Genomic DNA, 72089 nt, shown 5'->3' with positions numbered 1-72089 from the left:
GAATCATTACATGTATGGTTTTTGAGTTATAGATTTTCCTTTTATTATTAAATGATCCTTGTGTGAATTTTTGTATTTTATCTAGGAATTCAATGACCATGAAAATTTGTGGGGAGTGTCCTAGTACCTTAAGGATGCTAGGAAAAATATAAAATTTGTTGCTTGACCCTTTTCACTAGGGTTTCCTAATTATGTCATTTTAAGCCTTTATGTCTTGTCATTTTTGTGTAGGATGTTATACTTGCTCAAATGATGTAAAATTTTTATAGTAGTCTACATGGAGCATGTGGTACCTGCTATAATTTTTGTAGATTAAATGGTGTAGTTTTCATATATGTTTACCATTTCCCCTAATTAATTAAATAAATTAAGAAAGACATTAAAAGAAATGAATTGGTGGTGGACACTTTACTTTCTGGTGTTGTTGTGACATGTGTGATAAGTGAGTAGAGTTGGTTTTGTCCATTTATTTGTTTGCAATGTAAGTTAATAAATATTTCCTAGCATTATGTCTCTCTGGACAGTTCTCGGGACTTTACAATGTTCCCTATGATATTTTGGTTTGCTGGGAATGTGGTGAATACAAAAGTTGTAGATAACTTATGTATCTAGCTCTTGTCGAAATTTGGTAGCATTGGACCTTGTAGTTTAGGAGTTATAGTCGTTCAAAGTTGGATCACAGAGTTGCTTGTTCTCTGTCTTGTTTGGACCTGATCATGTAATTCTATAAATTTGACCTGGTAAATGTTCGAATCATGCCTTGAGGTCTAAAAATGAATTGTAGGTGATTTCATAAGATTTCCAAATTGTCTTGTTGAATGTAATTTGGAATTGTAGATCTTCAGTTATGGTCAGTTTACCGTACCGCTGTATAGTCTCTGTTTCGCTGAAATATGAATGTTTGTGTGCATGCTTTGTTGCAATGTTCTTGTTGATTGTTTAGGTGCTAGCCTAACTTGAGAACATGCTTAGGTGTAGGTGCTAGGTCCTTAACTAAAGATGAGCAATTGTATATTAGATTGTATAAACTTGTTAAGTAAAGTGATTTGAATAGAGCCTAAGTCAGAAAATGCGGACTGCAGTAAGCATGTGCATTCTCCGAGCATCCCTAACTTCGTTCATATGCATCCATGATATTTATCTTGTGCATTCATGCAATAGGTGTGCTGGAGGGAGTGATGCTGCTTAAGTTCGAGGGAGCGAGCCAGGAGGAGGAGCCTGAGGTGCAGCAAATCGACGAAGCAGCCGCCGAGGAGTTGCCCGAGTGCCCTGACCACCATCCTTCCTCTTTCCTGAAAGGCAAGCCCCGGAGCATTCTAAGCCTCCCATGTTTTTACAAATACCTTGAGTATCTCTTATTGTTGATGACACATTAAGTATAGGAATTGGTTGGAACCAATTGTTGCATTATATATTCATCCTTGTCCAGATATCGTACTTGAATCCTATTTAAGTTCAGAAACGGATTAAATGCTTAGCCATGCTTAGTGCAGTAGAAGTCAGGTGATTTCCTGTCACCTGTGAGCTTTAGGATGAGGTGGATCACGGTTGGCTATATTTTCTATCGTGGAAAAGAACCATGTTAATAATGAATTAAGACCGGGCGGAGTCTTGTGTAGGTTTAGACATAGTGACTCCGTCTGTGTCATTTAAGGACCGATACACTGTACGTCCTTATATCATGTTGAACACAGCCTAACACTTAGCTGGCCAGATAAGTCGCTCCGACTGCAAAGCCTAGTAGCTCGATTTAGGCCAGGGACACGAGTAGGGGTCCGCAATCTGGATGGAAGTAAGGATGTGCAGAGAGCCATTGGCGTAAGCCCAAGGGTAGGTTAAGTCACCGAGCACTCATGGCAGAGTGGTTCTCTGATTTTGCGGGACTGATCGGACTCACGACTCCTAAATTGTACCAAAGGTGACTTGTTTGTGACCCTAACGGGGGAAGCAAGGTTTGTGTTAGGAATACCCCTCCAGCTGGATAGGAATCGATTCGAATCACCGTCTCTCCCAAATAGTGAGAACTTGACTGAGCAGCGACAACGTAGATTCAATTAATTTAACGATATGGTTAAATGGATGATGATGATAATGTTGCCACGATTTATACCTGCTATGGTTATTAATGTTTGCATCGTAATTAAATGGTTGCTTAGTATAGGTGCTAATATAGATGACAGGTTAATGGTTAAAAGTCACTGCTAGCTCAGGTTAAGAGTTGATCATTATTACTTATGCTTTTCCGCAAAAAGAAAGTGTCAGCCAGATCCACTAAATTAAGCTATGCATGATCCTTGGTGTCATTTATTTTGGTTTCCGATGGGTAAGTCTAGCTGAGTACATTCTCATACTCAGGGTTTATTCCCTCTTGTTGCAGATGACCCTCTATATCAGGGCTTCTGTAAGTATTGTCTCCACCCGGCGGGTGACGAAGACTAGATCACGGGCATGATCTCTGTTTCTCTTATCTGAATGCTTTTGCAGGTTGTGATCAGCAAACCAGTATTTGTATTTGAACTCAGGTGTGTAAGTTAAACTAATTGTTTCCGCGTACTTTACAACACTTGTTTTGTAATAACGATGACTCTGAGGTGATGTAATATATTTGCAAACTGTCTATGAAATGTTGTAACGTATGATATGTTATGTTGAATTACTGTGATCTTGGTTGTATGCAAGTTGGTTTGAAATCCTTCGAGGTTTCAGTTGACTACCGGGTTTATATGGGCACAAGTGCGAGAATTTGATCGTTTCGGCGATTGTTTTTGTACTTGTGCTCTTATAAATTGGTCGGTTCTATGACAGCAATCACATATTGTCATTAATCATTGAAACCCAACTAGAAGCCTAGATGCTTTCAATCTCCCCCTTTTTGGTGATTGATGACAATACTACCTTGAGTATGAGAAAGAGTTGAGGTTTTTGACATGCTTGGTTCATATAAGCTTTTGGCAATAAAAACAAAAATGTTAGGCAAGCTTATATGACCCAAGCCAACATGATGTACTCAAAAGATATAAAATAAGCATGAGTACAAGTAATAAAGCTCATTTGCATCAGAGTAAAATGCAGAAGCAAAAGCAAATGAGCTTAGCACAAGTGATATGACATATAAATGATTCAAAGTAGAGAGCACACATGTCATATATCATGATCACGTAGATATCACTATCACGTAAATATAGTTTAATGCATAAAAGTAAACACATGATGAATGCATAATAGTGTATCACACATAAAAACCAAATATAAAAGATAGTCTAAGTAAACTAAGCTCCCCTAAGTCGCTCCCCCTAAGTCTAGCATACTCGATCCCTCTCCCCCTTTGGCGTTAAACACCAAAACCTAAGGGTCAGTCGGCGGGGTTGTAGCGGATGAGTCAGGCGCTGAGGTATGAGGAGCAAGCTAGAACTAAATGCTGCCATCATCTAAACCAGAGCTCTAAGCTGTCTGACCCTTTGTAGCTAGAAGCAACGCTAAAGCGGTCTAGGTCGGATCAACAACTGGAGCTGCTGTAGACTATGCAGGTATGACTGGAGCAGCTGGCTCTGATGAGGCCACTAATGAAGGGAGCATCTCTGCAGTCCTAGTAATAGGTGCAACTATAGAAGGACTTGGGATATGCAAATATGGCGGAGTAGGCTGCTCTGTCAACTCACTAAAAGATGCACCAAGGCTCCTAGACACTGTAGTCTCTAGCACTAGTAGCGAGGAAGTCTGAGCCAGTGTAAAGCCCATCTAGAGAGGTGTGAATTGTGGGGCTAACATGGGCAAAGCAAACCACTGGGACACCTGCTCTATAGGTGAAGCAAACTATGCTAGTGGTTGTCTCTGACTCTGAAGCCCACTAGACTATAATGCTGGAGTCATAGAAGTGATGGCAGGCTGACCAAGCTAGGGTGAAGACTGTGGCGATGGAACCCCAATAGCTGTCACTACATGCTGCATAAATCCAAGGAGCTGCTGCTGCATGAGGAGCTGCTGTTGATGCATGACATGCTGCTGCTGCTGTATGGCCTGCTGTTGCCGCTATATGAAATGCTGCTGCCGCTGAAACTCATCCTATCGAGCCTAGAACTGTGCAAAGGTAGCAGCAGTCTCCTGAGCCTGGCGAGCCTGATCCTGCCTCATCTGCTCAAGTATGACATGTAGAGCGGGGTCTGTCTGCGGTGTAGATAGAGCTAAACTAGAGCTACCGGCCTTATGATCATGTCGTTGAGGAGGCATCTGAGAGATATCGTGGTAGTCCTCATCTGAGCTATTGCTGGGGTCGCTCTCAACCATCCCCTCCTGCTGAGCGTCAAGCTGCTCCTCCTCAATAGTTGCTATGCCCCTGATAGTATCATCCTGCTAGGCTACAGTTTCTGGCACATCTAGACGACGACGCGACTGGCTAGGTGCACTCGGAGTACTATGGTGAATCATCTGAGTCAGGTTATATGTAGGAAACTTTGTAGTAGCACCACTGTACTCAGCTAGCATCTTAGGCGGCCTCACTGTAACTACCCTATGAATAAGAAATGTGATCTAGTGGGCATAGGGCAACTGTTGGTGACCTCTGAACCCCTCAGCAATAGTATCCTCCGTCTATGATAGAAGGAGATCCCAAATATCAAACACTGTCTGCTGTATTAGATAGTTCAGTAGCCACAACTATATGCGAGTCAAGCCCTCGTGATAGCCCATCCTTGAAAGCAGTGTCCTCCTCATAATGGCATCAAACACTCTAGCAGTGGGAGTGAGATCACTAGGTGTCCTGCTAGACCCCTTGCTAAATGGCTCTGTGAAGCAGTGGTGGATTAAATCAGTAGGGGCACCATCCCACCATGAGGACGTCTGGGGGCATTGTCTGTCCATAGCAAACCTCATATAGCCAGACTAGCTGCTCCTAAAGCCTGAGTATCTCTCTGACCCTAGTGCTTGTCAGTCTGTAATCTCTGCCACTAAATGCAAAGTGTATGAATCTGTGCTACGGGTCAATCTAGAGAGAAGCATAGAACCGATGGACCCAAGATGGAACATATAAGCTAGTCCGTCCAAGTAAATCTGTCAGTCCTGATAGGTAAGAAAGGTAGGGGTGAATGTGCTCTCCAACTGCTACAACAATAGACTCTATGTTGCACACCCTCTAAGATCTAAAAACAGCTCCTCTGTTAAGATATGCATTGTAGAAGTCCTCCTATAGTGGTGTGTAGAAGCCCTCTGATACACGCTCATCTCGCCTCAGCAGAAACCACTGCTCAAAATCCACAAATCTAAGCTACTACACATGCTTGGCCGTGGCGGCCCTTAGATCTAGATGAGTCACTCGAGGCGGACCCTATGGTCTGAGTGGTGGACGAGAACCCCTCTGCTGTGTACCTACACTCGGTGTGACTGGAGCACGGGTACAACCAGAGCGGCGAAGCTGTGGCTGAGGTGCCTACTCTATCTCCTTGGCCTGTTGTCCCTCCTGAGTATGTGCTGCTACCTCTGGCTCCTACTGTGACTCCCCCTAAGGCTGACTCTCATCCAAGGCAACTCGCCATCTTGCAACAATGACAGTCCTAGTTGGACCACCATGACAGTGCTCAACCTGCTCTAGTGCGGCCCTCGTAGACGGAGAGAGCTGATCTGCAATAACAACATCACTGCGAGCACCTCCTCTCTCAGCATGCTCTGCGGCCTCTGCAACTATGGCTACTCTAGTTGTGTTTGCATCTAGATACTTCCACTTCTTTGTTGCAAGTTTCTTTGTCGCCTTGCCTTTTGGATCTGTAGGCAAGCAAGGCGGGTGTCTCAGATCCTCATCACCGGGACCACCTCCAACATTCTTGACGTGAACCATCGGTTGGATCTGAAAAGAACAACTGTCGCTGACAAGAAACAACTATCAACTGTCACTTCCGAGGCTTGGCCTCGATCCATACTCACAAGCTTGGCCCTGAGTTGACTGACAACTGCAAATAGGACCTCAATGGCACCAACTCGCTGCACGATAGAATAGAGGATATATAGATAATCTTAATTATTCATCTAGAGATGCGAAACCCTAAGAAAGCAAGCAATTAGGTACAAAATTGAATCGAGGGCTTGCAACCTGATGAACTGGCATTCTGAAGAGATGAGAAGCAACACGCGGGGAACCATCGAATCGGCTAGGGTTAGGGTTCCGGTGACGCACTGCGATGAATCAGCAAGGAGAGTAGTGGCTAGGGCACTGACAGCGATGAAGCTAGGGCACGGCGGCACTAGAGCTAGGGCATGGTGGCGTAACGGTTGATGAGTGGGAGCACATGGACATGGGGAGGCGCGGTGGAGCAGCACGAGCTCACAGCAACGTTGGCCGAAGCAGGGTGGCTCGACCGCAAGAGCTCAGCGGCAGAGCTTGCTGTGTGGCGAGCTTGCGGAGGCGACACCTAGGGCTGCTCTATGGGAGCGGCGGCCTGAAGCAAAGGCATGGGGGAGGCTAGCACGGTGGCAGCGGCACATGGCGGCGGTGGCTCGAACGCAACGCAGTGCGGGCGGAGGCATGTGGGCGTGGAGGCACGACGGGCAGTGGCACGCGGCGTGGAGGTACGACGGGTGGCGCAGGGAGTGGCGGTGAGGGGTGTGGTGGCCGATGGTGGCTCAGGCAGGGTGGCGCGTGGGTGGTGAGGTGCAGCACGGGCGACTTGCGGTTATAAAGGGGTCCCCCGACATGACAGAGAAGGAAACAGGAAAGAGATTGAATCCCGTACATTTTCTACTGACCGGACGCTCCAGTGGCAGCGACTGGATGCTGCCACCTAGCGTCCGGTCGATTCTAGAGAAGTCCAAATCCCCTAGAATCGTGACCGGACGCGTCCGGTGGACACCGACCGAACGCAGCCAGAGTCTGGTGCAAGCTGTCTCCTTCGTCTTCGATCGACCATACGTAGAGACACCATCTGACCGGACGCTGGGAGAACACTGTTTTAGCGTCCGATCACTCCTTCACAGTAGGTTCACCTCCTGTGAACTGACCAGACGCTGGACGTCAGAGTCTGGTGCAGCGTCTGGTCACTCCTTTTTTAGCGAATCTTCAAAATCCTTCATGCTGCTTGTTCTCAATCAAGTCCCAACTCCAATAAGATCCAAATAAACACCAATTAGGACTTATATGAGTGACCTCTCTCAAACCCTCATGTTTTTCAAAAATATTTTGCCTTAGGCTATTATTCTTTTTATGATAATAGGCAATAAGACGACAATTGAAAATAAATGATAAAACAACATTCATGCATATGCAATGCAATACTCGAAGATAAATCTAGTTGCTTGTCAAGTTTGATCCAAGGTTAAGCTTCTTCACACGTTTTACGGCGGTTATCTTAACCATGTTAGACAAGCCCTGTATGCATTACAAAAAATTAAACATGTTGTATATTATAATGTAATGGAAGGGACAACACAAGCTCATTTTTTAGTGAAGTTACTAAAATCAAGAACATAGAGCTCATTCCGCAATCGACAAAAAGTCACCTCATCTAGCGGTTTAGTGAAGATATTCACCAATTGATCCTCGGTCCTTACACCTTCTAACGATATATCATTTTAGCAACATGATCTCTAAGAAAGTGATGGCAGATATCTATGTGCTTGGTGTGAGAGTGTTGAACCAAATTATTTGCAAGTTTTACCGCACTTTCATTGTCGCACAAAAGAGGTACTTTATCTAGAACTACACCATAGTCTAGCAAAGTTTGTTTCATGTAAAGTATTTGTGCACAACAAGCACCCACGGCAATGTATTCCGCTTTGGCAGTGGACAAAGCCACACTATTTTGCTTCTTGGATGACCAAGACATAAGTGATCTACCAAGCAAATGGCACCCTCCGGATATGCTTCTTCTATCAACTTTGTAACCGGCATAATCCGAATCAGAGTAGCCAATTAATTCAAATCTAGCTCCTTTAGGATACCAAAGGCCAATGCTTGGTGTGTGCTTATGATACCTAAAATTTTTTATGGCAATTAAATGAGTTTCCTTAGGATTAGCTTGAAATATTGCACACATACACACACTAAACATGATGTCGGGCCTAGATGCGGTTAAATATAACAAGCTACCAATCATAGAGCGGTAGACAGTTTGATCAACCGTGTTACCTCCCTCATCTAGGTCGAGATATCCATTAGTTGGCATTGGTGTCTTGATTGGCTTACATTCATCCATCTTGAATCTCTTGAGAAGATCATTTGTATATTTCTCTTAAGAGATGAAAATCCCTTCTCTCATTTGTTTGATTTGAAAACCAAGAAAGTATATAAGCTCTCCAATCATTGACATCTCGAACTCCTTCGACATCAATTCACCAAACTCTTTGCAAGAATCTTCATTTGATGATCCAAAGATGATATCATCAACATACACTTGACAAATGAAGATATGCCTATCAAGCTTCTTGGTGAATAGTGTGGTGTCAACCTTCCTGATGGTGAAGCCCTTCTCAATGAGGAAGTCTCGAAGGCACTCATACCAAGCTCTTGGGGCTTGCTTAAGCCCATATAATGCCTTGAACAACCTATAAATATGATTAGGATATCTAGGGTCTTTAAACCCGAGAGGTTGATCAACATAGACTAGTTCATTAATAAAGTCATTTAAAAATCCACTTTTCACATCCATTTGATATAGTTTCATTTCATGATGTGATGCATATGTAAGGAGGATACGAACGGCTTCTAGTCTTGCAACCGGTGCAAAGGTCTCTCCAAAATCCAATCCTTTAACTTGAGAGAACCCCTTTGTAACTAGTCTTGCCTTGTTCCTCATAACTATGCCTTGATCATCTTGCTTGTTGTGGAATACCCACTTTGTTCCAATGACACTTGCTCCTTTTGGTCGCTCTTCAAGAGTCTAAACTTCATTACAGGTGAAGTTGTTCAACTCTTCATGCATGGCATTTATCTAATCCGGATCTTGAAGAGCTTCTTCTATCTTGGCAGGCTCATAGCAAGAGATAAAAGAGTGATGAGCAATAAACGAAGCAAGTTTTTGTGAGCAAGTCATTATACCCTTTGATGGACTCCCTATGATGAGATCTTATGGATGATCTTGTAGTAGAGGTGTATTTCTTCTATTGACCACTTGAGAAGGAGGTTGTGGAGCATCAACATCTTGTTCTTGTACCACCATTTGATCATGGGAGACATGGGTGTCTTCATTTTCTACTCTCTCATCTTTATCATCATCTTGTGGCACACTTGATGAAGAAGGTGGATCAATCACTTGTACATCATCTTCATCATCTTTAGGCTTGATGTCTCCAACTGGAATGTTCTTCATAGCCTCCCTCAATGGTTCATCACCTACATCATCAAGATTCTCATGTGCTCCTTGAGAGCCGTTAGATTCATCAAATTCCACTTCATATGTTTCTTCAACCAAGCCAGTGGCATGATTAAATACTCTATATGCTTTGGACTTTGATGACTAACCAACAAGAAAACCAATATCACAATGTCTTTGAAACTTTCCATGGTGTTGACGCTTCTTGTAGATGTAGCATTTGCAACCAAATACCCTAAAGAAGGAGAACCTCGGCTTCTTCCTATTGAGCAACTCATAAGGTGTCTTGCCAAGAAACTTTTGAAGGAATAGATAGTTGGATGCATAGCTTGCGGTGTTGATAGCTTTCACCCATAGAGCTCCAGGGGTGTTGTACTCATCAAGCATTGTTCTTACTAGAGTGATCAATGTCCGGTTCTTCCTCTCAACTACACCATTTTGTTGAGTAGTATATGTTGCGGAGACCTCATGTTTGATTCTAACTTCATCACAATAGGCCTCTATGTTTGAGTTGTCAAATTCCTTCCCATTGTCACTTCTTATCTTCTTGAGCTTCACTTCAAATTCATTTTATGCTCTCTTGGCAAACTTCTTGAAGCAAGATGCAACTTCGGATTTGTCATGAAGGAAGAATACACATGTATATCTTGAATAGTCATCAACAATCATAAGACAATAAAGATTTCCTCCCAAACTCTTGTATGTTGCTGGTCCAAATAAATCCATGTGAAGAAGTTCTAGCACTCTTGTGGTTGACATGAAAGCTTTGGTTGGATGAGTATTTGCAACTTGCTTGCTGGCTTGACATGCACTACAAAGCTTGTCTTTCTCAAACTTCACGTCCTTCAACCCTCTCACCAAATCATTCTTCATTAACTTCTTGAGTGAGCTCATCCCAACATGAGCAAGTCTTCTATGCCATAGCCACCCAAGAGTTGTTTTGGTGAATAGGCATGTCTTCAAGTTAGCATCTTCGGAGGTGAAATCCACTAAATATAGGTTGTTGTATCTAAATCCTTTGAATATCACTTAATCATCATCATTCTTAGATACAACAACTTCCTTCTCAGTGAACAAGCATTGGAAGCCCAGATCACACAATTGTCCAACGGATAGCAAGTTGAAGCTCAATGAAGCAACATATAGCACATTTGAGATAGAATGATCATTTGATATTGCCACTTTGTCCAATCCTTTAACCTTGCCCTTTGAATTATCTCCAAATATGATTCTTTCTTATCCATCTACTTCTTCATCTAGTGAGGTGAATATATGAGGATCACTGGTCATATATTGTGTGCAACCACTATCAATAACCCAATGACTTCCATCGGTCTTGTAGTTCACATACACACAAGAGATCAAGCTTTAGGAACCCAAACTTGTTGAGGGCCCTTCACCTTCTCAGCAAGTGACTTTGCAACCCAAATTTTCTTAGGCCTATTCTTGTTGGGAGGTCCTAAGAACATGACTTTTATTTTCTCACTAGAATCCTTTCTAAGCATATAGTGAGCATTGAAGGCAAAAGGTCTAGCATGCTTGGGCAAGGGTTGTGGTGGTGGAGTTTGGCACTCATGAGCAAAGTGACCTTCTTGTCCACACTCAAAACACTTCTTTGGCTTTGGCTTTTGTTGTTGTTGAGCTTGAACCTTTTTCTCTTTGTTTGCTATGTACCCAATGCCACTTTTATCCATCTTCATGATGGTGTTCATTAGTAGCTCACTTTAAAGATACTTGCCTCTAGTGAACTTGCTCAATCCAATCTTGAGATGCTCTTTCTCTGACTTGAGCTTCTTGTTCTCTTCCTTAAGTGCATCATTGTTTTTCTCTTCCTTGAGCTTCTTGTTTTCTTCTTTGAGCTTCTCATTCTCAAGCATCAACCCATCATCATGAACAAGAGTTTCTAGCACTATGGACTTAGTGGTTTTGAGTTCTTCAAGATCTTTCTTGAGCTTTTCATTGTCATTCTTGAGCTTGACAAACTCATCATAATCATCGGCCTCAACAACTTGCTTGCCCTTGCTACTAGAACTTTGCTCAATGCTCTTAATGATCAAATCATCACATGATGTAGCTATATCAATCTTAACAACATTGTTAGTAGCATCATGTGGCTCATTGGATAAATATTCTTGAGCAATAACAAGATTATCATGATTAATCTTAAGAGTAGTATATTTATCTTTTAGCATATTATGGCCAGTGATGAGCTCTTTATGCATCCTCTCAAGTTTATCATGTTTATCTTTAAGCTCTTTCTTAGAAGATTTGAGCTCCTTGAGTTTGGATGACATAGCTTCATTTGCTTCTCTAAGCTCAACACTAGCCTTTTCGGCTATATCACATTTAGCTAAAAGAGAATCATTTTTAGCTTCTAGCTTGTCATTCTTAGCTCTAGTCTTTAGAATGATCTTGGAGTATTTATTTAGTAATTTAACAAGATCATCATAAGAAGGTGATTCATATTCATCATCATCACTATCGCTATCATCATTACTAGCATGTTCATCACCACTACTCTCATCATCATTTGATACCTTGCGTTCACCCTTGTCCATAAGGCATAGGTGTGTAGAGGATGATGATGATGGTGGTGGTGAAGATGATGAAGAGTTAATAACAATGGCGGCCACCTTCTTGTTGTCACTATCATCATCGGATGAGCCACTAGATGAATCAATGTCTGTGAGCCAACCACCGACGATGTATGCATTTCCACTCTTCTTCTTCTTGTGGAAGTCCTTCTTCTTGCCATCTCTCTTCTTGTATGGCTTGTCTTTCTTCTTCTCATCTTCATCACTTGAGTCATCTTTCTTGCCCTTGTTCTTGTTCTTGAACTTGTCTCTCTTGGGCTTTGTGCACTGGTGAGCTAGATGACCAAGTTCTCCACAATTGTAGCAATTCATCTCGGAGATTGGCTTCCTTCTAGAGCTAATGAAGAACTTCATCTTCTTGCCATCAAACTTGATGCCACTTGTTGAGCTTCTTTAGCATCTTGGTGATTTTTCTCACCATGAGAGCAAGGTTTGCATCATCAACTTCATCATCACTTGAGCTCTCATACTCAAGCCTTGCTTTGCCCTTCTCTTAACTAGCTTTGAATGCTAAGTCTTTTTCTTTCTTCTTGTTAGAGGATGAGCCATCTTGAGGTGTGATGTGCATGTACATCTCATGAGCATTGATCTTTTCCAAGATTTGTGTCGGTGTAGCGATGGAAAGATCACCTTGATGAAGCACGGTCACAATGTTCCCATATTTGTCAATGGGGAGAACATTTAAGATCTGTCTTACAACATCGGATGGTTGCATTTGAGTTAGTCCAAGCCCATTGACTTCCTCTACAAGAACATTCAAACGTGAATACATTTCATTAGCACATTCTTCAAGAAGCATTTCAAAAGAGTTAAGCTTTTTCATAATAAGATGATAGCGTTCCTCACGCTCACTCTTTGTTCCCTCATGGAGCACACAAATGTCCGACCATAGTGCATGGGCGTCTTTGTGGTTCCTCACCCGGTTGAACACATCTTTGCAAAGACCTCTAAAGATGGTGTTTTGAGCCTTTGATTTTCCATTTCTCATAATTCACCTCATCGCCTTGTAGGTTAGTAGCATCCTGAGGTTTTGGGAAGCCTTGTGAGGCGGCTCTAAGTATTCCAACATCCAGAGCTTCTAAGTACGCCTCCATGTGAATTTTCCAATATGGAAAATCATCCCCCTCAAAGATAGGAGGAGGTCCATCCCTGTGAGACATCTTTCTCTAGGCGGTTAAGCCTAAATATATGAGCACGAGGCTCCGATACCAATTCAAAGGATCAAGATGCCCAAGAGGGGGGTGAATTGGGCTAATTCTAAATTTCTTTGCAATAATTAAACTCTACGGTTAGCCTAATTAACCCCTTATGCCTAGAAAGTGTTTCTATTGATCTAACACACAAAAGTTTAGCACCCTAAGTTCCAATCCTACTCTAGCATGCAATTCTAGGAATGTAAATGACAAGAATTGAATTGCTCAAAGTAAATGCTCAAAGTAAAGAGAGAAGGAGGAACGCGACGATGTTTTGCTGAGGTATCGGAGAGTCACCACTCCCCACTAGTCCTCGTTGGAGCACCCGCACAAGGGTGTAGCTCCCCCTTGATCCGCACAAGGATCAAGTGCTCTCTACGGGTTGATTCTTTGACACTCTGTCATGGTGAATCACCCACAACCGCTCACAACTTGAGTTGGGTCATCCACAAGCTCCACCGAATGATCACCAAGCTCTCCAATCACCACCAAGACATCTAGGTGATGGTGATCACCAAGAGTAACATGCACGAACTCTAACTTGACCACGACAAGCCTAATGAGAAGGGTGGATGCACACTTTGCTACTCTTGATATCACTAATGAGGATTCTCTTAGGGATTATCTAATCTCAATCACCTCACTAGGACCTTGCTCTTCTTGGCACTCTCAAGGATGTTTCTCAGCTGTTGAAATAAGCAAAAGTAACCCCACATATGAATAGAGGAAGTATTTATAATATGGGCTGATAAATGAACCATTATGTGTCTCTACGGGGTGACCGGATGCTCCGGTCATGTTGATCGGACACGCCGGCTAGTTCACCCTGAACTCCAGTGTTTAAAGTGTGATTAGACACTGGCCAGCGTTTGGTCAGCACTGACCGGACACGTTAGGTCATGATTTCCCCTCTCTGGAACCTTACTAGAGTCGACCGGACGCTGGCCCTCAGCATCTGATCACTTGACCTCTCAGCATTCAGTCGCACCAGACAAAAATACATTGGTCAAATGAACTGACCGGAGCCTGAGCCAGCGTCCGGTCACACCAGAGCCAGCGTCCGGTTAGTATTTGACCCTCCATTCACTTTCAACTCTTGATCATACGTGAATGAAGTTTGCTCCTTTGGATCTAAGGGCTATTTAGGAGCTACCTAGTGCTAGGTTTAGCAAGTGTGCACCACACCTAACCCACTAGACTCACCTAGGTCAAGCTACCTATCCATACCCCCCTTAATAGTATGGCCAAAGGAAAAAACAAAGTCCTAAATTACTCTAAGTGTCTCTTCAACTCTAATCAACACTTAGAACTAGTCCATCCTTAACCTTATTGTTCATCCTTTGAAAACCAAAACGATTTCTATCGTAGGGGCATGACCACCATGATAGCCCAATCGATCTCCATTATCATGACCTAACTTAATTGTCTCTACAAAACACACGTTAGTCATAGTAATCACATATTGTCATTAATCACTAAAACCCGACTAGGGGCCTAGATGCTTTCAGAGCCGTTAGATTCATCAAATTCCACATCATATGTTTCTTCAACCAAGCCAGTGGCATGATTAAATACTCTATATGCTTTGGATTTTGATGAGTTACCAACAAGAAAACCAATATCACAACGTCTTTGGAACTTCCCTAGGTGTTGCCGCTTCTTGTAGATGTAGCATTTGCAGCCAAACACCCTAAAGAAGGAGACGTCCGGCTTCTTCCCATTGAGCAACTCATAAGGTGTCTTGCCAAGAAACTTTTGAAGAAATAGGCGGTTGGATGCATAGCATGCGGTGTTGATAGCTTTCGCCTGTCGTAGAACCAACCAATTTATAAGAGTACAAGTACAATGGCGGCCCGCAAGCGGTCGTACTATCATACTTGAACCCATATAAACCCGGTAGTCCATCGAGTACCACGATAGGTCTCGATAAACGATTTACAACAACTAAGATCATACATGATTCAACATACATGTCACATATTACATAAAGTTCATAGATATATTTCCATCATCAGAGTATGAAACAAAGTTATAACAAAGCAGGTTTAATGGATAAAAGCAGAAGCAAATTAAGTTTGAAAGTAAAGTTTCCAACATAGTTTAATACAGTGCCAACATACGATCACAGTCCACAAAAGCATGTAGAGGGATTAATAAAGAAGCCTGCCCAAGGCTTACTCCTTATCCACAGCGGGATAGAAGCAACTCTTGTAATAACCATAATAAACAGTGCCATCTGCAACAATGGGAAATAAACCCTGGGTATGAGAAGGTACTTAGCTAGACTTACCCATCATAAACCAGAAATAAAATGACTCCAAGGATCATGCAAGGCTATATAAGTGGATGTAGCTTGACAACATTTTGCATAAAAAGCAATTAACTAAATTATACAATTATAATTTTGTTATCAAGTTTAATTATGACTATCCATCTCTAAATTAGCAACTATCCTATGCCAAACATGTGGTATATCATTTTAATAGCATACAATAGTAACCATAGTAGGTATTGTAATTCCATGTTCATTCGAACCATCAAGTTCCATAACACGGTTACTACGATGCTGGAGCTAGCCAAGTTTCTCACTATCCAGGAGAGACGGTGATTCGAATCGATTTTAACTAGCTGGGAATTTATTCCTAACACAAACTCAGGCAGACCAGATCATTAGTCGCCTTAGGTCACCTTCGGTACAATCTCAGGTACACATTTCATGGGTTCGTACCGTGCAGCACAATCGGGGACACCAAATGCTAGGACGTTCAGGCCTAGCCTGCCCTTGGGCTTAGTCTGGCTCCCTACAAGGAGCGTACAACAGAATGGGTCCCGGCCTGAGTTGAGCTACTCGACTTCGCGGTCGGAACAAGTTATCCGGCCAGCTAAGTGATAGACATGCGTTCAATCTTGTCAGAAGTTCCAACAACGGTACGGTCCTTGATCGATACAGACAAAATCTCATGAGTCAACCTACACATAGACTCCGCCTGGCCTTGATTTTCTTTTACCCCATGGTTCTGTTCCACGATAGCAAATATAGCCAACCGTGCTCCGGTATCCACCTATATCTCGTAGGTGACAGGAAATCACCCGACTTCTACTGGTCTAAGCATGGCTAAGCATATATTCGATCCTGGACCTACATAGGGTTAACGGTGTATATATCTAGACAAGGAATTTATATGCATCAAGTGGTTCCAATCAACTCTTATAACTTAATGCATCAATCATAAGGACTTGAGTAATATTTTGTGAAATACTGGGAGACTTAGAATGCTCCAGGGCTTGCCTTTCAGAAAGGAAGTGGGGCGGTGATCAGGGCACTCTAGAAGCTCTTTTGGGTTTTGCTCCTCTTCTTCAGGAGCTACAGCTTAAGGAATCTCCTGCTGGTCCCCTTCCTCTCCTTCGTTGAACTCCAGCAATGTTATCTCCTCTGTTGATCCTAGATGCATGAGTATGGCATAAGATATTGCGAATGCATACATGCCGACAAGTATAATATGATGATACATGATGAATGCATTCTTGTACGTATTCTTAACATCATGGTGCTGAAGTAATAACAAGTGCATCATGTTCTACTGAGTATGTGCATCTCTTCTTGATTATTTAATTAACTGCTTCAACAATGCATCTAATATATCACAAAACAACAGCTACTCATTTTACTCATAACTGAAGTTCTACTTATCCAAATGCTGTGATCTTGGATTTTCTGGAAAGCTGATAAAATTATCTACAATTTTCCTTTAATACTCTCACTGCGATTTAAGAGTTAAATTGGGCAAACAAATCACTCAATCAAATCTGTCCAGAAAGTAAACCTTTTGGATAGCAACTTGCAACAGCTAGAACTCGAAAACCCTAAGTTCTATGACTGTAAAAATTTAACACCAGGTAGATTAGCAAGTTATCTACAACTTTCTTATTAACAAGTTTTACAGTAGAGACCATTATCTATATGAAATCATCCATGCGATCAAAACTATACATGCAGTCTCGTATTCGAATGATAAAGCGATAAATAGTCATTTGTATACAATCAATGGCTTCTAAGCCTTACCATTGACATCAACAGTTACTATGCATCATGAGAACCATAGAAAATATCATGCTTAATCACAATCTAATTATTTCAATGCCTTTCTTATTTTAATTAAATAATTAGGGTAAATAATAAACATATACCAAATGTGCATCATAAATTCTCCAAAATTTACAGTGGCTCACTAGTGCTACCAATAGACTACTGTAAAAGTTTCATGCCATTTTACCAAGTAAAACATCCTATGCAAAAATGACAAGGCAGAAAGGCTTAAAATAGCATAAATAGAAAACCCTAGTGAAAAGTGTCAAGCAACAGATTATATATTTTTCTTAGCATCCATATGGTACTAGGACAACCTCCAACAAATTTCATGAATATTGGACTCATAAATAATTTATAAAAATTCATACAAGGATCACCTAATTATAAAAGGAAAATCTATAACTACAAATCCATGCATGCACTGACCCTCAAATTTTTACCAGAGCTTATACTTGTCAAAAACAGTTCACCACAAAAATTTCATAATTTTTGAATCATAGGAACTCTAGATATTAAATAAACAAGTTTACATACATTTAGAAACACATTTCAAGTTTCATTTTAAATCTTCTAGAAATTCTACTACAAATGCTTGTATCATATTTTTCGTAAATACTACACTTCTTAAGGAACACTACAAAATTTGGTTCACAATTTTTGGATCTACACAGCTCAACTTATCTATTTTCAAAGATGCACATAAAATAGGAAATAAATGCACTAGTTTTCTACACTACAGTCATTGACAATGGGGACCCACTGGTCAGTCGGCCCCATCAGTCAGTGAGGCAAAACAGAGCCGGCGGTGATGCTCGACGCTGGTTGGCCATGGCTCATCGCCGGTGAGCTTGCCGGCGGTAGCGACTACACCTACACGATCTACTCATCAGTCCGCATCCAGTGGTGGTCTTTGCATGGCCAAAAGAAGCACGGAAGCACCTCACCGACGGCCATGGCGGGTGGCGGCGATGGCACGGTGGTACGCCGGCCAACTCTGGCCAAATCCTAGCGAAGCGATGTTTCCTAGTCTATGGGGAGGTCCAATGGAGCTTAAGGAGGCGACCACGACGCGGTGGATGCTACGGTTAAGCTAGGCCACATGCATCGCGGCACGACGGAGCTCTAGCGGTGACACACCCGTGGTGGCGCAACGCGAATGGTAGCTTACCTAAGGCATGATTGCGGGCGCTGCAAGGTGGAAACGGTGGAGAAGGGTGAGGTGGAGCTGTAACATGGCCGATTGGAGAATAGGGCAGCGGTGAGCGCAGGCGAGCTCGGTAGAGCAGCTACGACGGCAATGGCGCTGGTGGCCGCTACGGTGGCTGCGCTGGGGCGAAGAAGGAAGCCGAAAACAAAATGGGAGCGCAGGGCAGTGCGGGCGAGCGCGGGGCTGGTTGTAGTGCGCTTTGGCCCGTCATGGCCATGCTGGGTAGGGCGTCGGCGACACGCGGCTCGCGTCTGGCTCCACGCGGCAGCCCTGTTCTGGCATTGGTCGGCCACTGATGTCGGTTTAGTTCAGTCATCAGCGCCGAATGAGCAGCCTGACAGTGATATATGGTGACGCTCATTCTCCTAAACCGTGTAGCAAAATCGAAAACAGTATATATCAAAGTCGTAGGCCTATATACCAGCTACAAAGTTGCTTAAGATACTTTCTCTTAATTCATAATGGATAGAGAGAAAAATTGGCCTAAAATGGAGCTTGCCAAACTGTTAGTCGAGCATGACTTAGAAAATTTTTCTAAGTGTAGTAAACAGTGCATTAATGATTTTTGTGAGCTCCAAAAGACTAAGCTATGCACCTTATTATCTCATGACCCAAAAATAAAAGTTGTTCCCCATCCCAAATACTACAACCTTGCTTTAGTGACCACCTCCATGCAAGGTCTCTAGCACCTAGTTCAAACTTGGTCAAATATGCTACATTCAAAAGATTGTATGCACTCAACTATGGCTTAATGACCAATTTACCCCTAACCATGAATACAAAAGTTGTTCATCATGATCTTCTAAACATGTTTAAGCTATTTGTAAGGTCACACACTCATTTCATGCATTGGTCACACATAGGGCTATCCAGGTCAACACATATAACATCACTTAAGTACTTGATCATGAAAGGTGACTTTCATGAACAATGTTCTATTTGTTAACCAAAGTGTAGCTAATATGTTTTAGTGACTCACATCAACCATTTACATGTATTCACTCAAGATCATATGCATATATACAAAGAAACATAAAATAACAAGCATGTTTCATATGTTTCAATCATATGTTTCAAATGTAAAAGCTTAAATATGAATGCTTGGTGCTCATGCTTATGCTACGCAAGTCAAATTGTGCAAGGCTAACACCTAGGGTGTTACACTGCCCATAGAGCTTCGGGGATATTGTACTCATCTAGCATTGTTCTTGCAAGAGTGATCAATGTCCGGTTTTTTCTCAACTACACCATTTTGTTGAGGTGTATATATTGTGGAGACCTCATGCTTGATCCCAACTTCATCACAATAGGCTTCAATGTTTGTGTTGTCAAATTCTTTCCCATTGTCACTTCTAATCTTCTTGAGCTTTACTTCAAATTCATTTTGTGCTCTCTTGACAAACTTCTTGAAGCAAGATGCAACTTCAGATTTGTCATGAAGGAAGAATACCCATGTATATCTTGAATAGTCATCAACAATCACAAGACAATAAAGATTTCCTCCTAAACTCTTGTATGTTGTTGGTCCAAATAAATCCATGTGAAGAAGTTATAGCACTCTTGTGGTTGACATGAAAACTTTGGTTGGATGAGTATTTGATACTTGCTTGCCGGCTTGACATGCACTACAAAGCTTGTCCTTCTCAAACTTCACATCCTTCAACCCTCTCACCAAATCATTCTTCATTAGCTTCTTGAGTGAGCTCATCCCAATATGAGCAAGTCTTCTATGCCATAGCCACCCAAGAGTTGTTTTGGTGAATAGGCATATCTTCAAGTTAGTATCTTTGGAGGTGAAATCCACTAAATATAGGTTGTTGTATCTAAATCCTTTGAATATCACTTGATCATCATCATTCTTAGATACAACAACTTCCTTCTCAGTGAACAAGCATTGGAAGCCCAGATCACACAATTGTCCAATGGATAGCAAGTTGAAGCTCAATGAAGCAGCATATAGCACATTTGAGATAGAATGATCATTTGATATTGCCACTTTGTCCAATCCTTTAACCTTGCCCTTTGAATTATCTCCAAATGTGATTCTTTCTTATCCATCTACTTCATCTAGTGAGGTGAACATATGAGGATCACCGGTCATATGTTGTGTGCAACCACTATCAATAACCCAATGACTTCCACCGGTCTTGTAGTTTACTACACACAAGAGATCAAGCTTTAGGAACCCAAACTTGTTGAGGGCCCTTCACCTTCTCAGCAAGTGACTTTGCAACCCAAATTTTCTTAGGCCTATTCTTGTTGGAAGGTCCTAAGAACATGACTTTTATTTTCTCACTAGAATCCTTTCTAAGCATATAGTGAGCATTGAAGGCAAAAGGTCTAGCATGCTTGGGTAAGGGTTGTGGTGGTGGAGTTTGGCACTCATGAGCAAAGTGACCTTCTTGTCCACACTCAACATCTCTTTAGCTTTGGCTTTGACTTGTGTTGTTGTTGAGCTTGAGCCTTCTTCTCTTGGTTTGCCAAATACCCAATGCCACTTCTATCCATCTTCATGACAGTGTTCATAAGTAGCTCACTTTATAGATGCTTGTCTCTTGTGAACTTGATCAATCCAATCTTGAGATGCTCTTTCTCCAATTTGAGCTTCTTATTTTCTTCCTTGAGAGCATCATTGTTTTTCTCTTCCTTGAGCTTCTTGTTCCCTTCATTGAGCTTCTCATTCTCAAGGATCAAATCACCATCATTATCAAGAGTTTCTAGCACAATAGTGTTGTGGCTTTTGATCTCTTCAAGATCTTTCTTGAACTTTTTATTATCATTCTTGAGCTTGACAAACTTATCATAATCATTGGCCTCAACCACTTGCTTGCCCTTGCTATTAGAACTTTGCTCAATGCTCTCAATGATCAAATCATCATATGATGTAGCTATATCAATCTTAACAACATCGTTAGTAGCATCATGTGGCTCATTGGATAAGAATTCTTGAGCAATAACAAGATTATCATGATTAATCTTAAGAGTAGTATATTCTTCTTTTAGCTTGTTGTGGCTAGTGATGAGCTCGTTATGTGTCCTCTCAAGTTTATCATGTTTATCTTTAAGCTCTTTCTTAAAAGATTTGAGCTCCTTGAGTTTGGATGATATAGCATCATTTGCTTCTCTAAGCTCAACACTAGCCTTTTCCGCTATATCACATTTTGCTAAAAGTGAATCATTCTTAGCTTCTAGCTTTTTTCATTCTTAGCTCTAGTCTTTATAATGATCTTAGTGTATTATTTTAGCAATCTAGCAAGATCATCATAAGAAGGTGATTCATATTCATCATCATCACTATCGTTATCATCATTACTAGCATGTTCATCACCACTACTATCATCATCATTTGATACCATGTGTTTACCCTTGGCCATAAGGCATAGGTGTGTAGAGGATGATGGCGGTGGTGGCGGTGAAGATGATGAAGAGTCAATAACAATGGAGGCCACCTTCTTGTTGTCACTATCATCATCGGATGAGCCACTAGATGAATCAATGTTCGTGAGCCAATCACCGGCGATGTATGCCTTTCCACTCTTCTTCTTCTTGTGGAAGTTCTTCTTCTTGCCATATCTCTTCTTGTATGGCTTGTGTTTCTTCTTCTCATCTTCTTCTTCATTACTTGAGTCATCTTTCTTGCCCTTGTACTTGTTCTTGAACTTGTCTTCTTGGGCTTGGTGCATTGGTGTGCTAGATGACCAAGTTCTCTATAATTGTAGCAATTCATCTCGGAGATTGGCTTCCTTCTAGAGCTAGTGAAGAACTTCTTCTTCTTGCCATCGAACTTGATGCCACTTTTGTTGAGATTCTTTAGCATCTTGGCGTTTTTTCTCACCATGAGAGCAAGACTTGCATCATCAACTTCATCATCACTTGAGCTCTCATACTCAAGTCTTGCTTTGCCCTTCTCTTGGCTAGCTTTGAATGCTAAATCCTTGTCTTTCTTCTTGGTAGAGGATGAGCCATCTTGTGGCGTGATGTGCATATACATCTCATGAGCATTGATCTTTCCCAAGATTTGTGTCGGTGTAGCGGTAGAAAGATCACCTTTATGAAGCACGGTCACAATATGCCAACTCAAAATCTTTCTTACAACATCGGATGGTTGCATTTAAGTGGGTCCAACCCTATTGACTTCCTCTACAAGAACATTCAAACATGAGTACATCTCATTAGCACATTCTTTAGGAAGCATTTCAAAAGAGTTAAGTTTTTTCATGACAAGATGATAGCATTCCTCACGCTCACTCTTTGTTCCCTCATGGAGCGCACAAACGTCCGACCATAGTGCATGGACGTCTTTGTGGTTCTTCACCTGATTGAACACATCTTTGCAAAGGCCTCTAAAGATAGTGTTTTGAGCCTTTGCATTCTATTTCTTGTAATTCACCTCATCGCCTTATAGGTGTGTAGCATCCCGAGGTTTTGGGAGGCCTTGTGAGGCGGCTCTAAGTATTCCAACATCTAGAGCTTCTAAGTACGTCTCCATGTGAATTTTCCAATATAGAAAATCATCCCCCTTAAAGATAGGAGGAGCTCCATCCCCGTGAGACATCTTTCTCTAGGCGGTTAAGCCTAAATACATGAGCACGAGGCTCTGATACCAATTGAAAGGATCAAGATACCCAAGAGGGGGGGTGAATTGGGCTAATTCTAAATTTCTTTGCAATAATTAAATCCTACGGTTAGCCCAATTAACCCCTTGTGCCTAGAAAGTGTTTCTAATATTCTACCGCACAAAAAGTCTTGCAACCTAAGTTCCAATCCTACTCTAGCATGACAATTCTATGAATATAAAGACAAGTATTGAATTGTTCAAAGTAAATGCTCAAAGTAAAGAGAGAAGGAGGAATGCGGCGATGTTTTGCCGAGGTATCGGAGAGTTGCCATTCCCCACTAGTCCTCGTTGGAGCACCCGCGCAAGGGTGTAGCTTCCCCTTGATCCGCACAAGGATCAAGTTCTCTCTATGGGTTGATTCTTTGACACTCCATCACGGTGAATCACCCACAACCGCTCACAACTTGAGTTGGGTCATCCACAAGCACCGTCAGATGATCACCAAGCTCCCAATCATCACCAAGACATCTAGGTGATGGCGATCACCAAGAGTAACAAGCATGGACTCTCACTTGACCACGACAAGCCTAATGAGAAGGGTGGATGCATACTTTGCTACTCTTGATCTCACTAATGAGGGCTCTCTTTGGGATTCTCAAATCTCAATCACCTCACTAGGACCTTGCTCTTCTTGGCACTCACAAAAGTGTTTTTTAGCTGTTGGAATGAGCAAAAGTACCTCCACACATGAATGGAGGAAGTATTTATAACATGGACTAAAAAATGGACCGTTATGTGCCCCTGTGGGGTGACCGGATGCTCCGGTCAGTTCACCCTGAACTCCAGTGATCAAGTGGTGACCGGACGCTGGACAGCATCCGGTCAGCACTGACCGGACGCGTCCGGTCGTGATTTTCTCTCTCTAGAACCTTACTGGAGTCGACCGGACGCTGGCCCTCAGCGTCTAGTCACTTCACCTCTTAGCATCCGATCACTTCCAGACAACTTCACCTTGATCAAATGAACTGACCGGACTCTGCGCTAGCGTTCGGTCACACCAAAGCCAGCATCCGGTCAGTATTTGACCCTCCATTCACTTCTAACTCTCAATCATACATGAATAAAGTTTACTCCAATGGATCTAAGGGCTATTTTAGAGCTAACTAGTGTTAGATTTAGTAAGTGTGCACCACACCTAACTCACTAGACTGACCTAGGTCAAGCTACCCATCCATACCCCCCTTAATAGTATGGCCAAAGGAAAAACAAAGTCCAAAACTACTCTAAGTGTCTCTTTAACTCCAAATGACACTTAGAACTAGTCCATCCTTAACCTTATTGTCCATCCTGTGAAAACCAAAACGATTTCCATCGTAGGGGCATGACCACCATGATTGCCCAATCGATCTCCATTACCATGACCTAACTTAATTGCCTCTGCAAAATACACGTTAGTCACAGTAATCACATATTGTCATTAATCACCGGAACCCAACTAGAGGCCTAGATGCTTTCACACGCCGTTCTGCTGCGCTGAGTAGGGCACAGAGTAGTGGCGTTAAGTTGAATCCCCTCGTCGGCACAGTACACCATGAACTCAGCTGTCGCGAATTCGCCACCGCTGTCCGTGCGGAGCACCCGAAGCTTGCGGCCGTACTCCATCTCTGTGGCTACCTAGTGGCACTTGATGGCGTCCACAGCTACCGCCATGGAATTGAGCAGCATGGCCCACATATAGTGGGTGGCGTCATCGACAAGCAGTAGGAAGTAGCTCTGACCTCCAAGGGTGGCCGACACTAGACCGTAGAGGTCGTCGTGCACTAGCTCGAGCTGCTCGGTGGTGCGGTAGGAGGCTTGCCACGGGAAGGGCCGGCGCTTCAGCTTGGTCACCACACAGGTGTCGCAGAGCTGCTCGACGTGGTCGACGTAGGGAATGTCGCGGACCATCTCCTTGTCGAGCTGCTTTAGGGCTTCGAAGTGAAGGTGCCCGAAATGCTCGTGCCAGTGCCACGCCTCATCATCCCGGTGCGCGGCAAGGTAGAGGTGGTGCGCCACCTATACATGAAGCACATAAAGGCGGTTGCTTCCCCGGTTCACCTTGGTGAGAAGATGGATGCCGCTATCCCAGATGCGTAGCACGCCGTCCTCAATCTCCACCCGTGAGCTGTTCTTGTCCAGCTGCCCGACACTGATGATGGAGTTCTTCAAGGTCAGGATGTACTACACCCCGGTGAGAAGATGGTGCTTCCCTGTCCTGGCCTTGAAGATGATCGAGTCGACGCCCTGGATCTCGATGGCGGAGGCATCACCAAACTTGACGGAGCCCTTCACGCCGAAGTCCAGGTCGAAGAACTCACGCCGACCTATCATGTGGTGAGTCGCACTGGTGTCAAGGTACCAGCTATCAATCTTGTCATCAGCGGCACCTTTGCCGAGGAAGGCGTGGGCACACGGTTCATTGAGGTGGAGCTCGACGGAGCTAGCCGACTCGGAAAGGGGAAAGTTTGGGCCTTTCACCCCCTCCCCTGTGTCTTGCTGCAGCTCGATGCACCCGTGCGCTAGAAATAGGGTGGCATCCTGCTCCACTGCTTGTGCGATGTGAGACTACCCACCGTGGCATGGAGGAAGGTGGAAGTCCTTGGCTCAGTGGCCATTCTTGCCATAGTTGTTGCAGGTGTCATCTCGGGTCGCCTTGCGCTCGCCGGCGGCGCCACCATCAGCGCCGACTGGGCCCCGGGGTCCCTTCTCCTCCTTCTTCTTGTCGCCACGGGGACGCCGACGACACTCATTGGAGCCGGACGAACCGGATCCTTCCTCCTTCTTATCGAAGGCGCGCCACTACTCTATCGTGTACAGCAGCTTGCCTCCGGTGGCGCCCTACTCGTAGTTCGGTGCCTGCTCGTGGTCTTGCACCGTCTTGAGTCTCTCAGTGACATCCTCGATGATGAGCTGCTCGAAGTCGAGGAGCATCTCGATCAAATTGATGATCTGCGCGTACCTCTTCAGCATGCAGCGGAGGAATTTCTCCACCGCGCGCTCCTCCATGAGGTTGGTGTCGTTGTTGCGCGCCATCTGCTCCATCAGATTGGTAAGACGAAGGGCAAAGTCCTCGACTTGCTCACCAGGCTAAAAGGTGAGGCCTTCCCACTCCCCTCGGAGGCACTGTAACGTCGCCCAGCGCACACGATCTCCGTCAATACGTGCCGCGACGATCAATTCCCACGGCAGCTTTGTTGTAGCCTTGTTGGCGAGGGAGGCGCCGAGTTCGGTGGGGACGGTGGCGCACAATGCCTCTAGCGCCCTGCTATCGTCGTCGTTGTCAACGCCGCCGATGTGAACCGCCTCCCACAGCCGTCGGGCCTGCAGCTTGACCTTCATCAGCAGACTCCACTCGTGGTAGTTCGACTTGGTGAGCATTGGCTACGACGTTCCCGCTCCGGAGTCGCGGTAGACCGTCTGTAGCACTGGAGAGTGATCGCGCCGACCACGCTGCCGCTCTGGTGACAGTGACTGGTGGCTACGCGATCCTCCAGCTGGCTCCGGCTTCGGCTCCATCTCAGCACGCAGCGCTGCGGCCATGGCTACCGCGGCCTGGGCCGTCGTTGCCGCCTGCCTGGCCGTCTCGGCCGCCGCTGCAGCCGCAGCCTCTGCGGCAGCAAGGCGCGTCGCACGATCGTCGGCTCTAGCACCTACGGCGGCGCGCACTCTCGCGACCTGGCTAGCGGTGGACATGGCGCTCGCTCACTCAAGAACCCTCTCGGCTTTGATATCAGATTGCTGGCCCGATTGGATCTCAGATTCAGATCTGGAACTACCAGAGGGCAGCTTGGCCCTTGGCCGCTTGGATTGAATGCAAATTCGATGGCCTGTTTTTTACAATGACACTCCCTTATCTTTTATAGGCAAAGGAGACTCCCACTTGCTATAGCATATTCTAACCACTAAAGTGGATGCTGATCATATTCCTAACACTAGGCTTAAAGCCAAGAAAAGTAAAAAGTGCAAAAAAAAAAGTAAGATACAAGTGTTTTAGCACTAGGCTTATCTGTCACAGCGAAATTATCTGCAAGACATAACAAATGACTATAAGAAGCTTAAATATCTGTATCCACTAACAAAATAGAAATGGCAGTGGCACTGCAGGGGGAGTTGATTAGAGCGTTTAGCCAATATAATCGTAACGAGATCAATAGTGGCATGTCAACATGAATAACTCACAGTCAAAACTAAAAGGCATATTCAATCATGCCTTACAACTTATTGAAAAATTCAGCTAACTTTATCATCATTGAGCACAATGCCCTGGTCCATACTCCATACATTTGTCATAAATGAAAATGCAAATACACTTAGTGATGCTAATATATTAATTACAATTCAGGACGCAAAAGGAAAAGCGTGATAGAGAACTGCATAGCTCCAAGGCGTACCAACTGATGCATTTCATCCGCGGGTGCCACAGTGCATATATATAGAGATAGTAAACAAACAGACTCAGACAAGGTTTTCTTTATCAGATCCGATCGGACATCATGTACCACATATTAGGAAATATCCACATCATGAATGTGTGCAATCTTGCCCCAATCAGGGCCTACGTTCTTTTTGTAGCGTTCCTTGAGCTCAGTGTAGCAATTGTTGACGCGTAGATTACTCAGAGATGCAGGCATATCTGGAAGCATCTGAATCAGATTTGCATTGGATATCTGCAATGACTGCAGGGAGGTCAGACTTGCAATCTCTTGTGGTAAACGTTGCAAATGGGAAGCATCACGCACTACTATCTCTTCTAGGGCTTGACAGTTGCGCATAAGCCATTCCACAGGTAAAAGTCTTAGTTCAGGACCGCCAGAAATCCGGAGCCTCTTCACAATGGCCATGCTCCTTAATGGCTCTTTGAGTAAGAGAGATGGGTGGTCAATATCAAGCTCGCTGATCTCCAAGGCACAACCGGATAGATCAGCACCCTCCCCTGATAAGTCAGGCGAATCTTGAACAAGGCTGTCACAACCAATGATTACCAAGAATGTGAGAGAGCCGAGCCCTTGAATTCCATCCAGTGACAGTAGCTCTTTGCAATCCCAGATGTCTAGATTTTCAAGATTTGTCAGTCTTGCAAAGTCTTGCGCGGAGGGGAGGGATGTCATTGCACAGTCGCTAAACACCACAGAAGTTATCCCTGTCAAACACGTAAAAACTTCGGAAGGGAATAATGACATTGCACACCCATCTAAAAACAATCGTGTCAGTGATCTGAGATCTTGCAATGAAGTGGAGTTTCAGCATTACCACACGATCCCAAAGTGAAATATCTCACTGTTGGGGGCAACCTGATGTGTCCTGTCTTCAAATTTGGACACTTCACTATATCAAAGGTCTTAAGAACAGAAGTTGAACAAAATGAGTCCTCTGGTAGACATGACAGGCTCGCACATTGTTGGATTGACAATTCCTCGAGAACAGGAAGAGAGTAGCCCTGCCACAAAGTTGCCAGATCTGGGCAGCAAGAAATTATTAGCTTTGAAAGAGACAGATCCAGCCTCGGCGATGAAGAGGAACTTGCACCTAAACATGGTGGCAGTGGTATAGCTTGTAGTCAGGGATGAAAACGGATCGGATACGAACGGATATCACCGATATTACATTTGTTTTCATATTTCTGTCCGGATTCAGATTCGAATACGGATAGTGTCAACTATGTCAGATAGGATACGATTGGATATCGACATCATAAATATGCGATTTGAGTATTCGGATACGGATACGGTATCGGATGTTGGATATCCGGACTCGGATACGGACAGATCTCAACCCCTCTAAACGGATTCGGTTTCGAATACGGTCGGAAAATATCCGTACCGTTTTCATCCCTACTTGTAGACCAGCATTATGGATTTCAATATGTCGAATGCCGATAGGTACATTTGGTAGCTGTCTTAACTCCTTACAGTCACGCACCACAAGTGTGTCGAGCTGGGGAAATAAGTTCTCACCCTCGGATCCAACCCATTCAGTGCATATAGGCATGTCTCCGATCTCTAATGCCTTAAGGGATTGCAAGCCATAAGGTTTCTCGCTTCCATAAAATGAAGAATCCACGCAGTCGATGGATTTCATGTTAATTATGTAGAGATACTGGAGAGAAGGCAGCTGCCCAATAGGTGGAAGACGCTGCAACCTACTACAATCACATATATAAAGATATGTCAAATTAATGAGTTCGCGATTTTCCAGCCAACATGGAGATCAAGAACCTGGATATTCTTGAATCTTCAGTTTGCAGGTGTTGGGGTGTGGTTCAAGCTTGTCAAGAAGCTGCTCAGCTTTGCTGGGGTCACAAGAATCAGAACAGCCTGGGGACCAGCTAAGTGTTAATGCAGATAGATTATCTTTCTTGTCCAACAAGACCTCAGCAGCTTCGTATACACTCTTTACTTTGTCAAGACCTGAAATGTGTAAATGGGAGATGCCCTTCAGATTCTTGAGTTCACCAATTGTGTAACCACTTCGCTGTTGGATGCTGAAACCATATAGCTCATGGAGAGAAGTCAGCTTTCCAACATAAGGAATTAGAGGCATTATGCCATAAGATAACTGCAAATGGCGCAAATTAACTAGATTGCATATTCCCTCCATTTCTCCTTTTATGGGAACTGCAAGCTGGGGATCATTAAACTTCAGTATCTGTAGGTGGTATAATCTGTATACAGATTGGGGGAACCAGCAGAAACGTGTCATTTTATTACGACCCCACATGAGAGACAAGTAGCGAAGGTGCACTAGACCACCAAATTCATCAGGCAGCTTCAACGTAGAATTTGTGGTTAGGGACAAGACCCGCAAGCTTTTTGTGACGGCCAGTACTTTCTGAAGCATTAGTTCTTGCGCTGCCTGATCTTGCTCTTGAAAATGCATGACAAGGGTGCGCAATTTCTTTGCTTGAGAGATTTGCTCAACCAGACTAGGATTTATAGTTTCAGTGCATATGTGCCTAACAGTCTTTGGAACCATTTCAGAAAATTTGCTGTCAATTCTAATGCATTCCTTTACTGAAGTAGAACAAGCCAACTCATGCAAAAGATCATGAATAACGTATAGTTCTTCATAGTATTCATCAAATATATTACATTTTATAGCACGACTAGATCGAGGCCTTGATTTAACTTCAAAAAAAAGATTTCCTGGTTAATGCATCCAGATACTCCATCCCGACAACCTCTGGTGTCTTGTTACCCATTAACTCCATCCCAACCTCTGGTGTCTTGTTACCCATTATGATATGCTGCTGCTCTCTGCCCCTCACCGATCGGAGGTTGTACGTGTGGACGATCGGTGGGCGTGGTTTGAAGGCTGATCGGCGGCGAGGAGCCAGCAATCGTGAGTGGCGGCTAGGGTTGGACTCCCGGCTCCCTTCAGGAAGCCGGAAACAATATGTTTCTGCTTAAACCGATCCAATTGTCTTTACAACCATATATCGCTTCTCCTTTCTAAAAATAGAAATACGTTTCTAATAATAATAATAGTTCTCTAATAATAGGAAACGTCCTGGGCCGTGAGGCCTTCTCCTGCATGCGCCTGCTAGCTTCTCCTGCATGCGCCTGCTAGCCACGAGCAGCCCTCCTCTGATATTGAACTCCCGTCATAACATCTCTCCCCGCCTCGGCAAACAGCTCGTCCTCGAGCTGCACATCCGGGTAGAGAGTCTGGAAGTCGTCCAGGTGCTCCCAGGTGGCGTCGTCCTCCGAAAGTCCTTGCCACTTGACGAGGATGCGCCACACGCCGCGACGGAGCTGGGCGCGCAGGACCTGCGCAGGGGCTGGCAGCAGTCGCCCGTCCTGAACCGGTGGCAGCACGGCCGGTGTTGATGGTGGCGAGCCGGCGTAGTTGTAAGGCTTTAACAGCCCCACATGGAAGACGTCATGCAGGCGCGCGTCCGCGGGGAGTCGGAGACGATAAGCCACCTGCCCGATGCGCTCGACGATCTGGAACGGCCCGGCGTAGCGTGGGCGCAACTTTCCCTTGGACGGCGAAGCGAGCGCATGGGTGGGTCGGTGGAGAAGTCGGAGCAGCACCCATGCGCCCACGTCGAACTCCACCTCGCGATGGTGCTCATCATAGTGGCCTGAAGACGCTCGCGAACCTCCTCCAGGAACGTGTCGCGGTCCCGCAGCATGGCGTCCACCGCCTCTGTCTGGGCCGCCCCGGCGTGGTGTGGCAGGAGGGGTGGCGGGGGTCGGCCGTACACAACCTCGAACGGCGACGCTCGGAGCGCCGTGTGGTACGAGGTGTTGTAGCAGTACTCCGCCCAGGAGAGCCATTCGACCCACGAGCGAGGCCGATCACCTGTCGCACAGCGCAAGTACATCGCGATGATCTTGTTGACGACCTCGGACTGGCCGTCCGTCTGGGGGTGAAAGGTCGTACTGAGCCGCTGCTTGACACCTGCACATTTAAAGAGATCGCGCCAGAGATTGCTGGTGAAGACTGGGTCGCGATCGCTGACGATGGAGCTGGGGAAACCGTGCAGGCGCACGATCCCGTCGAAGAAGACACGGGCGACGGAGGCGGCGGTGTAGGGGTGGCTAAGCGCGATGAAGTGGGCGTACTTCGAGAAGCAGTCCACCACCGTCAGGACCACAGACTTGCCGTGCACCTTCGGCAGCCCCTCGATGAAGTCCATGGAGATATCCGCCCAGACCTGCGACGGAACGTCCAAAGGCTGAAGGAGGCCGGCCGGCTGTGTGGTCGGCGTCTTGTTCCGCTGGCACACGTCGCAGGAGCGGACGAAGTCGTGCACCAGCTAGCGGTCGCCGGGGATGTAGAAGTCCGCGCGGAGGCGCACAAGGGTTTTCTGGACCCCCTCGTGTCCAGCCAAGTGAGCCAGGTTCACCCCCTGGTGGCGCAAGTCGTCGGTGGCAGGCACGTAGATGCGCTTGCCGTGGAGGAGGAAACCGTCGGCGGCTGCCCACGGCTCGCCCAGAGACGCAGCCTCCAGCTGCTGCAGCGCGACCGGGTCGACCGCGGTGGCACGGCGGATGTCGGCGTAGAGGTCGAAGGAGGGCCCCGAGAGGGCACAAAGCGCCGCACTCTCCTCGTCGCGGCGGGACAGCACGTCGGCCGCCGAGTTGAGCCGCCCGGGGCGGTACTCGACGGTGAAGTCGAACCCGAACAGCTTGCTGAGCCACTGGTGCTGAGGCACGGTGGACAGCCGCTGGTCCAGGAGGAACTTCAGGCTGTAGTGGTCGGTGCGGACGAGGAACCGACGCCCCCACAAGTACGGGCGCCAGTGCCGGACGGCTTGCACCAGCCCGATGAGCTCGCGCTCGTAGGCCGCCAGCTTGACATGGCGGGCGGCGAAGGGTCGACTGAAGAAAGCCAAGGGTCCCCCCTAGTGTAGAACGGCGCCAAAGCCGGTGCCGGATGCGTCGCAGTCGACCACGAACTGGCGCTCGAAGTCAGGCATCTGTAGAACCGGCGCCGACGAGAGCGCCCGCTTCAGGGCAGCAAAGGCCTCGTCCGCCTCCGCCGTCCAGACGAACGCCTCCTTCCGCAGGAGACGTGTGAGTGGTGCCGCGATGGAGCCAAAGTCGCGGATGAACTTCCTGTAGTAGCCGGTGAGGCCAGGAAAGCCACGCACCGCGTGGAGAGCGCGGTAGCGGCCACGAGGCGACCGCGGCCACCTTGTCGCTGTCCATGGCGACGCCGTCGACGTTGATGACGTGGCCGAGGTAGGCGACGGAGAGGGCCCCGAAGGAGCACTTCGACCTCTTCAGAAAGAGGCCGTGGGCTCGTAGGGCGGTGAAGACGAGGCCGACATGCTGCAGGTGCTCAGACCACGACGTGCTGTAGATCAAAATGTCGTCGAAGAAAACCAGCACGAACCTGCGGAGGAAGGGGCGGAGCACGTCGTTCATCAACGCCTGAAATGTCGCAGGGGCGTTGGAGAGCCCAAACGGCATCACCAGGAACTCAAGTGGCCGTGGTGGGTGCGGAACGCCGTCTTCTCGATGTCCGCCGGGTGCATGCGCACCTGGTGGTACCCCGAGCGGAGGTCGAGCTTGGTGAAGTACTTGGCCCCGTGGAGCTCGTCGAGGAGCTCGTCAACCACCGGGATCGGGAACTTGTCCTTGGACGTACGGTCGTTGAGCGCGCGGTAGTCGATACAGAAGCGCCACGACCCATCCGCCTTCTTGACAAGGAGCACGGGTGCCGAGAACGGAGAAGTACTGGGGCGGATGATGCCCTGCTCCAGCATGGCGGCGCACTGTCGCTCGAGCTCGTCCTTCTGCAACTGAGGGTACCGGTACGGCCGCACTGCAACCGGCGCGGTCCCGGGCAGCAGGTGTATGCGGTGGTCGTAGGGGCGGGCTGGTGGAAGGCCGTGCGGTGTGTCGAAGACGGCGTCGTGCTGAAGTAGGAGCTCGTCCAGCAGCGGGTGGTGCGGGTCCGAAGCGACCGCTGCTGGGAGGGCGCGCCTGGGGCGCCCACACACCGCCACGTGACGCGGCGGCCCTCATGCAGGAAGGACACGGTGAGCCCCTCGAAGTCCCAGGTGAGGGGGCCCAGCGTGCCAAGGAAGTCGACGCCGAGGATGAAGTCGAAGCAGCCGAGCGCGAGGCCGACGCAGGTGATGGAGAAAGGCGCCCCGCAGATGTTGACGAGCACGTTGCGTGCGATGCCTTCACACGGCACGCGCTCGCCGTTGGCCACCGTAACGCGAAGCTGGTCGCCCCCCTGAGGAGCGAGACCAAGGCGCCGCATGGCTGCACCCTGGAGGAAGGTGTGGGTGGAGCCGGTGTCCAGGAGGGCGAGGAGGCGCTCGCCCTTGATCGTCACGGGCAGGAGCATAGTGTGGAACGTCCTGATGCCTGCAAGAGCGTGAGCGTGAGCATCCGCTGCGGCGGCGGCGTCTTCGGGCAAGGCCGCGGCCGCGTCGTCGGCTACCCCCTCCTCGTCGTCGTTGAGGAAGTCGTCCGCCTCCAGGAAGAACAGGTGGGGGCACACGTGCCCACGCACGTACTGCTCGTCGCAGTTGTAGCAGAGGCCCTGACGACGGCGTTCCTGCATCTCGGCCGGCGAGAGGCGACGGTACGGCCGCACGGGTGCCGCCGGGGCTGCTGCGCTTGGTGCTGCAGCGGCGGCTGCGGGCGGCGCAGGCAGCGCTGGTGCTCCAGCCGCAGCCGCCCCCTATTGGCGTGGGGGAAGGGCTGGCCGCGGGGGAGGGCAGGCGCCGCGCTGCTGAGGGGGTGCTGCCGCGGCCAGAGCCCGTGTCTCGAAGGCGCGGGCGAGGAACATGGCCGTCTGGAGGTCGGGCGGGGCGCGCATCGCGACGTCGACCCGAATGTGTTCCGGGAGGCCGCCGACGAAGAGCTCCGCCTTTTGGCGCGTGGAGATGTCCCTGGAGTGCGCCAGCACCGTCTGGAAGCGGTCCGCAAACTCCTGGACCGTGGAGTGGAAGGGAAGGCGCCCAACTCGGCCAGCCGCGAGCCGTATATAGACGGTCCGAAGCGAAAACGGCAAAGTTCCTTGAAGCGCTCCCAGGACGGCATGCCCTCGTCCAACAGGAGGGCGTAGTACCATGTCTGAGCGGTGCCGGTGAGGTGGTAGGAGGCCATCCACGTCCGCTGCTCCACCGGAGTGCGCTGGCCCCAGAAGAATTGTTCACAGTGTGTGAGCCAATTCAGCGGGTCGACCGAGCCGTCGTACGTCGCGAAGTCGATCTTGTAGGTCCGAGGCTGGAAAGGCGCCGCGCCGAACGTCATGGGAGCGGCAGCCGAGGGCGCCCCGCCGAGCGCTGGAGCTGCAGCCGGCGCGGACCAGAAGGTGGAGCCGTGGAAGATTGGGCCGTCAACGCCGCCATAGAGCGTTCCCGACGCCGGAACGCCCCCATGGCCGAAGCCCGCTGTGATGTGAGGGATCGAAAGGACCGACGGGCGCCCCGGCGCGGAGGAGTAGACCGGCGGCGCGATGTCGGTGAGCCACGGCGGAAGCGGGGACGGCGAGTGGGGGAACTGGATCTCCTGGATGGGAACGCTGTCGTGGGGAGCCGCCGGTGCTGGCGCGGTGGTGTGCGCTGTGCTGTCCTGTGGCATCCCATAGGTGTAGACGGCGCCCGAGGCGGGCGAAGGCAGCTGCTGCTGCGGGTTGGGCCCCGGCGGCTGCTGCGGTTTGGGCGCCGGCGGTAGCTGCGGCTGCGGGTGAGTCGGCGCCACGCCTGGCTGCGGTCCCAAGAGGAATGCGTGGACGCCGGCCATCATCCTACCGAGGTCGACGACGGCCGCGGTGAGCTGCTCGTTGGTCATCACCCCCACGGCGGAGGAGGAAGCCCCGGCGGCCAGCGGCAGCGATCCCGCAGGCAGAGATGTTTGCGGAATCGGTGCGGACGGGATCGGCACGGACACGTTGGGGTCCGGCGGCGTCGCGGTTGAAGCGGGCAGCGGCAGCGACATCGGATCGAAGGTGGCTGATACCAGGTTGATATGATACTGCTCTCTGCCCCTCACCGATCGGAGGTTGTACGTGTGGACGATCGGTGGGCGTGGTTTGAAGGCTGATCGGCGGCGAGGAGCCAGCGATCGTGAGAGGAGGAAGAACGAGGTGGCGGCTAGGGTTGGACTCCCGGCTCCCTTCAGGAAGCCGGAAACAATATGTTTCTGCTTAAACCGATCCAATTGTCTTTACAACCATATATCGCTTCTCCTTTCTAAAAATAGAAATACGTTTCTAATAATAATAATAGTTCTCTAATAATAGGAAACGTCCTGGGCCGTGAGGCCTTCTCCTGCATGCGCCTGCTAGCTTCTCCTGCATGCGCCTGCTAGCCACGAGCAGCCCTCCTCTGATATTGAACTCCCGTCATAACACATTAACTGTTGGATCGATCCTGAACCCATCCATAAGTGGACCAATTCTTCCTTTGTAAACTCGTAATCTTTGCCAAGTAAGCTGCAGTACCTGAAACATGCCTGCAAATGAGTTGGTAGATGCTGATAACTCAATCTCAACACTGCCATGATCCCTTCCTTACCCTGTTCGATATTATGAATACTCGATGTCAACATTCTGTCCCAAGTGCTACTGTCCCTTTTGCTGTTCAACAATCCACCAAGAACTTTTGCTGCCAATGGAGAACCACTGAGATTTCCCACCATTTTCTTGCTAATCTGCTGCAGATTTCTGTAATCATCAGGATTAACGCCAGAAAATGCATGCATGTTCAGTAGATCACGAAGGTCAGCTTCTCCTAGTCCACTCAATTTCAAAGACTGGCATTCTTCCTGCATTGCTCTTGCAGCAAGATCAGCTACCGACTGCATGCGAGTTGTGAGCAATATCTTACTCCCGCTCTTCCCATATCTCAATGGTCGTACAAAACTTTCCCAATAATCTATTCTGTCATCATTCCACACATCATCCAGAACAAGGAGAAAGGTTTTGGAACTCAATTTCTCCTTGAGCTCATTGTGAAGAACATTTAGACCAACAATGTTTATTTGTTGTCTAGTTACATCTTGAAGAATCTTTCTTGTTAATGTCTCAACATCAAAGTAATAAGAAGCGCAAGCCCAGATGATCAAATCGAAATAATCTTTCACCCTGTCATCATTGCATATAACTTGAGCCAGTGTTGTCTTCCCCAGTCCACCAATCCCAACTATAGAAAATATAGGGATATTGCTGACAACCCGTTCAGATGCACCGCTTCCAGCCTTGGTCAACCAGTGAACTATAGTCTCCCTCTCCTTCTCTCTGCCAAGTACCAGGCTTTGAGGCAGTGAGCTTGTTTCACGCCAGTTCCTGAAATCCACATCTTGTTTATGCTTCTTCAACTTATTGTTATCAAACTGATTGAGAACAGGGAGAAAACGCTGCACATCAGCAACAGCCTCATCTAAAGTCTTGACAGCACTCGTCAACCTCTTCAGAGATCCAGTGTTGAACGTGTGATTAAACTTCTGCACAAGCTTGCCTTTGTACTTATGCAGAGAACCAGTCACCTTGCTATCTCGCGATTTCACCTCTTCCTCAAGCTTGTTATACTCCAACTCATCAAGGGCGTCCTCAGCTTCCTCGACGGCATCCCGGAGCTGCCACAACCAAGCATCTAGCGCCTCATTTTGATCTCTGATCTGCTCTGTGTCGACGGCGTCAAAAACTACTTGGATCTGAGGGAGTAGTTTCTCTAACCTTGTTTGGGTACTCTTCAAACCTCCAGCTTTCTTGTTATCCTTGAGGTGGTCGAAGGCCTTGGTAATGATATAGGAGATGGTTGATATCGCAATAGCTTTTCCTGCAAAAGCTGCAGCAACAGCAGTCATGGCTGGGTTCTGGAAAGTGGAAAGCAACTCGAGAGGAGCTTCCAACAGTATGCAGGAAACATGCTTAGCTCTTGTAAATGCATATCCTGGTTAGGGACTAGTGGACAGCATTGATTTGCAGTAATAGCCATCTACTTGGCACATGGTTTATTTGTCTATTGTATTCGCGACTAGACCCTTGGAAATTAGCAAGCAGGGCTGCTTGACTTGGTTTCCTTCGCTAATTATTCCACTAGTGGCTTACTGATGGATCATGACTGTTTAACCGAAGCCGTCTGAGTCTTGTCGCTACGAGAGTAGTGCTAGAGTATAACATTAGTACTACTAGAACAAACCCTCCATTTACCATCTTCCTGGATGCTAATTATATGAAACCTAGAGATCGAGGACTTAAATAGAAAAACGACACGCCACAGACAAGTATCTTATATCTTACAGAGATGATAACCTGAGAGTGACATTGGACATACCAGATCAGTGAGCGGTAGCAACCGACGGGGGATGGTGCTTGGCGTCTAGGCTGTCGGTGGGCCAGCCAGTGCCCAGGCAGCAGTCGGCAGAAGCTAGAGGATGCTCCAATCTGACATACACCTGATGCAATGCCATGGATCATGGATGCTCTCTTCGGCATTCCGTCGACCACCTGGTGGTTGTGGGCGACTACGCATCCAGCCCAGAGGAGCCAGGAGCCAGGAGCCAGGAGCAGCAGCATGTAATGTAGATGTAGGTGAATTCTCTTGAAGATCGATCTTCACCGCAACTGCCCGGCTCCATGGCAAATCTCTGTATAATCTTCATTAACGCTCTCCTCAATAGCTGAATTGGTGTTGTATCGTTTGTTGATTCTAGCTCGTGCTGGGCTCCACTAAAGGCGGGAGGTGCGCGGCGAGCGTTCAGAGAAGGCGGATGAGCCCGGCCATGCAACGATCCGGGCATTGCAACTGCGGTCTGCGGGTGCGGGGAACTGCGAACAGAAGTGTCCGGACTGCAGAGGTTGAAATGAAAGTGCGATGTAAAGGTGTAAACATCCACCCAGGAAAGCCTTACAGACTCAACACACATTACTCCAGAACTACAGAAAGCCTTACAGACTCGACACACATTGCTCCAGACACAACACGCAGCGCTGGAGACTCCCGAAAGCTGAACACTGGATCGTCCCAACTCTGAAGTATCCATTCTCCACGCAATCTGCGGCAGGCTGTTGGCCTTGCAATCCAGCTGCAAGATGACGTTCTCCAGTCTCTCCTTTGCTTCCTGTTGTATCATCGGCAGCCACCCCCTGAACATACGTCCAATTCTTAGTAGCACCTTCCTCATTCCACTCCAACTTTCTCCCTGAAAACAAACAGCATTCCGTAATTTCCAAAAAGACCACAACACCGCAGTTCACTGCCTGTCTACAACAGCCCAATACCAAACGTACAACCGCAAGCAAAGCAATCAACACGTTGTGCTGAAATCAACCCCAATTATTGTGGCCACTGGTCAGACTTGGAGGAAGTAGAACTTGCCAACCAACCAATTCCCATAATACACTACTCAGGTCTAACCACTGCAGATGACAGATCACGACAAAATGACGCTATATAAACCCCAATTATTGTGGTCACTGGTCAGACTTGGAGCAAGTAGAACTTGCCAACCAACCAATTCCCATATACAGTACTCAGGTCTAACCATTGCAGATCACGACAAAACGATGCTATATACAGAGGGCTCAAACAAATCAACTCGCGTTGCATCTCCAAGAACTATTGTCTGCATAACCGAGCCCAAGGCACGATCTGGTAGTTCAGCGCATTGTCCCAAACCATTTGGACCGCAGACTCCAGCATCTCCTTCACAGAGTTCTCCAATGGATCACCTTCTTCCTGGGAAATTAACAAAACCAGTTATCAGGGTGCAATCTGCTTCGATGTAAAATGGGATTGTGATGGTACCAACTGCACTACCAATTAGAAAAAATCACGATCGCCACAATACAGCTATGAGTACCCCTACTATGTTAACAAAAGGAGGAACCCCCCCAAAAAAGAAAAACTGCAACCAGATTCACAACTTGTGTTTTCCTCACTCTCAAGTTATTTCAATACAGAAATATTGCACAAGCAAAATCAGCATATAAAAACACAAATATGTAACCTAACAGTAAGTAGCTACAGAAGAGTAGAACGCAACAATCTTTCGAGTAGATTTCACTAACCTCCAGTTTGCGAGAAATAGCAGTTAGCTTGAACGTAACTTCATTGGAAACTTCCCCAGTCGAGCTCCGGTGATCGAATCTGTCAGCATGCCTTAGCTTGAGCCTCATGGTTTCATTTCTGAAAGCGTTGTAGTTCGTGTGCCACACCCCAACTATGCTGAACCTCTCACCAATTGACTCCTTTCCAAGTGGCCATCTAATCCCCCCTTTCACATTAGGATCGATAATAGCAGCAGACACCAAGCTCTTTACAGCATTTTTCACTTCAGACTGCAGTTGACACCAAATAAGTCTACAATCTTTATTAAAAAAACATTTATACCAGAAAGGAACAAGGTTTTCTCAATGAGTACTTACATCTAGGTTTTTCAGGATCCTTTTCTTACACAACATCAGCCTTAGATCAAGACCTTCGAAAAGACAGGATATGTCTTCCACCAAGTGCCGTACCTGATTCAATTCAACCTGCATAAAAGGCAGCACTCAGGAATTAGAATCTGGAGTATGGTTTGAATAGCTGGTTGAATTAATTACATTTGAAGAACACAACAAGGCACATAGTATGTGGAGTACATCACATCCTATAATATAACTATTACCAGTTAATCCAGAAATTCACACATTTTTTCCATCTACCTACTACAATACAATATAACATGCGGTACCACTCATTGGGGGGGAATGAATACAATGACAAGCAACTACCTACTGCTTTCATTCTTTGCTATCCTTTTAAACATTAACTGTTGGATCAATCCTGAACCCATCCATAAGTGGACCAATTCTTCCTTTGTAAACTCATAATCTTTGCCAAGTAAGCTGCAGTACCTGAAACATGCCTGCAAATGAGTTGGTAGATGCTGATAACTCAATCTCAACACTGCCATGATCCCTTCCTTACCCTGTTCGATATTATGAATACTCGATGTCAACATTCTGTTCCAAGTGCTACTGTCCCTTTTGCTGTTCAACAATCCACCAAGAACTTTTGCTGCCAATGGAGAACCACTGAGATTTCCCACCATTTTCTTGCTAATCTGCTGCAGATTTCTGTAATCATCAGGATTAACGCCAGAAAATGCATGCATGCTCAGTAGATCACGAAGGTCAGCTTCTCCTAGTCCACTCAATTTCAAAGACTGGCATTCTTCCTGCATTGCTCTTGCAGCAAGATCAGCTACCGACTGCATGCGAGTTGTGAGCAATATCTTACTCCCGCTCTTCCCATATCTCAATGGTCGTACAAAACTTTCCCAATAATCTATTCTGTCATCATTCCACACATCATCAAGCACAAGGAGAAAGGTTTTGGAACTCAATTTCTCCTTGAGCTCATTGTGAAGAGCATTTAGACCAACAATGTTTATTTGTTGTCTAGTTACATCTTGAAGAATCTTTCTTGTTAATGTCTCAACATCAAAGTAATAAGAAGCGCAAGCCCAGATGATCAAATCGAAATAATCTTTCACCCTGTCATCATTGCATATAACTTGAGCCAGTGTTGTCTTCCCCAGTCCACCAATCCCAACTATAGAAAATATAGGGATATTGCTGACAACCCGTTCAGATGCACCGCTTCCAGCCTTGGTCAACCAGTGAACTATAGTCTCCCTCTCCTTCTCTCTGCCAAGTACCAGGCTTTGAGGCAGTGAGCTTGTTTCACGCCAGTTCCTGAAATCCACATCTTGTTTATGCTTCTTCAACTTATTGTTATCAAACTGATTGAGAACAGGGAGAAAACGCTGCACATCAGCAACAGCCTCATCTAAAGTCTTGACAGCACTCGTCAACCTCTTCAGAGATCCAGTGTTGAACGTGTGATTAAACTTCTGCACAAGCTTGCCTTTGTACTTATGCAGAGAACCAGTCACCTTGCTATCTCGCGATTTCACCTCTTCCTCAAGCTTGTTATACTCCAACTCATCAAGGGCGTCCTCAGCTTCCTCGACGGCATCCCGGAGCTGCCACAACCAAGCATCTAGCGCCTCACTTTGATCTCTGATCTGCTCTGTGTCGACGGCATCAAAGACTACTTGGATCTGAGGGAGTAGTTTCTCTAACCTTGTTTGGGTACTCTTCAAACCTCCAGCTTTCTTGTTATCCTTGAGGTGGTCGAAGGCCTTGGTAATGATATAGGAGATGGTTGATATCGCAATAGCTTTTCCTGCAAAAGCTGCAGCAACAGCAGCCATGGCTGGGTTCTGGAAAGTGGAAAGCTTCAACTCGAGAGGAGCTTCCAACAGTATGCAGGAAACATGCTTAGCTCTTGTAAATGCATATCCTGGTTAGGGACTAGTGGACAGCATTGATTTGCAGTAATAGCCATCTACTTGGCACATGGTTTATTTGTCTATTGTATTCGCGACTAGACCCTTGGAAATTAGCAAGCAGGGCTGCTTGACTTGGTTTCCTTCGCTAATTATTCCACTAGTGGCTTACTGATGGATCATGACTGTTTAACCGAAGCAGTCTGAGTCTTGTCGCTATGAGAGTAGTGCTAGAGTATAACATTAGTACTACTAGAACAAACCCTCCATTTACCATCTTCCTGGATGCTAATTATATGAAACCTAGAGATCGAGGACTAAATAGAAAACGACACGCCACAGACAAGTATCTTATATCTTACAGAGATGATAACCTGAGAGTGACATTGGACATACCAGATCAGTGAGCGGTAGCAACCGACGGGGGATGGTGCTTGGCGTCTAGGCTGTCGGTGGGCCAGCCAGTGCCCAGACAGCAGTCGGCAGAAGCTAGAGGATGCTCCAATTTGACATACACCTGATGCAATGCCATGGATCATGGATGCTCTCTTCGGCATTTCGTCGACCACCTGGTGGTTGTGGGCGACTACGCATCCAGCCCAGAGGAGCCAGGAGCCAGGAGCCAGGAGCAACAGCATGTAATGTAGATGTAGGTGAATTCTCTTGAAGATCGATCTTCACCGCAACTGCCCGGCTCCATGGCAAATCTCTGTATAATCTTCATTAACACTCTCCTCAATAGCTGAATTGGTGTTGTATCGTTTGTTGATTCTAGCTCGTGCTCGGCTCCACAAAAGCCGCGAGGTGCGCGGCGAGCGTTCAGAGAAGGCGGATGAGCCCGGCCATGCAACGATCCGGGCATTGCAACTGCGGTCTGCGGGTGCGGGGAACTGCGAACAGAAGTGTCCGGACTGCAGAGGTTGAAATGAAAGTGCAATGTAAAGGTGTAAACATCCACCCAGGAAAGCCTTACAGACTCAACACACATTACTCCAGAACTACAGAAAGCCTTACAGACTCGACACACATTGCTCCAGACTCAACACGCAGCGCTGGAGACTCCCGAAAGCTGAACACTGGATCGTCCCAACTCTGAAGTATCCATTCTCCACGCAATCTGCGGCAGGCTGTTGGCGTTGCAATCCAGCTGCAAGATGACGTTCTCCAGTCTCTCCTTTGCTTCCTGTTGTATCATCGGCAGCCACCCCCTGAGCATACGTCCAATTCTTAGTAGCACCTTCCTCATTCCACTCCAACATTCTCCCTGAAAACAAACAGCATTCCGTAATTTCCAAATAGACCACAACACCGCAGTTCACTGCCTGTTTACAACAGCCCAATACCAAACATACAACCGCAAGCAAAGCAATCAACACGTTGTGCTGAAATCAACCCCAGTTATTGTGGCCACTGGTCAGACTTGGAGGAAGTAGAACTTGCCAACCAATCAATTCCCATAATACACTACTCAGGTCTAACCACTGCAGATGACAGATCACGACAAAATGACGCTATATAAACCCCAATTATTGTGGTCACTGGTCAGACTTGGAGCAAGTAGAACTTGCCAACCAACCAATTCCCATATACAGTACTCAGGTCTAACCATTGCAGATCACGACAAAACGATGCTATATACAGAGGGCTCAAACAAATCAACTCGCGTTGCATCTCCAAGGAAGAACTATTGTCTGCATAACCGAGCTCAAGGCACGATCTGGTAGTTCAGCGCATTGTCCCAAACCATTTGGACCGCAGACTCCAGCATCTCCTTCACAGAGTTCTCCAATGGATCACCTTCTTCCTGGAAAATTAACAAAACGCGTTATCAGGGTGCAATCTGCTTCGATGTAAAATGGGATTGTGATGGCACCAACTGCACTACCAATTAGAAGAAATCACGATCGCCACAATACAGCTATGAGTACCCCTACTATGTTAACAAAAGGAGGAACCCCCCAAAAAAGAAAAACTGCAACCAGATTCACAACTTGTGTTTTCCTCACTCTCAAGTTATTTCAATACAGAAAATATTGCACTGGCAAAATCAGCATATAAAAACACAAATATGTAACCTAACAGTAAGTAGCTACAGAAGAGTAGAACGCAACAATCTTTTGAGTAGATTTCACTAACCTCCAGTTTGCGAGAAATAGCAGTTAGTTTGAACGTAACTTCATTGGAAACTTCCCCAGTCGAGCTCCGGTGATCGAATCTGTCAGCATGCCTTAGCTTGAGCCTCATGGTTTCATTTCTGAAAGCTTTGTAGTTCGCGTGCCACACCCCAACTATGCTGAACCTCTCACCAATTGACTCCTTTCCAAGTGGCCATCTAATCCCCCCTTTCACATTAGGATCGATAATAGCAGCAGACACCAAGCTCTTTACAGCATTTTTCACTTCAGACTGCAGTTGACATCAAATAAGTCTACAATCTTTATTAAAAAAAACATTATACCAGAAAGGAACAAGGTGTTCTCAATGAGTACTTACATCTAGGTTTTTCAGGATCCTTTTCTTACACAACATCAGCCTTAGATCAAGACCTTCGAAAAGACAGGATATGTCTTCCACCAAGTGCCGTACCTGATTCAATTCAACCTGCATAAAAGGCAGCACTCAGGAATTAGAATCTGGAGTATGGTTTGAATAGCTGGTTGAATTAATTACATTTGAAGAACACAACAAGGCACATAGTATGTGGAGTACATCACATCCTATAATATAACTATTACCAGTTAATCCAGAAATTCACACATTTTTTCCATCTACCTACTACAATACAATATAACATGCGGTAGCACTCATTGGGGGGGGGGGGGGGGGGGGGGGGGGGAATGAATACAATGACAAGCAACTACCTACTGCTTTCATTCTTTGCTATCCTTTTAAAATAAGGCTAATCAATAGATGCGGTCAGTAGAGTTCAAATTGCCCTCCTGGTTTGAATTAACAAAACAAAGAACAGCAGGAATCATATGAAGATAATTGATCTATGGCAATCCCAAATATTGGCAAGAGATGTGGAAAGTAGCATAAAACTGTTTTCTCCAAATCTGAAAGTACAGCTAAATACATCGAATAATCAAATTATCCAGATATATAAAGTAATGCACGAGAATTTCTACTCAATGATATACAAGCTTGGACAAACACACAGCTCATCGAGGGGACATCAGCTAAACAAGTCAAGCAACAGTAAGGAAGTTCGGAGATTTTCAGTGGTAAGAAGTAAACAGCCTATAACGATGTCTGAGGTAAACATGTTCATGTCTTTGCGTCTCATAATGTGTCAGCTATCAAGTAATTCCTACAGAACATGGCATTAAAAATTTAGACTAGCTGCAATCTTAGTTACGGGAAAGCATCATGGTATGTGGACCAGATATTTATGTAATTAGAGGCGCCTAATCATAAAGTGCTAAAGCCTAAAACTATTAAATGTCTAATATCCTCAGAAATCACGACTTTGTGGAGACAGCTATTATATACTCCATCCGTTCCAAATTATAAAGTCACTTTGACTTTTTTGGTTCATCCATTTCTTACGTATCTAGACATATTATTATATCTAGATGCATAGCAAAATGGATGTACTGAAAAGTCAAGCAACTTATAATTTGGAACGGATGGGAGTACTAGACATCAATCGACAAATTTGATATTAGACAGCAATTTTGATATTAGACAAAAATCAAGACATGCTGCTGCCTCAAAGTGGATGAAGGAATCCGTAGCTTAAATCGCTGAAACAAAACAAATAAAAAAACTCGTGATGGGATGGCACTAACCTTATGGATAGCAAGGCTACCATCTTCCTCCACGGGGCATTTGCAAGATATTGTAGAATCACTTTGATTCCTGTCAAAAACCGTCACAAAATTGAAGACCCTTAAACCCATTTACTTATTTGAGCCCAACACAATTTGTAGTTCAGTTCAACATGCCTGGAGCATTAGAAGACCAAACCTTCACATGGTAGTGCTCCTGGACGAATCAAATCCAGCCCCATCCTCTTCACCATGGATCGCTTCATATCATCCTGACACTCACTAGGCACATTGGTGTTAGAACGATTTCCGCAACTGGCTCTTGGAACCATCTTCCCCTGCTTCTGCTGCCTGGCGGAGTGTGTCCAGTGAGACGGGGCGATCCACCGCTGAAGACATATAATTCGAACTCAGCATTCACCACAAGATCGCGACGAACATAGGTCCCAGAAATGTAACTGGGATGCAAAACAAGAAGAGGAGAAAGGACTCACGGCTGGCACTGGAAGAGCACCTTCCCAGCTTGCCACGAGACTTAGCTTCACCCAACTCCATCCTTAGGCGCGCCGTACACCCTTGGTCCCTCTCCGACGGCTGGCAAAGGAGATCGGGAAGGAACCTCTCGGACGATGGTGGTGACCGCCAACGCAGTGGAGCCGGAGGAGCCTTGTCCTGGGGTGGAGGCGACGACGAGAGCAAGGGGTTTGGCGCCGGTCTTGTGCTCGATGGGGGCGCAAGGGAAGGGCTCGAGGCGGAGGGTGTGCTCCTCGTCGTAGGGGAGAAAGGGCTGGTATCGGGAAACCAACGGGAGATGCAGCCCAACTTTCTGTGCCAAATCTAATTTTGTTTCATAGGCCATCAAAACTTATACCAAATGTTATGTGCAATTGGATATACACTGTTCACTTTCAATGACACTATTTTAACTGATTTGCTTTACATTAAAGATAGGAAAGATAGGTGCAATGCCCACGTGTTATAAGAAGATACGAACAGTTAACGTAAACATTTGGTATCGCAATAAGATAGGAATAGAGATGGGCCAAGACATTATTCGATAGTTAGTCCAATAAAAAAAACAAGGTCACGAGGCCATATAGAACTGGCCCTCAAACTCTAAATAGACAAATAGAGACAAAATCTACTGACCCAATGGATATAATAGATCAATCTTTATTTATTTATTGGTCTTCTTTATTTTTCTGAATAAGCATGGTTGGAAGTTTTATTTTTCTGAATAAGCATGGTTGGAAGTAGATTAGGAAATATATCATATTTGAAAATGAAAATAGATAAAATTAAAATAATGATTCACTTTCAAACTTATTTAATATGATGCAACAATAATACCTTAATGTGTTATCATGGTACATTTAAATCTTGTATCTTATCATGGTAACACAATGGGATAGAGAGTTCATAGCCTTTAGATGAAATGGCTCAGCTCATAGCCTCTGAAATTGACCTTGAGTCTTCGACCCATTTCCATCTTTACCGACAAGTACATTATTGGTGTTGTCTTACATATGGTTACATGGAGTGCCATGTAATCATGAGACGATTGGAACAGCCAACTCATATATGGGTTTTATTTTAAGTTATCTTTATAGTAATTTTAGTTATCTTATAGTAATTTAATTCTTTTATTTATAAGTTGAATAACGACATTAAATTATACAACGGTGAAATAGTTGTCTCATAGTGCTAATGTTTGCTCATGAAGTGGTTGCTTTACAAAATTGCCATATCTTTTTCTCACCTTCCTCTTTTTATAACGTCATATAAATTCCTACATGACTAATTAGCCTAACTTTTTTACAATTTGACCCCCTTTTTTGAAGAAAATTTACATTTGGCCCTCTGGGAGGCTTAAATTCATCTTTGGACCCTTGGGTCGGCGCCATGAGTCCTGGCGCCGAGGTAAACGTCTTGATGCCAGAGATCTTGGTGTCGAGGTGCCTGGCCGTACACAGTAGAAAACCCTAAGTGGCGTTTGAAAGCTCTAGTTTGGTTTTGGTGAATTGATGAAACCCTAAGTGCTAACCTAGTTTATCAAGTGATCATGAGATAGGTAGCACACTCCAAGTGATGAAGCAAATGAAAATCATAGCATGATGATGATGATGATCAAGTGCTTGGACATGGAAAGAAAAAAGAGAAAAACAAAAAGCTCAAGGCAAAGGTATAAACTATAGGAGCTATTTTGTTTTGGTGATCAAGACACTTAGAAAGTGTGATCACATTTAGGTTTGATAGCCGTACTATTAAGAGGGGTGAAACTCGTATCGGAATGCGGTTATCAAAGTGCCACTAGATGCTCTAACTCATTGCATATGCATTTAGGATCAGTGGAATGCTAACACCCTTGAAAATATTTGTGAAAATATGCTAACACATGTGCATAAGGTGATACACTTGGTGGTTGGCACATTTGATCAAGGGTGGTGTAGTTTAGGTGCAAGGGTAAGAAACTCCACCGGCGGAGTGTCCGCCCGTAGAGTGCGGACAGTCCGACGGTGCCACCGGCCCTAGACAGAAAAGACAGAGGTCACTGGGAGTGACCGGACGCTGGCCACGGTTGGACCGGCGCGTCCGGTCAGGTGTAACAATGAAGATGCTAGCGTCGGTCAAATGACCGGACGCTGGGTCGCTCTACGACCGGACGCTGGTAGGGTACATCCGATCAGTGCTGATGTACGCTGACGTAAGGCGCAGAGGAGACATCATCTGACCGAACGCTGGTAGGGTCCGGTCAAGCATGACCGGACGCGTTCGGTCGGCAAAAACACGTTTTGGACCCTTACTGTAAACGACCGGACGCTGAGGGTGCCTCTTTGGCACGGCTTATGCCGGCTCTATTTTATGCAAATCGAAGCACTGTAGCGTGAAGCCGTTTTTATAAGCCGGAGTTAAAATGAACTAGAAGCCGGCTTTGGCTTCACCGGTGAAGCCGTTTTGGATGAGCCGTGCCAAACGGGCCTTTAGCTTCACCAACTCAACCTTAGGCGCGCCGACCACCTTGGTCCTCTCCGCGGCGGCAATGAGATCGGGAAGGAACCTCTCGGCGATGGTGGTGACCGCCAACGCAGTGGAGCCGGAGGAGCCTTGTCCTGGGGTGGAGCCGTGGAGGCGACGACGAGAGCAAGGGGTTTGGCGCCGGTCTTGTGCTCGATGGGGGCGCAAGGGAAGGGCTCGAGGCGGAGGGTGTGCTCCTCGTCGTCGCCGCCAGGGGAGAAGGGCGGTAGCGGGGACCAACGGGAGATGCAGCCGGCGGCGTGGATGATCTTTGTAGAAGCGCGCGGGTGGCGTCCGCCGGCGCCGCGGCCGCGGCCGCGCGGGGAGCAGAGGGAGAGGGAGCGGAGGGAGGAAGAGAGGGACGGAGGTGGCGGGTTGGGTGCGGGGGTGGACGTGGAGGCGGTGGTGCTGGGGTGCCGCTTGTGGGGAGGGAGGTACGCCATGGCCGCTGCCTGCCGGCGTGCGGTGCGGTGCGGGTGCGGCGTCCAAGAGGTTTTGGAGAGGGCGGGGGCCGCGGCCCGCGGGGACTAGGGGAAACTGATTTCTTTTTCTTTTTTTTTTTTTTGGTTTGGAATACGAGTGGAAGAAGGCTTCATTGACAAAACTTTTGCCACTCATGCGTTTCCTGTGTATGGTATATAGTAAAAGATATCTGGGATTATAATGGTGTTGGCAGTATGTACACTTCCCTACCAAAAATTTGCATGGGATCCATCTCTGAATATACTCATAATAATGTTACACTCCGTCTAAAAAGTCCCATTTCCACTTTCTGTGCCAAATCTAATTTTGTTTCATAGGCCATCAAAACTTATACCAAATGTTTATGTGCAATTGGATATACACTGTTCACTTCAATGACACTATTTTAGCTGATTTGCTTACATTAAAGATAGGAAAGATAGGTGCAATGCCCACGTGTTATAAGAAGATACGAACAGTTAACGTAAACATTTGGTATCGCAATAAGATAGGAATAGAGATGGGCCAAGACATTATTCGATAGTTAGTCCAATAAAAAAAACAAGGTCACGAGCCATATAGAACTGGCCTCAAACTCTAAAATAGACAAATAGAGACAAAATCTCCTGACCCAATGGATATAATAGATCAATCTTTATTTATTTATTGGTCTTCTTTATTTTTCTAAATAAGCATGGTTGGAAGTTTTATTTTTATGAATAAGCATGGTTGGAAGTAGATTAGGAAATATATCATATTTTGAAAATGAAAATAGATAAAATTTAAATAATGATTCACTTTCAAACTTATTTAATATGATGCAACAATAATACCCTTAATGTGTTATCATGGTACATTTAAATCTTGTATCTTATCATGGTAACACAATGGGATAGAGAGTTCATAGCCTTTAGATGAAATGGCTCAGCTCATAGCCTCTGAAATTGACCTTGAGTCTTCGACCCATTTCCATCTTTACCGACAAGTACATTATTGGTGTTGTCTTACATATGGTTACATGGAGTGCCATGTAATCATGACACGATTGAACAGCCAACTCATATATGGGTTTTATTTTAAGTTATCTTATAGTAATTTTAAGTTATCTTATAGTAATTTAATTCTTTTTATTTTATAAGTTGAATAACGACATTAAATTATACAACGGTGAAATAGTTGTCTCATAGTGCTAATGTTTGCTCATGAAGTGGTTGCTTTACAAAATTGCCATATCTTTTTCTCACCTTCCTCTCTTTCTTATAACGTCATATAAATTCCTACATGACTAATTAGCCTAACTTTTTTACAATTTGACCTCCTTTTTTGAAGAAAATTTACATTTGGCCCTCTGGGAGGCTTAAACTCATCTTTGGACCCTTGGGTCGGCGCCATGAGTCCTAGCGCCGAGGTAAACGTCTCGATGCCACAGATCTTGGCGTCGAGGTGCCTGGCCGTACACAGTAGAAAATCCTAAGTGGCGTTTGAAAGCTCTAGTTTGGTTTTGATGAATTGATGAAACCCTAAGTGCTAACCTAGTTTATCAAGTGATCATGAGATAGGTAGCACACTCCAAGTGATGAAGCAAATGAAGATCATAGCATGATGATGATGATGATCAAGTGCTTGGACATGGAAAGAAGAAAGAGAAAAACAAAAAGCTCAAGGCAAAGGTATAAACTATAGGAGCTATTTTGTTTTGGTGATCAAGACATTTAGAAAGTATGATCACATTTAGGTTTGATAGTCGTACTATTAAGAGGGGTGAAACTCGTATCGGAATGCGGTTATCAAAGTGCCACTAGATGCTCTAACTCATTGCATATGCATTTAGGATATAGTGGAATGCTAACACCCTTGAAAATGTTTGTGAAAATATGCTAACACATATGCACAAGGTGATACACTTGGTGGTTGGCACATTTGATCAAGGGTGGTGTAGTTTAGGTGCAAGGGTAAGAAACTCCACCAGTGGAGTGTCCGTCCGTAGAGTGCGGACAGTCCGACGGTGCCACCGGTGCCCTAGACAGAAAAGACAGAGGTCACTGGGAGTGACCGGACGCTGGCCATGGTTGGACCGGCACGTCCAGTCAGGTGTAACAACGAAGATGCTGGCGTCGGTCAAATGACCGAACGCTGGGTCGCTCTACGACCGAACGCTGGCAGGGTACATCCGGTCAGTGCTGACGTACGCTGACGTAAGGCGCACTGAGAAGACATCATCTAACCGAACACTGGTAGGGTCCGATCAAGCATGACCGGACACGTCCGGTTGGCAAAAACACGTTTTGGACCCTTACTATAAACGACCGGACGCTGAGGGTCCAGCGTCCGGTCAGCTCTGTCGGAGCGTCCGGTCAATATGTCGACCATTGAGATCAAACGTTCCCTGTTGAACGCAAGAGACACGTGGCCGCCATCGAGCGACCGGACGCTGAGGAGCAGCGTCCGGTCAGTTGGACCGAAGCGTCCGGTCACCCCGCATTGTACCCAGTGAAGGGGTACAATGGCTCTATTTCGTGGGGGCTTCTATTTAAGCCTCATGGCCGGTTCAAGCTCACTCTCTTGGCCATTTGCATTGACATAGCAACCTTGTGAGCTTAGCCAAAGCCCACCCACTCATCTCCATCATTGATTTATCATCTTTGTGAGATTGGGAGAGAATCCAAGTGCATTACTTGAGTGTTTGCATCTAGAGGCACTTGGTGTTCGTGTTTTGCTGCGGAATTCACTTGTTACTCTTGGTGGTTGACGCCACCTAGATGGCTTGGAGCAGCGAGGATCGTTGAGCGGAGAGTGGTGATTGTCTCCGGCTCCGATCATGGTGATTGTGAGGGGTTCTTGACCTTTCCCCGGCAGAGCGCCAAAAGGTACTCTAGTGGATTCATCTTGTGTTGGTTGTGTAGCACCCTATCGAGGGTTTGGCATGTGAAGCCAATTAGCGCGTGAACCTCCAAGTGAGTGAATCGCCACAACGAGGACTAGCTTGCCAGCAAGCAAGTAAAACTCGGAAAAAAAAATCATTGTGTTTGTAACACCCTAGGTGTTAGCCTTGCATAACTTGACTTGCATAGCATGAGCATGATCATCAAGCATTCATAAATAAGCATTTACAATTGAAACATTGGATTGAAACATATGCAACATTTGCTTGTTATTGCATGTTTCCTTGTACATATGCAAATGATCATGAGTGTAAACATGTACTTGGTGAATGTGAGTCACAAAAACATTTAACAACACATAGGTTAGCAAATAGGACATTGTTCATGAAGGTCACCTTTCATGACCAAACACCTAAGATTTCATGTGTTAACCTAGATAGCACTATGTGTGACTAATGCATGAACTGATTGTATGACCTTGCAAGTAGCTTAAACATGTTAAGAGTATCATTATGAACAACTTTGGTATTCATGGCTAGGGCTAAATAAGTCACTAAGTCATAGTTCTTGTTCAAGTCACCATTTAAATGTGACATATTTGACCAAGTTTGAACTAGGTGTTAGAGACCTTGCATGGAGGTGGTCACTAAAGCAAAGTTGTAGTGTTTGGCAAGGGGAACAACTTTTATTTTTGGGTCATTGACTGGTTTAGCTCCTAACATGCTTGAATTTGGATCACAAAAATTAGCAAATTCACCTTTTCAACACTTATCAAAATTTTCTAAGTTCTTTTAACTGACCGACTGACGGGCCGACCTTGGGGATGATATTACTTAGTTTCGGTTGAGAATTGGCACGAGATACTTGAATAAGAATTGAAGCTGGTATGTAGGGCTATGACTTTGGTGTTGATTGTATGCGCTAATTCGTCGTGGTTACGAAGATCAAGCTCCACGAAAACTCGCTGTCAAGCCAAAAACGGGCGCGCTAACAAACTGAATCGGCCAGCGTCAGTGGCCGATAGAAGCAGAGCCCGCGCGCCGCGTGGTGGCTAGCAGTGGCCGCACGTCGCCGGCGTCCTACCCCGCACGGCAGAGACGGGCCAGTGCGCGCCTTAACACCCCAGCGTCCGCCCGCTCCCTCCCCGCGCCCTCATTTCCAAATTTCCTGGCTCCTCCTTCGTCGGCCGAAGCACCACCGCAGCTGCCGAGCACCTCCTCGCCTCCACCGTCGCCTCGCGTGCGCTACACTGCACCACCACCATCTCCATCTCACCAGTCGTTGCGTCTCATCCACCTCCACCGCCTCGATGTGTTGGTTGCTTCAATTGTGCCTTGGTGAGGGCGTATTACCTTTTTCCCCTCTCGCCGGAACCTCGGCCGCCCTGGCCGCCTCCATGGCAAGCTCGCCACCGTTCGGCTCACGCGCACTTTTCTTTCAGTTTTGAGCATTAGCGTTTGGTTAGGATGTGTATTAGCTGGTGCTATGATGTTATCTCCGTTAGTGGTCCCATCGGCGTGGAACGTGACGACCCGCGCCGCCGCGTTCTAACCTCCGCACCACCGCGGCGTGGCCATGCGTCGTTGGAGCTTTGCATGAAGCTTTTGTTGTTGAAATAGAGTCACTAGGTCACCGTTGTACTGTTGCACGCCTCGCCTAGCTTTCCCATGGCCGAAGACGGCCGGCACAACGTTGAGCAGCGCCGCCGTGCCGCCATCACCGACGACGAGTATGCTCCACCCACCCTCCACTGCCACCACCTAGGTCGTTCGATGCGCACTGCTTAGTAGAATGTGTCGTGAAGATGTCACCGTCGTCGACGAGCTGTGGCCGCGCAAGCTCGTGCAGCGCCGCCTGCTCTGTTCTTGTTTTGCTGACGTGTGGGGTCACTAACCCGTGGGTCCCGCTTGCCAGTGACAGCAGTACTAAAGGATAGTTCATTTTAATTCCTGTTTCATGTGTATCTTTGAAAATAGATAAGTGGAGTTGTGTAGATCCAAATCTGTTGGTTTAAATTTTGTTACGATTTGGGTGAAGTGTAGTATTTATGAAAAATATTATATTAGCAAGTTTAGTAGAAATTTTGGAGGATTTAAATGGAAACTTGAAATGTGTTTTTGAATGCATGCAAACTTGTTTATTTTATATCTAGAGTTCCTGTGCACAAAAAATTATGAAATTTTTGTGGTAAGCTGTTCTTGACATGTATAAGCTATGGTAAAAGTTTGAGGGTTAGTGCATGTATAGATTTGTAGTTATAGATTTTACTTTTATAATTAGGAGATCCTTGTATGAATTTTAATAAATTATTTATGAATCCAATATTCATGAAATTTGTTGGAGGTTATCCTAGTACCAAAAGTATGCTAAGAAAAATAGGAAATATGTTGCTTGACACGTTTCACTAGGGTTTTCTATTTTTACTATTGTAAGCCTTTCTGTCTTGTAATTTTTGTATAGAATGTTTTACTGTATAAAATGGCATGAAACTTTTACAGTAGTCTTTTGGTAGCATTACAAATGCACTATAAATTTTCAAGAATTTATTATGCACATTTGGTATATGTTTATTATTTAACCTATGTATCTAAGTAAAATAATAAAGGCATCTAAATAAATAGTTTTGGCTTTACCATTAAGTGTTCTTGAATGTTTTTGGTATGCTTGAACTGTTGGTAGGCTTTGTGTCATAAAAATTTGAATACTTATATGAAGTAGAAGTATTGTTGCTTCATAATGCGAATTGGAATAGTTTCCGAACAGATTCTGGAGTTTGATAAGTTGCATGATAAAAATGGTGTTTACTGTAAAAATGGTTAATAACAAAGTTGTAGATAACTTCATCATATGTCTTGTGTTAAAATTTCAGGACCATAGGTCAAACGGTTTAGGAGTTACAGCTGTTTAAAGTTAGTTTTTCCGAATTACTTGTTCTCTGGAATTTCTGGACAGCACTGATATAATTATCTATTTTGGCTAAGATAAGTTGTGAATTAGCTTTTGTGAATTAAATAAGAGTTGTAGGTAATTTTATAAGCTTTCCAGAAAGTCTAGGATCACTGCATTTGGATAATTAGAACTCCAGTTATGAGTAAAACAAGTAGCTGCTGTTTGTGAAATAGTTGATGAATTGTTGAAGTAGTTAATTACATAATCAAGAAGAAATATGCACCTACTCAGTAAACGCGATGCACTTGTTGTTACTTAAACCACATGCTATTAAGAATATTTGCAAGAATGCATTCTTCATGTATCATCATACCACACTTGTTAACATATATGCATTCGCAATATCTTATGTCATATTCATGCATCTAGGATCGAAGAAAGAAATAACATTGCTGGAATTCGACAAAGTAGAGGAAGGGAACCAATAGGAGAATCCTCAAGTCGCAGCTCCTGAAGGCGAGGAGCGGAATCCTAAAGAGCTTCTGGAGTGTCCTGACCACCGCTCCACTTCCTTTCTGCGAGGCAAGCCCCGGAGCATTCTAAGTCTCCTAATATTTTACAAATGATTACTTAAATACTTATGATTGATGCATTAGGTTATAAGAGTTGAATGGAACCACTTGATGCATATGAATCCCTTGTCCATATATTAAACCTTTAATCGGTATAGGTCTAGGATCGAATATATGCTTAGCCATGCTTAGACCGGTAGAAGTCAGGTGATGTCCTATCACCTGCGAGATATAGGTGGATACCGGAGCACGATTGGCTATATTTGCTATCATGGAACAGAACCATGGGGTAAGAGAAAATCGAGGTTAGGCGGAGTCTATGCGTAGGATGACTCATGTGATTCCGTCTGAGCCGATTAAGGACTGTACCGTTGTTGGTGCTTCTGACAAGATTGAACGCATGCCTATCACTTAGTTGACCAGATAACTCATTCCGACCGCGAAGCCGAGTAGCTCAACTCAGGCTGAGCCCCATTCTGTTGTGCGCTCCTTGCGGGGGGGGGGGCGATCAGACTGAGCCCAAGGGCAGGCTAGGCCTGAACATCCTGGCATCTGGTGTCTCAGATTGTGCGACATGGTATGGACCCACGAAATATGGACCTGAGTTGTACCAAAGGTGACCTAAGGCTGCCTTCGCGCGGTATGCCTAGGTTTGTGTTAGGAATAAATTCCCAGCTGGTTGAAATTGATTTGAATCGCCATCTCTCCTGGATAATGGGAAACTTAGCTAGTCCCAACATCATAGTAATTGTGTTATGGAACAGGATGGTTCGAATGAATATAGAATTACAATACCTGCTATGGTTACTATTGTATGCTTTTAAATTGATATACCACATGTTTGGCATAGGATAGTTGCTAATCTAGAGATGGATAGTTATAATTAACTTGATAAAGGAATCATAATTGTACAACTAAGTCAATTGTTTTTATGCAAAATGTTGTCAAGCTATCTCCACTTATACAGCCTTGCATAATCCTTGGAGTCATTTTATTTCTAGTTTATGACTGGGTAAGTCTAGCTGAGTACCTTCTCAGTACTCAGGGTTTTATTTCCCATTGTTGCAGATGGCACTGTGTATCATGGTTATTGCAAGAGTTGCTTCTATTCCACTATGGATGAGGAGTAAGCCTTGGGCAGGCTTCTTTATTAATCCCTATCTTTGCTTTTGTGGACCGTGATCCTACTTGGCACTGTATCAAACTATGTTGAAAACTTTATTTTCAAACTTAATTGCTTCCGCTTTTTCTATCAAACTCAGTTTGTAATAACTTTTATTCGTACTCTTATGATGAAAACGTATCTGTGAACTTTATGTAATATGTGGTATGTATGTTGAATCATGTACGATCTTGGTTGTTGTAAATCGTTTATCGAGACCCATCGTGGTACTCAACGGACTACTGGGTTTATATGGGTTCAATTATGATAGTGTGACCACTTGCGGGCTACCATTGTACTTGTACTCTTATAAATTGGTCGGTTCTGCGATAGCTGGCATCAGAGCAAGATTCAACGTTAATTGTCACATGTGTATTTAAAACAAAAGTTTTTGTTTTCCAAAAACCCTTCTCTAGCAACTAATAGTTATATTAATAGGTATTTGAAATCTAAAATGTGCCAATGATCACTTTCCTTATGCCCAAATTAAGGACTATTAGGTGGCTATTTAAGTACTAACATGGGGTTTTTACTTCATCGTCCATACGACGCGCTATTATATGGATGCCATTCACTTGAATGGTAATGTATGGATCAAATGCCTCTACGCCAAGGTAAGATGATGAGTGTATGACCACAAGATGTGAGCATGCGATTGGGGAGAGTTAGCTTTGGTACGGCTATGTATGCATGCTTGCATGTGTATATGGTACGTATTTAATTGTGGGTTTAAATTATTATCGGGTAGCTTGATACAGAAGTATATGTATGGGTATACATATATAGAAGTATTTAAATTACATTCTACATATTTCATTATGGGTTTGGGCTAAAATGAAATTCTTATGCAGGTACACTAACAACAAAATGTGTAGCTCGACTAGTTACGATATATATGAGAGAACGTATGTATGCCACCGTGTCTACCATTAGAAACAAATTTTTCCTAAGTTTGTGAGGACGTACGGAACGAGCATGCATCATGATAATTACCATTCACATAATTAAATTGTTCCTCCCCTTATAAATTTCTTACTCGGTTATGTAACTCTTATCCATTATGGCCTTGTCTCACAAAGTGTACATGTCGATGGTACAGATGACAGCACCCGTCGGAAGTGAGAATTTCCTGATGGTTTTCAGAACACCTACCCTCTTGTGGAGAGTTCTGCACTTTGCGGGGTACCATGAACTGCCCCTTTATCATTGGATTGAAGAGTACTTGGAAGGACAGCCATGGTACGAGGTGCGGCTCACTATACCAGCCCGCACACAACCGCCCTTCTGGTAGGAGTGGAAGGCAGAATCGAAAGGGAAGACTCCTTAGGAGGCTGCCTAAGTTGTGGCCTTTGAGGTTCTAAGGCAGATCTGCCAATAGCATGGGGATGCACTCACTGGTAGTGCAGCGAGTATGTTTCCTTGGGTGGATCCATCCACCACAAATTGGGAACAACGTAGCCAAAATGCTTTGATCAGAGATCGGGATGAGCATGCTGATAGCTCTAGTCCCTCCATGAGTGCAATGTTTGCCATGATTAAGATGTTTGTGCACGCCAGGACACTAGGGATTTCTAGCAGGAATCATACACTACCTGCATGGACAAACTCATGAGAGCTGAAGCCACGCAAAATAAGCTCAAGAAGTGTGTGCGCAAGCAAAAGAAAGCCGCAAGTAAAGCCCGATGGGAATCTGACCAAGCCTATGTAGCTTTGGGCACTCTTCATGCACAAATAGAGCAAGTGGATCAGTAGAGAGCAGCAGCTCAAGAAGCTAGAGCCAATGATCAAGCAGTACTTGCAGGACTACGGGAGCAGTTGGAGACCGCCCGTGCAGAGGTGTCCACAGCTAGACGTCAGCGTGATGTAGCAGAAAACCATGTCGCTAACATAAGGATAGAGCGAGATAGGCACCGCGACATGAGCCATGCTCTGGATCGTGCTAAAAGGGGCCTACGTCAACAGCTTGCACAAGCTCAACTTCAAGTAATGAACCTTCAACATGAAGTGCACTATTTGAACAACCAGCTAAACCCTATCCTTGATGGGGAAGAGGATGGTCCAAATATGGAAGAGGATGAGGATGAGGATGATGAGGAGGAAGGGGTGGAGCCTGAGGAAGGAGATGATCCTATCTCTGACCTCGATAGTGATCATGACGAGGATTAGATCGCATAGTACTTAGTATAAGTACTTAATGTATCATCGTTGGTTATGTAATGGACCTGTAGTTTGGATTTGGTGTTGGTGATTTGAACTATCATGTAATATTATTATTTGCATGACTATCGCATGTTTGGTTAAAACTCTAATTCTAGTTGATCTATTTGAGCTCATGAATTAGATATTAATGTGCTATGAGTCCGATGAGCGATCAATTGGTGATGTCATGTTGCGAGAATGAATTGTTATGCCTCTATTTTTATTGTGAATTTGAGAATTTTCTCCAGTAATTTTAGTTTGGCATGATTATGATTCATCTACAATCTTGTGGCATCAACCAATAATCGCTTATTGTTGCAACTTCATAGGTGACGCGCACCCGTGTAGGAGCTCGTAGCAGCCATGATGGCAATAATGATGACTTACCACCACCGTCGTCGCCGTCCGCTCAGGAGTTCTTTGCCTAGTTCTTGGGGAGCCAAAGGACAATGGAAGAAGCTCTACGCCTCATCGCGCAAAACACCGCTCGTGGCCACCCACATCAACCAGGGGCCGAGCCTAATCAGCACAGTACATTCAAGGAATTTTTGGATACGAAGCCTCCTATCTTCAAGGTGGCTGAGGAACCACTACAGGCTGATGAGTGGCTCAACACCATTGAGCAGAAGTTCGTCTACTAAGGGTCACCAAGCATCTGAAAGCTGAGTATGCTTCTCATCAGCTGCAAGGACCAGCAGGGATCTGGTGGACACATTTCTTATCGTCTCTACCTGCTAATGCGCGAGTGACATGGGAGCAGTTCAAGCTAGCTTTTAGGGGACATCATATTCCCTCGGGCCTAATGCGTATGAAAGCGGCTGAATTTATGAGGCTCACTCAAGGAACAAAGACCCTCACAGAATATATGCACGCATTCAACAACCTATCCAGATATGCTCTAGGTTTTGTGGATACTGAGGAAAAGAAGATAGAGAGCTTCAAGCGGAGTCTGGGTACCAAACTGATGAAGACCATGGCCAATTCTAGGTGTGCCACATACAACGAGTTTATTAGTGATGCTTTGACCCAAGAAAACCACAATAACATGCATGCGGTTGCTAAGGGTCACAAGAGGGCATATGAGGCAGGTGCCTCCGGATCGTCATAGGCAAGAGCACCTATCACAGCTAGGCCACAATTCCATCCACCTACACCCAAGTTTAGGCCTCCACCACCTAAAGCTCAGAACAGTAGACCTCAGAAACCATTCCGTCAGGCATTCACTATTGCCTTACCAAAAGGGACTGGCAGTCAGGGGAGCTCCATAGGACCTAGGAATAATCAGTCATGTTTCAATTGTAATCATATGGGTCATTGGGCCAAGGAATGCCCCCATCCCAAGAAGAATGGCAACCCAAATCAAAATAATTAGAGGCAGGTGAACGCAAGGGCACGTCCGGGATACGTGCATTATACCACTGTTGAGGAAGTGGCCGCTAGAGAAGTTGTCATGGCTGGTATGTTTCTCGTCAACAAGCATCTCGCTGTTGTTTTATTTGATTCGAGAGCTTCTCATTCATTTATGAGTCAAGCATTTGCATCTAGACATGATCAAGAAATAATTGAAGTAAGCAAAGGGGGTTATAATATAAGTTCAGCAGGGGCAACTATTGCTACAAATAAGATAGTCAAAAATGTGTTCATCTCTATACATGGGAGGGAGTATACAACTGATTTGATAATATTGCCTGGGTTATCGATAAGTGTAATCTTAGGCATGAATTGGATAAAGGATCATGGTGTTCTTATTGACACCAGCACCCGTACTATTATGTTGAGAGAACCCACGGGAGGGAATGCTTTTCTAGTACCACTCTCCCGCAATTTCAAACTCCAACATTTAGCTTGTGCTATCCAAACCACCACACTTTTGTGATATCCTAGTGGTTTGTGAGTTTCCGGATGTATTTCCAGAAGAATTACCAGGCTTACCACCTGATAGGGATGTGGAATTTAAGATTGAGTTAGTGCCAGATACGGCACCCATATCAAGAAGGCCCTATAGAATGCCACCCAATGAGTTAGTGAAACTTAAGGTTCAATTGCAAGATCTATTGGACAAGGGTCTTATCCAACCAAGCTCATCTTTGTGGGTATGTCCAGCCTTGTTTGTGAAAAAAAAGGACAAGTCACTGAGAATGTGTGTAGATTATAGACCACTCAATGTTGTAACCATCAAGAACAAATATCCGTTGCCTCACATCGACATCTTGTTCGATCAGCTAGCGAAGGCAAAGGTATTCTCTAAAATTGACTTGAGATCAGGCTACCATTAGATAAAGATTAGACCGAAGGACATACCTAAAACTACTTTCTTTACTAGGTACGGCCTATATGAGTATTTGGTTATGTCTTTTGGACTAACAAATGCTCCAGCCTACTTCATGTACCTGATGAACTCGGTATTCATGCCCAAGCTCGACAAGTTCGTGGTCGTGTTTATCGATGATATATTGATTTATTTAGAAAATGAGTCAGATCATGAAGAGCATCTGAGGATTGTTTTATCTAGACTGAGGGAGCATAAGCTATATGCGAAATTTAGCAAGTGTGAATTTTGGTTGAGCAAAGTACCTTTCTTAGGTCACATCTTATCAAGAGATGGAATCTCTATAGACCCATCAAAAGTACAAGAGGTCATGGATTGGAAAGCCCCAACTTCAGTTCATGAAGTTCAGAGTTTTCTAGGGTTAGTAGGATATTATCATCATTTCATTCCAGATTTCTCAAAGATAGCTAAGCCCATGACCAGACTACTTCAGAAAGATGAGAAGTACAAATGGACACCAGAATGCGAAGCAGCTTTTCACACCCTTAGAACTTTGTTAACTATAGCACCTGTGCTAGCACAACCAGATATTAAAAAGCCTTTTGATGTATTTTGTGATGCATCGGGAATAGGTTTAGGATGTGTGCTTATGCAAGAAGGAAGAGTTATTGCATATGCTTCTCGGCAATTGAGAAAGCAAGAAGTCAACTACCCTACACATGATTTAGAACTTGCAGCAGTTGTTCATGCATTAAAGATATGGAGACATTATTTGTTGGGCAATGTATGTCATATATATACCGACCACAAAAGTCTCAAGTATATCTTTACCCAACCAGAGCTGAACATGAGACAACGAAGATGGTTAGAGCTAATTAAGGACTACAATTTAGAAGTGCACTACCATCCGGGAAAAGCTAATGTAGTAGCAGATGCACTCAGTCGAAAGTCTCATTGCAACACTATAGAAGCATTATTAGAAGATGGATTCAACTTGTTACACCCTGCTGTACTACACAATATCACAATCAGTTGTTCACTTGAGAGCAAAATCATAGAGCTACAACAGACAGATGTAGGAATAAGTCACATCAAGAGAAAAATGCAAGAGCAAGAGACCAAGCATTTCAAATTGGATGAAAGAGGTGTGTTATGGTTTGAGGACCGACTTGTGGTACCAAAAGACCATGAGCTGAGGAACCAAATTTTAGATGAAGCTCACTCGTCCAAATTATCTATCCATCCAGGTAGTAGTAAGATGTACCAAGATTTAAAAACCTGTTTTTGGTGGACTAAGATGAAGAAAGAGATCGTAGCCTATGTCGCTAGGTGCGATAACTGCAGTAGAGTAAAAGCTGTTCATATGAAATCTGTCAGATTACTTCAGCCATTGCCTATTCCAGGTTGGAAATAGGAGAAAATCAGCATAGACTTTATCATAGGCCTTCCAACGACACCACAAGGTCATGATTCAATATGGGTTATTGTTGATCATCTCACCAAGTCAGCACATTTTATACCCGTGAACACAAGGTATATAGTTGGGAAATACGCTGAGATATATGTTTCCCAGATTGTGAGACTGCATGGAGTACCTAGGACTATAATCTCAGATCAAGGACCACAGTTCATAGCTCATTTCTAGGAGCACTTACACCAAGCTTTAGGAACCAAGCTAATCAGAAGTTCGGCATATCATCCACAAACTTCAAGACAGACAGAGTGAGTGAACCAAATCCTAGAAGATTTGCTTAGAGCTTGTGTTATATCTTCAAAGGGTTCATGGGAGAAATGGTTACCTTTAGCTGAGTTCTCCTATAACAATAGTTATCAAGCGAGTATCAGGATGGCTCCATTTGAAGCCTTGTATGGCAGAAAATGTAGAACTCCATTGAATTAGATTGAGCCCAGTGAAAGGAGATACTTTGGTATTGACTTTGTCAATGAAGCTAAAGAGCAAGTACGTGTCATCCAACAGCATATGAAGGCAGCTCAATCGAGACAAAAGAGTTATGCTGATAGAAGGAGGAGACCACTGACTTTTGAAGTGGGTGACTATGTATACTTGAAAGTATCACCCATGAAAGGGGTGAAGAGATTTGGGATGAAAAAGAAGCTTTCACCTAGATATGTGGGGCCATACAAGATTTTGGAACGAAAAGGGAATGTTGCTTATAAGTTACAACTTCCACCTGAGATGAGTACAATATTCGATGTCTTCCATGTTTCTCAGTTGAAGAAATGTCTTCAAGTACCTGATGAAGCTATTGCACCCACCCACGTACAGCTTCAATCGGATTTGACCTATGAAGAAAAGTCAATTCAAGTATTAGAGGAGATGGAAAGAGTAACACGGAGTAAGATTATTAAGTTCTATAAGGTGGTGTAGAATAATCATAGTGAACAAGATACTACGTGGGAAAGAGAAGATTATTTACGAGAAGTTTATCCTGCCTTTTTCTAAGAATGGTAGGTCTTGCAAATCTCATGATAAGATTTTTTATAAGGGGGAGGGGCTATAACACCCTAGGTGTTAGCCTTGTATAACTTGACTTGCATAGCATGAGCATGATCATCAAGCATTCATAAACAAGCATTTACAATTGAAACATTGGATTGAAACATATGCAACATTTGCTTGTTATTGCATGTTTCCTTGTACATATGCAAATGATCATGAGTGTAAACATGTACTTGGTGAATGTGAGTCACAAAAACATTTAACAACACATAGGTTAACAAATAGGACATTGTTCATGAAGGTCACCTTTCATGACCAAACACTTAAGATTTCATGTGTTAACCTAGATAGCACTATGTGTGACTAATGCATGAACTGATTGTATGACCTTGCAAGTAGCTTAAACATGTTAAGAGTATCACTATGAACAACTTTGGTATTCATGGCTAGGGCTAAATAAGTCACTAAGTCATAGTTCTTGTTCAAGTCACCATTTAAATGTGACATGTTTGACCAAGTTTGAACTAGGTGTTAGAGACCTTGCATGGAGGTGGTCACTAAAGCAAAGTTGTAGTGTTTGGCAAGGGGAACAACTTTTATTTTTGGGTCATTGACTGGTTTAGCTCCTAACATGCTTGAATTTGGATCACAAAAATCAGCAAATTCACCTTTTCAACACTTATCAAAATTTTCTAAGTTCTTTTAACTGACCTACTGACAGGCCGACCTTGGGGATGATATTACTTAGTTTTGGTTGAGAATTGTCATGAGATACTTGAATAAGAATTGAAGCTGGTATGTAGGGCTATGACTTTGGTGTTGATTGTATGCGCTAATTCGTCTTGGTTACGAAGATCAAGCTCCACGAAAACTCTCTGTCAGGCCAAAAACGGGCGCACTAGTGAACTGAATCGGCCAGCGTCAGTGGCCGACAGAAGCAGAGCCCGTGCGCCGCGTGGTGGCTAGCAGCGGCCGCGCGTCACCGGTGTCCTACCCCGCGCGGCAGAGACGGGCCAGTGCGCGCCTTAACACCCCAGCGTGCGCCCACTCCCTCCCCACGCCCTCATTTCCAAATTTCCTGGCTCCTCCTTCGCCAGCCAAAGCACCACCGCAGCCGTCGAGCACCTCCTCACCTCCGCTATCGCCTCGCGTGCGTTGCACCGCACCACCACCGTCTCCATCTCGCCAGTCGTTGCATCTCATCCACCTCCACCGCCTCGACATGTTGGTTGCTTCAATTGCGCCTTCGTGAGGGAGTATTACCTTTTTCCCCTCTCGCCAGAACCTCGGCCGCCATGGCCGCCTCCACAGCAAGCTCACCACCATTCGGCTCGCGCGCGCTTTTCTTTCGGTTTTGAGCGTTAGCGTTTGGTTAGGATGTGTATTAGCCGGTGCTATGATGTTATCTCCGTTAGTGGTCCCACCGGCATGGAACGTGATGACCCGCGCCGCCGCGTTCTAACCTCTGCGCCACCGCGCCGTGGCCATGCGTCGTCGGAGCTTTGCGTGAAGCTTTTGTTGTTGAAATAGTGTCACTAGGTCACCGTTGTACTGTTGCGCACCTTGCCTAGCTTTCCCATGGCCGGAGACGGCCGGCATAGCATTGAGCAGCGCCGCCGTGCCGCCATCACCGACGACGAGTATGCTCCACCCACCCTCCACTGCCACCACCTAGGTCGTTCGACGCGCGCTACTCAGTAGAACATGTCGTGAAGATGTCACCGCCGGTGAACTCACCGTCGACGAGCTGTGGCTGCGCAAGCTCATGTAGCGCCGCCTGCTCTATTCTTGTTTCGCTGACGTGTGGGGTCACTGACCCGTGGGTCCCGCTTGCCAGTGACAGCAGTACTAAAGGATAGTTCATTTTAATTCCTGTTTCATGTGTATCTTTGAAAATAGATAAGTGGAGTTGTGTAGATCCAAATCTGTTGGTTCAAATTTTGTTAGGATTTGGGTGAAGTGTAGTATTTATGAAAAATATTATATTAGTAAGTTTAGTAGAAATTTTGGAGGATTTAAATGGAAACTTGAAATGTGTTTTTGAATGCATGCAAACTTGTTTATTTTATATCTAGAGTTCCTATGCACCAAAAATTATGAAATTTTTGTGGTAAGCTGTTCTTGACATGTATAAGCTCTGGTAAAAGTTTGAGGGTTAGTGCATGTATAGATTTGTAGTTATAGATTTTCCTTTTATAATTAGGAGATCCTTGTATGAATTTTTATAAATTATTTATGTATCCAATATTCATGAAATTTGTTGGAGGTTATCCTAGTACCAAAAGGATGCTAATAAAAATAGGAAATATGTTGCTTGACACTTTTCACTAGGGTTTCTATTTTTACTATTGTAAGCCTTTCTATCTTGTAATTTTTGTATAGAATGTTTTACTATATAAAATGGCATGAAACTTTTAGATTAGTCTTTTGGTAGCATTATAAATGCACTGTAAATTTTTAAGAATTTATGATGCACATTTGGTATATGTTTATTATTTAACCTATGTATCTAAGTAAAACAATAAAGGCATCTAAATAAATAGTTTTGGCTTTACCATTAAGTGTTCTTGAATGTTTTTGGTATGCTTGAACTATTGGTAGGCTTTGTGTTGTAAAAATTTGAATACTTATATGAAGTAGAAGTATTGTTGCTTCATAATGCGAATTGGAATAGTTTACCGAACAGATTCTGGAGTTTGATAAGTTACATGATAAAAATGGTGCTTACTGTAAAAATGGTTAATAAAAAAGTTGTAGATAACTTCATCATATGTCTTGTGTTAAAATTTCAGGACCATAGGTCAAACGGTTTAGGAGTTACAGCTGTTTAAAGTTAGCTTTTCTGAATTACTTGTTCTCTGGAATTTCTGGACAGCACTGATATGATTGTCTATTTTGGCTAAGATAAGTTGTGAATTAGCTTTTGTGAATTAAATAAGAGTTGTAGGTAATTTTATAAGCTTTCCAGAAAGTCTAGGATCACTGCATTTGGATAATTAGAACTCCAGTTATGAGTAAAACAAATAGCTGTTGTTTGTGAAATAGTTGATGAATTGTTGAAGTAGTTAATTACATAATCAAGAAGAAATATGCACCTACTCAGTAAATGTGATGCACTTGTTGTTACTTAAACCACATGCTATTAAGAATATTTGCAAGAATGCATTCTTCATGTATCATCATACCACACTTGTTAACATATATGCATTCGCAATATCTTATGTCATATTCATGCATCTAGGATCGGAGGAAGAAATAACGTTGCTGGAATTTGTCGAAGTAGAGGAAGGGGACCAACAGGAGAATCCTCAAGTCGCAGCTCTCAAAGGTGAGGAGCAGAATCCTGAAGAGCTTCTGGAGTGTCCTGACCACTGCCCCACTTCCTTTCTACGAGGCAAGCCCCGAAGCATTTTAAGTCTCCCAATATTTTACAAATGATTAGTTAAATACTTATGGTTGATGCATTAGGTTATAAGAGTTGAATGGAACCACTTGATGCATATGAATCCCTTGTCCAAATATTAAACTTTTAACCGGTATAGGTCCAGGATCGAATATATGCTTAGCCATGTTTACACCGGTAGAAGTCGGGTGATGTCCTGTCACTTGCGAGATATAGGTGGATACCAGAGCACGGTTGGCTATATTTGCTATCGTGGAACAGAACTATGGGGTAAAAGAAAATCGAGGCCAGGCAGAGTCTATGCGTAGGATGACTCATGTGATTCCATCTGAGCCGATTAAGGACCGTACCGTTGTTGGCGCTTCTGACAAGATTGAACACATGCCTATCACTTAGCTGGCCGGATAACTCGTTCCGACCACGAAGCCGAGTAGCTCAACTCAGGTCGGGCCCCATTCTGTTGTGCGCTCCTTGTGGGGGGGGGGCGATCAGACTGAGCCCAGGGGTAGGCTAGGCCTGAACGTCCTGGCATCTGGTGTCCTAGATTATGCGGCGCGGTACGGACCCGCAAAATATGGACCTGAGTTGTACCAAAGGTGACCTAAGGCTACCTTCACACGGTATGCCTGGATTTGTGTTAGGAATAAATTCCCAGCTGGTTGAAATCGATTCGAATCGTCGTCTCTCCTGGATAGTGAGAAACTTGGCTAGTCCCAACATCGTAGTAACTATGTTATGGAACATTATGGTTCGAATGAATATGGAATTACAATACCTGCTATGGTTACTATTATATGCTTTTAAATTGATATACCACATGTTTGGCACAGGATAGTTGCTAATCTAGAGATGGATAGTTATAATTAACTTGATAAAGGAATCATAATTGTACAACTAAGTCAATTGCTTTTATGCAAAATGTTGTTAAGCTATCTCCACTTATACAGCCTTGCATAATCCTTAGAGTCATTTTATTTCTGGTTTATGACGGATAAGTCTAGCTGAGTACCTTCTCATACTTAGGGTTTTATTTCCCTATTGTTGCAGATGGCACTGTGTATCATGGTTATTGCAAGAGTTGCTTCTATCCCGCTGTGGATGAGGAGTAAGCCTTGGGTAGGCTTCTTTATTAATCCCTATCTTTGCTTTTGTGGACCGTGATCCTACTTGGCACTTTATCAAACTATGTTGGAAACTTTATTTTCAAACTTAATTGCTTCCGCTTTATCTATCAAACTCGGTTTGTAATAACTTTTATTCGTACTCTGATGATGAAAACGTATCTATGAACTTTATGTAATATGTGGCATGTATGTTGAATCATGTATGATCTTGGTTGTTGTAAATCGTTTATCGAGACCCATCGTGGTACTCGATGGACTGCCGGGTTTATATGGGTTCAAGTATGACAGTGCGACCGCTTGCGGGCTGCCATTGTACTTGTACTCTTATAAATTGGTCGGTTCTACGACAGTGTTCATCATTGATTCTGAGGTGATTGGTCTTCATTATTATTTATCCTTGTGATTGATTGGTTCTTTCATCTACAAGACAGTATAACCTTCTTGATCACTCTCTTTACTTTATCGCAAACTAGTTGACAAGCTCTTTAGTGTAGCTAGTTGTGAGAGCTTGCTTACTTAGTTGGTGTGGCTCTTTAGTTAGCCTTTGAGAGCACACTAACATAGGGTAGTGTCATAGTTCTTGTGTGAATCGACACTATCTAAACTAGAATTGTGGTAGGTGGCTTGCATTTTGAGTAGGCTAGCGCAACACTTGCTTTGCCTCATAATTGTCTAACTATTTTGTTAAGTGTTGTTGTAGAAATTTTATTAGGCTATTCACCCCCCCTCTAGCCATTAGGACCTTTCAGTGTTAACGTAGTCGGTACCTCGACGCCAGAATATATGGTGTCGAGCTCGACGCCACAGATCTGTTGTAAGAGACCAATATCGTTCATTGATTGAAAAATATGGTTTATAAGCAGCTAACGTGGCGAACGTACCGGCCCAAGCCCCACCTGCAAAAACCACGTCAGCGCATCAGTACAAGCTTTCATTGGCCCCATCGCCGCTGCTTGCTTGCTTTCTTTTTTTTTGAAACAATGGCAGGAGCTCTGCCTTTCAATTAAGACAAATGAAGTTTATATACAAGCAAAAGGTAGCCAAGCATGGCGCCAAACACCACGAAAGGTTACCCACCCACACAACACGACAGAGTACACACTACCATGAGTCATCGTTGCCGAGCATAGTTGCAAAGCAGCTAGCAGCTTCGACTTCCCATGACAAAACACCGACAACCCATCATAAGATGTCAGACCAATGGGCTCAAAGCAGTAGGCTACAATAGGTCATTGTTGCTGAGCTCAACAGCCCTGTGAAGAGCAGCTCCGACTTCCTACCATGATCCCATGCCCCGCCCACGGCGATTGCCGAGCCTCAAAAGCTAAAAACCCAGCCGTCGGAGAAGGAGGGTTCAACACGCGTCATTGTTGCCGAGCTACATCCCTTGATATAGCAGCTCTGACTTTGCGATGCAGAACTCGTCGTCTCGCATCAATCGGGCGCCGAGAGGTGGAGGACATCCGCCGAAGGAGACATCACGACCGAGACGAATTCCCACAACGACGCCTTCAGGAAGGGTACGACACCAAATGCATCGCCATCGCTTGTCCAGGAAAGGACCGGGTTTTCACCCGTGGAAGACATGGTTGGGGGCACAATAACACGACGCCCCCAACAAGGAAAACGGCACCCATAGGCATCGCCATCGCCAAGGTTTTCACCCAAGGTGCCCCTAGCACATACGTCAAGCCAAGATGCTAGAACGTAGCATGTCGCCACCGTCGTCGTCACTGCCATCCTGCAGAAGCTTCTCCAGAGGGGCATCGATGCACCGGCTGCTCACAGCAGCCGCACAGTTGAAAGCTCTAGTTTGGTTTTGGTGAATTGATGAAACCCTAAGTGCTAACCTAGTTTATCAAGTGATCATGAGATAGGTAGCACACTTCAAGTGGAGAAGCTAATGAAGATCATAACATGACAATGGTGATGACATGGCGATGATCAAGGGCTTAAATTTGAAAAGAAGAAAGAGAAAAACAAAATACTCAAGGCAAAGGTATAATCCATAGGAGCTATTTTGTTTTGGTGATCAAGACACTTAGAGAGTGTGATCACATTTAGGTTTGATAGCTGTACTATTAAGAGGGGTGAAACTCGTATCGGAATGCGGTTATCAAAGTGCCACTAGATGCTCTAACTCATTGCATATGCATTTAGGATCTAGTGGAGTGCTAACATCTTTGAAAATGTTTGAGAAAATATGCTAACACATGTGCACAAGGTGATACACTTAGTGGTTAGCATACTTGAGCAAGGGTGAAGAGAATGGAGGAGATGCCAGCGTCGGTCAAGTGACCAGACGCTGGATCCAAAAGCACCGGACGCTGACTGCCTATGTCCAATCGCGCTGACTAGTGGTACAGTGGCTAGGGTTTACCACCGGACGCTGGGCTGTGTCCGGTCGAGGTGGACCAGATACGTCCGATCGAGGAAAACTAGTTTTAGACCCTTACTGTACTCGACCGGACGCTGAGGCTCCAGCGTCCGGTCAGTTTTTCCAGAGCATCCGGTCAACTTCGTAGCCGTTGAAATCTGACGAACAGCGTTTGAAGCCAGTGACACATGGCATCCATCAGTGGACCGGACGTTGAGTCCAGGGTTCGGTCAGTTGGACCGGTGCGTCCGGTCAGAGCGTTGTGTGCCCAGTGAAGGGGTACAATGGCTCTATTTTGTGGGGGCTTCTATTTAAGCCCCATGGCCGGCTATGGCTCATATCTTTGGCCATTTTTATTAACATAGCAACCTTGTGAGTCTAGCCAAAGTCCTCCCACTCATCTTCATCATCGATTCATCATCATAGTGAGATTGGGAGTGATCCAAGTGCATTGCTTGAGTGATTGTATCTAGAGGCACTTGATGTTCATGTTTCGCTGCGGATTTCGCTTGTTACTCTTGGTGGTTGCTGCCACCTAGATGGCTTGGAGCAGCGAGGATCGTTGAGCGGAGGGTGGTGATTGTCTCCAGCTCCGATCGTGGTAATTGTGAGGGGTTCTTGACCTTTCCCCGACGGAGCGCCAAAAAGTACTCTAGTGGATTGCTCGTGGCTTGTATGATCCTCATCTTGTGTTGGTTGTGCGGCACCCTATTGAGGGTTTGGTGTGTGAAGCCAATTAGCGCGTGAACCTCCAAAAGAGTGAATCGCTACAACGAGGACTAGCTTGCCGGCAAGCAAGTGAACCTCGATAAAAATCATTGTGTTTATTATTGATTCCGAGGTGATTGGTCTTCATTGTTATTCATCTTCGTGATTGATTGGTCCTTTCGTCTACACGGCGGTATAACCCTCTTGATCACTCTCTTTACTTTACCGCAAACTAGTTGACAAGCTCTTTAGTGTAGCTAGTTGTGAGAGATTGCATGCTTGGTTGGTGTGGCTCTTTAGTTAGCCTTTGAGAGCACACTAACATAGGGTAGTGTCATTGCTCTTGTGTGAATTGACACTATCTAAACTAGAATTGTGGTAGGTGGCTTGCATTTTGAGTAGGCTAGCGCAACACTTGCTTCGCCTCTTAATTGTCTAACCATTTGGTTAAGTGTTGTTGTAGAAATTTTTATTAGGCTATTCACCCCCCCTCTAGCCATTAGGACCTTTCAACAGTTGCGTCGCCCGCCACCCCCTCCAATCGGGCAACATGAAGAACTAGACTTACCCTGCCACGCGCGTCACCCTGCCGCACGCCGAAGCCATCGCCAGCTACCGTCGCCGGCACAAGCACCCGCCGTCGACGTTGTCGACCTCCGCCAGCCACCGTCAGGCGCATGCCCCACCACGGGTGCCGCCTCCGTCCACGCCACCACAACGCCGATGTCGCACGACCAGCACAGCTGCCCACATCACCACGATGTCTGACGGCGCACGTAGCTGGCCGCACCACCTTGCCCAATTGGGCGGCCACCTCCGCTCACCCCGCACTGCCACAACCACGCCCTCCACATTGTCATAGCCGAATCAGCACACCCACACGCCGATGGCTCGGTGTTTCTGACGGCAGCCACATCGTGCCATAGCCGTCGAGCTCTGCCCCCACCTCCCCTCGCCGCCGAGGGTCGTCGATGGACCAGATCTGGCCGTCTCCGGCCAGGCCCACGTAGAATCCGGCATGCCTCGGCCGAGCATCGCGGCTGACGAACCAGCCAGCCACGGGAAGCGGG

General features: G+C 45.3%; 3 protein-coding genes and 2 pseudogenes across 3 annotated transcripts; all 5 read right to left on the bottom strand.

The window, feature by feature from the left end:
• Positions 1 to 27479: 27479 nt before the first annotated feature.
• Positions 27480 to 29673, bottom strand: LOC136465613 (disease resistance protein RGA2-like; annotated as a pseudogene).
• A 6056-nt stretch (positions 29674 to 35729) lies between these two features.
• LOC136465611 (putative disease resistance protein RGA4) lies at positions 35730 to 37253 on the bottom strand. Its single transcript, XM_066464278.1, has one exon. The coding sequence runs from the start codon at positions 37251 to 37253 to the stop codon at positions 35730 to 35732; it is 1524 nt and encodes a 507-aa protein (XP_066320375.1).
• A 1537-nt stretch (positions 37254 to 38790) lies between these two features.
• Positions 38791 to 40131, bottom strand: LOC136465610 (uncharacterized). The gene is made up of 5 exons (XM_066464277.1): positions 40125 to 40131; positions 40033 to 40040; positions 39817 to 39924; positions 39460 to 39729; positions 38791 to 39127 (listed from the first exon to the last, which is right to left on the bottom strand). The coding sequence occupies exons 1-5, from the start codon at positions 40129 to 40131 to the stop codon at positions 39008 to 39010; spliced, it is 513 nt and encodes a 170-aa protein (XP_066320374.1). The 3' UTR covers positions 38791 to 39007.
• Positions 40132 to 40160: 29 nt separating this feature from the next.
• LOC136465609 (putative disease resistance protein RGA4) lies at positions 40161 to 41670 on the bottom strand. Its single transcript, XM_066464276.1, has one exon. The coding sequence runs from the start codon at positions 41649 to 41651 to the stop codon at positions 40161 to 40163; it is 1491 nt and encodes a 496-aa protein (XP_066320373.1). The 5' UTR covers positions 41652 to 41670.
• Positions 41671 to 42722: 1052 nt separating this feature from the next.
• LOC136463364 (uncharacterized) lies at positions 42723 to 49012 on the bottom strand (annotated as a pseudogene).
• Positions 49013 to 72089: the final 23077 nt, after the last annotated feature.

The sequence above is a fragment of the Miscanthus floridulus genome, chromosome 7 (assembly GCF_019320115.1).
Source record: "Miscanthus floridulus cultivar M001 chromosome 7, ASM1932011v1, whole genome shotgun sequence".
Taxonomy (NCBI): domain Eukaryota; kingdom Viridiplantae; phylum Streptophyta; class Magnoliopsida; order Poales; family Poaceae; genus Miscanthus; species Miscanthus floridulus.
Note: the sequence above shows the minus strand (reverse complement) of the source record. Positions and strands in the feature narration are given on the sequence as shown.

Excerpts from the sequence above, each read along its gene's own strand:
- LOC136465611 (XM_066464278.1), bottom strand. The coding sequence starts at position 37,253 with ATGACTGCTGTTGCTGCAGCTTTTGCAGGAAAAGCTATTGCGATATCA.
- LOC136465610 (XM_066464277.1), bottom strand. Across the intron at positions 39,730-39,816 it reads GGATCCTGAAAAACCTAGAT|TCTGAAGTGAAAAATGCTGT; the intron begins GTAAGTACTCAT and ends TGTCAACTGCAG. Across the intron at positions 39,128-39,459 it reads CTATTTCTCGCAAACTGGAG|GAAGAAGGTGATCCATTGGA; the intron begins GTTAGTGAAATC and ends TTAATTTCCCAG.
- LOC136465609 (XM_066464276.1), bottom strand. The coding sequence starts at position 41,651 with ATGGCTGCTGTTGCTGCAGCTTTTGCAGGAAAAGCTATTGCGATATCA.